Below are 54,631 nucleotides of genomic sequence, written 5' to 3' on the forward strand. Positions count from 1 at the left end.
ACAATTATTATTTTCTGCCTGTCCAACCAAATTTTTCCTTCCTGCATATTTGATGAAAGCTGTCAATCATTATGCTTGTACATGGATTAAACAGGTAGTTCATAACTATGTTTCTCTTACAGACACATGCAATGGATAAGTGATCTCCTCAGTTAGTTTGGTATATTAATTTACTTTTAATCATTTAGTAGACGCTTTTATCCAAAGCGACTTACAAATAAGAAAAAGTAACTAAAACTAAAATGTAACACTCTGTGAATACTCTATACACACACATTTAAGAAAATACAGAAATTAGATCAAATTGACAAATGCATACAACAACATTTCAATAGTAAACATATAAATGAAAAGAAAAATAAATAAATATTTTATTAAAATATATATATTAATTTGTTTTACTTTTAAGATGCAATGTTTTAATTTTTAGTTCTAATCATGAGCATATCTAGCATACCAACAGTCGTTTTAAACTAAATAAAGAAAATTACGCACTTTCACAAGTTCACAACACACACAGCAGAAAGACTTACTATGCAACTATAAACAGAGGGGCGGGGCTGAGTTGCAAATCCCGCCTTGTCCAACATGATTGGCTTATAACAGTGTTGCACGTAGCTATCGTCCAATCACACAACGTCTACAATGTACCGTCATGCCACGTATTAATGCCAGAGGCGGGGCTTCTTAAAACACGGGTTGGGGACCAAAACAGCCGTGTTGGAGCAGAGTAACGACGCTGTAGCGACTGCAATTTTATACAGACAGAAGGCAGGACTCTTCAAAAGAAGGTAAAACTACATTAATTCCTCTCCTACCCACTATATTTTCATATCGAACCTTAAATTAAGAGTCACGCTTGACCTGTTTTAGGCCCATTTGCTCTTACATCACCATCCACGTTCGTACCGTGCATGTTAATAACACTCTTTAAATGCATCGATCTAAATGAGTTCATATGAAGTCAAGTAAGTGTATTTTAATTTTGCATTGCTATACGATATCAATAGTGCGACCTATGAAGAACACGAGATCGTCGGCCGTACACTGTGTTCTCATATCAGCTGTTATCATTTGCATACGCATCAAACATTAAGCAGGTTGAAGGATACTTAAAATATATTGTCTAGCTGTTGATTAGGCCTACATAATGAGATACTAACATCATTTATATTTTTATAGACAGAATGACATTATAAAACAGCCTGCAGTTTCATACTGCAGCCATTTGGAAGATATTTGCTCAAGTTCACCACAGCATAAAGATCTAGATATGTATGATCTTGCACTGTAATGCACTAAATTTCACCCATGATTTCTTTCTGTGAAAGCAGGCCCAACCATGGGGAAGTCTCTGTTTTCTTTGCCAAAGCAAACAGAGGACCTGGAGAACCTGACTGAAAACACAGAGTCTCACACGGAGGACAATAAACATGATGTGTCACAGTTTCCATATGTTGAATTCACAGGCAGAGACAGCATCACCTGTCCTACTTGTCAAGGGACGGGAAGGATACCTAGAGGTGAGAACAGCTCCATCTATCCATTTACCCACCCATTCATTTATACCACTCAATCTAATATGAACATAGCTGCAAATAAATATTTAATATTAATATTTTTTTTTAACTTAGTGGCATAAATACGTTGTTTGAATAGATCATTATTTGGACTTGGAAAAGTTTAATTATGTCTGCTTTCTATCTTGGACTTTCTCACAGACCAAGAAAACCAGCTAGTTGCTTTGATACCTTACAGTGACCAGAGGCTGAAGCCAAGACGAACGTAAGTTCATTTCAATATCCGATTCACACCAGCATTGGATGTATACTATATATTTTATGACTGACTGTATATTCTTGCACTATTACAGGACATTGTACGTGTCTCTATCAGTTGTTCTGTGTCTGCTACTTTCTGGTTTGGCTGTGTTCTTCCTGTTCCCTCGGACTATTGACGTCTCTTATGTTGGGGTGAAGTCAGCCTTTGTCACATACAATCGAGACCAGCGGATAATATATATAAATATCACGGTAATATCTACAGCAAACCCTTTTAATTAGTATTTCAGACTTGTTAACTAATAATTACCTGTTTGATTTGTGATTCTATTCTTTGATCAGATGGGACTATTGGCAAAGTCAGGTTTTTTTGTTATTTTTGTTGCCATGTTTTTTTATTTAACTGTATTAAATGAGTATTTTTGACTTTCTCAGAATACCCTGAACATCACCAACAATAATTACTACCCAGTACGTGTGGCCAACATCACAGCGCAGGTGCAGTTCTACAAGACTGTGATTGGAAAGTCTATCGTCAGTAATGTCACCAGTATCACCCCTCTGGATATGCGTCAGGTACGTGTTAATTTATTCAAATAAATGTCATAATTAAGAATAATTTTATATTTATAAATATATAAATAAATCAAATAATATTTTATAATGATTTAGAAATAATTTTCCATATTATGTATAATTTTTTTTTTTTTAATATAATTTATACAGTAATTTATATACATGTTTTCAATTTAATATTTGGCGTTTATAGTTTTTATGTTTCATTATAAACCCAAAACAAATTTTGTGTATATTGTCTGCTCAATGTTAACTTTGTAGTAATTGTATAATTAATAATTGAATATTATTAAAACATTAAAAGTAATTTTTGCATTAAAAGTAATGTTTGCAAAAGTATGCTGCTCTAAAAACATAAAAATATATGGTAAAAGTGTATAATACAACTGTACTAATACATAAGCTGATTCATAATTTTAATAAAATTCCTTACTGTTTCAAGCCTAAATTTGTATTCATGGTGAATATGTATTCGGTTAAAGCCACACTTTCAGATAACAGAAATAAATAAGTGTTAATAAAGGCTGTATGATTTAGTCACATGACTTTGTAATCTGAGGTCTTCTCAGTATATGTAATTACTTAGATAACAATGTCAATGTTTTATTTTTAGGTTGATTTCACTGTTCCCACCATCATAGCAAACGAGATGAACTACATATTGTGAGTATTTGTCAGTTGGGCCTTACATTATAATAAAACCTTCATAAAGAGTTTATCTTACTGATAGTGTTTTCGAATGTGTGTGATGATTGCCTGGCTCTGTTTTTACAGTGACTACTGTACCATGCCATCAATTAAAGTGCATAACATTGTTGTCATGATGCAGTAAGTATTCTTTAATGGAAAATCTGACTCATTTTAAGAATCCTTGTTCAAAGAGTTTATGTAAATGTTTTTTTATTAAGAGAAATGTTACTGTATTGATTTTTTGTTATTGTATTGAGCGTTTTTCAGTTGAAAAGAATGGTAGATCTTTATTAGATAAAGTAATGATTAACCAAAATAGTATGTGACAAATTAATATCATATTTGATTGCTATTTTGTTCTCTTCTCTCCAGGATGACTGTAACTGTCATGTACTTTGGCCACGCTGAGCAGGTGTCTCTGGAGAAGTACCTGTACGTGGACTGCGGATCAAACACCACGTCTTCACACAGACACATGAGTGTGATACAGTGATGTGCCTCCGTATGAACCACAGTCCCTCACGTTCCCATGTGGTGAAACAAAAACCTGTTCTGAGTGTTACAAGATGAATAAGATGAAGTCTGTACTGAAGGGAAAACACCACAGGACTGATCAGCAAGTTTCAGCCAGAGCGCTGATGTCTTTCTACACCATTATCGATTCTTTAGCACAGCACTGAAGGTTTTGCTTGGATAGACAGAAGCACTTTAATATATTTTGGGAGAAGGGATGACAGCAGCTGAATATTTTACATAGAGCTGCAAACACTCAAACCACTTTGACCACTTTGCAATTTCCTTTAGATCATGCTCATTTTATTGGTATTTACTAATCAGGTACTCTTTAGTTGGTTTTTTTTTTTTGAGTATGGTGTTAACTTATATCAACATGCCAGCTTTCAGAAGTTCATGAGTTAATGGGAATATTGTAGTAATCCATATTTTGGATTTTTCAAACCTCTAATGGTGCGTTCACACCAGACGCGAATGAAGCAAAGAGTTTAAGACTGCAAAAAAAAATAATAATAATATATATATATATTCTAAACCAATTTTGAAAATAAAAATGAAGTGGGCCGTTCTGAGGCCAATACAAAGTTTAACATGAATCAGGTGTCATAATAAAATATATTAAAATAAATAAATTTACCTCAGCGGGAATACCATATTAATTAAGAAAAAAGGGAATGAAAAAGAAGGTTACTATTTTGCTTTATAAAAATGGACTTCCGTTAATTGTTCTTAAAGCATTTCTTCTCTTACATTTTAGTCAAATTCAACCATAATTTTTCTTCTTTTTGGTGTTGATCATTGATAACGTAGATGTTTCTCATTGACTTTAACCCTTTTGCTTGTCTTGTTTTGTTGGAATGGCACTTTTACACCAAAACCTTTTTAAATGGTGTTTTATTTCAATGTTATCTTAGGGAAATGAATTATCAATAAATTACATTTCTTCGATGAAATTTGTGTCCCTATATATTTTGTTCTCAAAACATTTTGTGGGCATTTTGGCACACTGCCAAGATCAACTTTCTATTAAAAATGATATTTTTTTTATTTCTATGATATTACAGTAGTGTTCATGTTATGGTGAGTTATATTAGTAAGGACTGAATAAATAAAAAGCAATGTCGGTTTAATATCTAATTACTTTATGGGTTTGCCTGAAATAGCACATTATTGTTCATCTTTTTATTAGTAATATAGTCAAGTCTCTTATGCTTTTAGTTAAACTAAAACAAAACCCATTAACAAACGTTAATTTTGTAGAGAAAAGTGTGGGTGCTGCAATAATCCACAAGATGGCACATTGTGGTACTTCAGTGAGGTAAAACACCATCGGGAGATTTGGGTTGAAATAATGTCTATAGGGTTAGTAATGTAAATTAAAATAAAAAAGCTTTTATTTCTGGAACCACTTAATTATGGTGGGTGATAAAAAAAGGGCTATTAAAAAAGACATTTAACTACTAATGTTGGGCAGCGCATCCCCCTATGGCGGACCACCGAAGTCTGAAGAAGTTATGGATCTTAGGTGGGTGAATATTGCATCTTTAAAGTTAAGCAGTTAAAAAGCTGAAATGTTAAGGCACAAATGGTACCTGTATGCGTTTGTGTTCTCAATGTGCTTTGTGTATGTGCAGTGTTTCCATTTTTTTCTGAAGGAAAAACGATTCTGCACATCTGTTGATGTCATTAAAGTTCCTACTCACTTCCTTTCATGTTCAGAACAGCAGCTCCTTCTGGTTCCACTTTAATGGCCCTCTGAAACAAAGAGCATGAGATGTTTTTACATGCCTCGATTTATCATGAATGAACCACCAGTTTCAGACAGAGAGTTACAATATGCCCTGTCCCTTACAGAACATTCTGTACTTTGACATTTATCATATGCTGGAGTCAGTCTTGCCAACAAAGCATTTAACAATGACGTCTAAAACCAATAAATAACCCAGGATCAAAAATGTACCAAAATTCAATTTCAGTTCACACATACGTGTAATCGAGAGGGAAATACGTTTGCTGTGGTCTGAAAACTTGTAGCTGAATTTTCATTGAGGAGGAGGGAAATTCTCAGGACATCTGCAGAATCCATTTCCTAGGATCAGCAAAGTGAATAAAATATATGAGAGGAGAATTATTTTAACATAGACAAACAAAACGCAGCTGGACTTCAAAAAATCTGCAGATAGTCACTAATTGCTATGCTATACAGCAATTTAATGTTCTATTTTCTTCTTTTAGCTGTTATTGCTCTATTTTCTACAGTTGCTCCAATATTTTGGAACATTTCATTGCTTATTTTATATAAACACTATTATTTTTTGAAAGAAAGTAGTTAATTTTATTCAACAAGGTTGCAATAAATTGATCAAAAGTGACAAATTACAAAAGATTCTGATTTCAAATAAATGCTGTTCTTTAGACCTATTTATCATGAAAAAAATATTAAATATATTAAATTTTAAAATGTATTAAAATAGAAACTGGTCATTTTAAATTGTAATAATATTTCACAATATTACTGCTTTTACTGTATGTTTGATCAAATAAATGCAGCCTTGCTAAGCATAAGAGACGTCTTTCAAAGACATTAAAAAATGACTAAACATTTGAATGGTAATTCAATATTTTAGATATAACTATTGATACGTGTCATGCTATAAAATTGTAATTTTATAATTAAATCAACCATATGTTTTGTGAATTATTTCTGTTGAAGAATATGATTACACCATCTTTCTTTGAAATAATGTAATTGGTGTCAGAATACCTTTTGGGACCACTTGTTGATGTGTTTCTGACGTTTCTCACAAAAGACAGCCATAAACCACAGACAACCACACACACTCGTCTAAACACACACTCTGAGCTTGTCTGTCTCTCAATCCTGTCTCACACATTCCTCAGTTAGTACTTTTCCAGCTGTGGCTCCCTGCAGTCCCGTGTCTGTCCAGTAGATGATTACAGTGCAGTATGCTGTCCAAACATACATTCACAAGCACTCTCAGTCCTTCTGGATCCTTGTAAGAGTGTGGATATGAAGATGGCAGTGCTTTGCTGTACGTCCATGCAGCTCTTTCTGGTGGCACTGGCTGCTCTGGCTGGGATCTGTCTGGGAGGGTCCGACGGACCCCGTGGAGTGGCTCTTCCTTTCGTCTTTGACCCCAAAGCGACATGTGACCCACCTTGCAAACATGCTGGGATTTGCATTCGAAACAACAGCTGCTTCTGCTCAAGAGGATATGAGGGAGAAACCTGCCAATATGGTGAGGTTTCAAGATCCTTGCTCTGCAATGGATTTGAGTGGAAAGTGTGTGTGTGTGTCAAATTTGTTTAATATATTGAATTGGCCAAAACTCACATGATTTGCACACTGATTTCAGCAAACTGTTATCCAAAGTGTAAAAACGGTGGAGAATGCCTTCGACCTGGAAAATGCAGATGCCCTTCAGGATTTGGAGGAAAATACTGTCACAAAGGTAACTGAGAATTAATTTCCCTTATATTTATAGAAACTGTTTGCAAGTTGAACTCTAAAAAAATGAATAAACAAGATCAAAAATAAGAGCAAAGTCATTCTTGAGTCTAGCAACACAGCTTTTAACTTCATGTGGATGTGCTGTTTGTATTTGTCAGTGGTTTGTGATGGTGGCTGTTGGAACGGTGGTGAGTGTATTGCTTTGAATGGAGAAGCAAAATGCATCTGTCCCTCCAGCTGGACTGGCTCCAGATGCCAAGACGGTATGTTGATCCCATATTGTGTTATTTACATTTCACAAATCTATCATATCAGCTGTTGCACTGAGACAGGGGAATAGGAACAATCTTCAAAAATGTCATCAGCCTCTCTTCACAATATGACACTTGAAGAATGTGATATCAATAAAATATTTTTATGATATATATCTTTAATAACTGCAACTAAAACATTGAAATTTTCATTAAAAAAAACAGAAGATATAATTATACTGTAAGAGAACTGTTGTGTGTGTGTCATGTGTTCCTGCCTCTTGTGCCCATATTTGGTTTGTTTCCTGTCCTTGTCTCATGTCATTAGTAGTTTATTCGAATCCAGCCGTGTCTGTTAATTTACCTGTGTATTTATAGTCCTGTCTGTGTTGTGCCATTTTGTCTGGTCTACTCGTTACTCCCCGGTGTTCCTGTCAGTGTCTGCCTTGTCTTGCCCTGCCTGATGTCTAGTAAATATGTTATTTGAGTTTACATCCTCGTATGCGTGTTCCTTGTTCCTCCCTGCTGTGTGCACCGTGACATATACATTGGTTCTGACATTACTGGTCTTTCAGTGTTTCTGTTAAATAGACTTAAGAACTCAAAAACTCCCTAATATAGTAAAATGTCAAATGTTTCTGCATTAACTTTAACATTTTTACATTTGTTGAACATTAGGCTACCTTTTTCCCTCATGTCTTGTCACTAGATTGCTTCTTTGACTCATGCATATTAAATCACATTATCTGCATTCGTTGAATTAAATCAAAACGCAGGCTGTGACACGTGAGCGAAAAACTAAAATTGCTAAAGAAAATAAATACCAAAAATAACAATAAATGAAAGCTCAATAGAAATATTAAATATAAAAATAAAAGCTAATTGAAAATATTAATAAATGTTATAAAAGTATATAAATACTAAAATTACACTGCAAATGGATATATTTGTAGCCTTGTGTAACCTAATGTAGTCAATACGATGCAGTGATATTAAAGAATATTTAAATGGCTTGTCTAAGCACTTTTTATATATACTTATAAACCCATATGAATGTGTTTTGCGGGTATTTTTCATACATATGTTAGTGTGGTATCTGGGTCAGATGTTGATCAGTTGTCTCTGTTTCCGTAGCGATCTGTCCCCAGGGATGCAGGAACGGGGGCAGCTGTGTGGCTCCTGGAATCTGCAGCTGTCCAGAGGGATGGATAGGTGGAGCCTGCCACACAGGTGCGTGACCACACAGATTAATGAACAAGACTGTTCAGATGGTCTAGAAGTACATTTTTGTTGTGCGGTTACTATTAATACTTTATTGAAATGGTACGTGTGTAGAGTTTACTCAAATTTCATCAATGTAATTAATGAAATTATATTATATGAAATTATCATATACCTCTCTCTCTGTCTGCAGCTGTGTGTAAAAAGCCGTGTCTGAATGGGGGGAAGTGTGTGTCTCCTAACACCTGTCGCTGTCGAGCTCCGTTCTCAGGCCCGCAGTGTGAAGAAAGGAAGAAGCTCTACTGATGTCAGAAAAGTCTGACCTCTGACCTCCACGGTCCCTTAAATTGGTGCTAAAGTTACATGATTGTTTGTTGAACCCAAACTGAAAATGTGAGTGTTATGTGTTTTCTACATTAACGTTGTACGTTTATGACAATTTGACTTTTGTATTATTAAACAGTGTGTTTAGGATAACTGTTGAATTTTCTTTAGCATACCGTACAAGTAAAAAGTAAAATTCTGTGTGTGTAAACTTGATTTTTAAAAAGCAGAAATGTGATTGTTACCCATTTTTGTTTTTGACCACTTCTTTTTTTATTGGGAAATGACACAAAGATCCATTTTTATGACTTCAAATGTACTGAATTTTTCATTTTATTTCTTCAAAAGCAATTTATAATATAACAGGAACATATTTTATTATTATTATTATAAAATGTGCACACTGTAGTACATCACACACACAAAAAAATGAATCAAATAAAAAAAAATGAAAATAATCATTGCCAGAGCTGTGTAAGAGATTTAGAGAAACACCCACATACACTCTTGAAATACTGTAGTAATCTAATAAAAGTCTGTTATTTTCTAATAGAAGTCCAATAAAAGTATCCTTCACTTTTAGGGCACTAATACTTACACACACACACACTCACTCACTCACTCACTCACACACACCATTCATTTTTTACAGGGTGATAGAGTTGTCTTCAAATTCAGATCTTCATCACCTAGTCTGTAAATACAAAGTTTACAATCACTTCATCTTCATGGCCATAAATGAAGTCGAAAATCTTTATACAAAGATAATTTTAAAGATGAAATGAATAATGTCAATGCTTTTGAGAAATGCTTACTTTAGTACCACAGGAAGGTCCAGTGTAACCTTGACGACAGTGGCAGAAATTTGGAAACACGCATCTCCCTCCATTGAGGCACGTTTGTTTACAGATTGCTGATAGGAAAATAAAATAAAATAAACATTAAAATTACATTTATATTTAAACTAATATTCTTCAATCCAAAGATCAAACTATACCTTAACAGTAAAAATCTGATCAATGTGACTTTAATACACTGACAAGATGTGAGAATTCATTAAGAGCATTTAGGATTGACCAGGACTTACGAGTTTGGCACTGCAGACCCTCCCATCCAGCTGGACAGTGACATGTGTTCGGACCCACACACTCTCCACCATTCTTACATTTCTGTAAACATGCCGCTAAATATACACACACAGAAAACACTACAGGTTATGCTGCAAAGACAGAGCTTTAGTAAACCATAAAATGTGTACCAACAGAAACTGGCACATATAGAACATATACTACAGTTTAAAGGTTTAGGGTCAACTTTTGAACAGTGGTAGTAGTAGATAAAAACATTAACATTATTTCAATATTACTATTTTTACTGTATTTTGGATCAAATAAATGCAGCCTTGGTGAGCATTAAAAGGCTTCTTTTAATTTTGCTCTTACGGATGTTGCAGATCTCTCCTCGCCACCCAGATGGACAGGAACAGGTGTTTGGACCGACACACTTTCCGTTGTTCATGCACATGGGGTCACACACACCTAAAAGCATTGCATAAACATGTCCAAACAGATTATCTGATAGAACGCATGCTGAAACAAATCACAGCAACAGAAAAGAAACAAATTTGATTCTTTAGAAAATGACTTCTGTGACAGTGACACTCACTTTTCTGGCATCTCTTCCCAGTGTATCCTTCAGGACAGGAGCACACGTTGTTTCTCATGCACTGGCCTCTGTTTTTACATGGTGGACTACACAGAGCTACAAAAAATGACACAAGTAAATAATAATCACATAATTAAGGCCATTCATTAAATGTACAGCCTTATTTACATGAAATAAAAATAGGTTGTACCTATCTGACACTGTGAACCATAGAAGCCACTAGGACAAGCACAGATGTTTGGTTTGACACAAGTCCCCCCGTTTAAGCACAAAGGCTTACAATCGGCTGAGAATGAAAACAACCAAAGAATTTATTATAATCATGTTTAGTAAAGGAATAGATTACACAAAAATGAAAATTCTGTCTTCAATTACTCACCCTTATGATGTTCCAAACCTGTATGACTTTCTTTCTTTGGTGGAACATATTGGAAGATATTTTGAAGAATGATGGTAACCATATAGTTTCAGTTCCCATTGACTTCCATTGCATTCTTTGTCCATACAATGGAAGTCAATAGAAACCGAAACTGTTTGGTTACCAACATTCTTTCAAATATTTTCCCTTATGTTACACTGAAGAAAGAAAGCCATACAGGTTTGGAACATCATAAGTGAGTAAATGAAGACAAATTTTCATTTTTTGTAGGCTATCACTTTAATAAACATGATTTAAAATGAAGAAAAGTTGAATTTTTCTTGAAGATATTTGTGATCAAATTTAAGAATGAAAAAGCGCACCTGAGTTACACGTTGGTCCATACCAGCCGGGCTTACACTTGCAGACATCAGGCGACACACACTCGCCGCCATTTTCACAATGTCTGTTACACACCACTGAGAAAACACAAAGGCAATGGCACACAATCATTATGAATGAAATTCTTTGTATTTAGAAATTTGGAAGTGTCTGCTCACTAGTTTCACATCTTGGTCCCACATAGCCGTAAGGGCAAGTGCAGTAATTTCTGGACAAACATCTGCCACCGTGTTGACAAGGCGGATCACAGCTGGCTGAGAGACAAGATGCGTAAATTCATATAATATCCTCTGAAACCCTCAAAACATGCATATTATGTAAAGCTGAAAATAGTTATGCAGAGAGAGTTTACCTTCCTCACAGGTGGGGCCGTTGTACCCTGCAGGACATTCACACACATTGGGCTTCACACACTTCCCTTTGTTCTTGCAGTCCGGTCGGCACACAGCTGATGGAAGAAGACATAACTGGTGTGACTTTGAAATGAGTCATAATAACAAATCATAATTAAAATGAGTAATCAAATCTTGAAATGTCTGCCAAGCTAAATGAACTGACCGATGTGGCAGTTGTATCCAGTGTAACCCTCTTTACAGGTACAAGTGTTGGGCTGTGAGCACTCCATATTCTGACCACAAGGGTAACGGCACAGGGCTACACACACACACAGGCAATGTTTAAATCAATTTTATAAATTCATTCTATTAATAATATTTTAAGGTTGAGTTAAAGTCAACAGAAAATATTTACAATATTTAGCAAAAATATGCATTTTGACATTACTTTCATGCAAAGTTATGAATATTTTCCTTATTATTCCAAAATTGTTAATAAAATAAAGCATTAAATACATTCAAAATATAAAAATATATTGTATGCATCATGGTAGGCTGGATTTAAAGTATTGAATTTAATTGTATTTATTTTTATTGCCTTTTTTTATTTATTACATTATTATTATTATTATTATTTTTTTATATGACCCAGACATTTTTTTTATATTTTCATGAGCATCAACTATAATAATGAACAATGTTTTTATGCATCATAAGACAGCTCACGTTTGCATGCAATTCCATTTCCTTTATAGCCGTGTGGGCAGTTTCCACAACTGAAGGAGCCAGAGGAAGTGTCTTCACAAGGTACTCCAGAGAAACACGGGGAGTCTGCACAGGTTCTGTTATCTTCAGCGTGTTCAGGGTTAAATTCTTCTTCATTCAGCTGCTCTCCACTTGAGCTTGCTTTTGCATTCGTGTTGATCTGGTCTAGGGTGTGTGTGGTGGTCTTTCTATCAATAGATGAGGTCCACTTGTTCCTAGGAGGAGATCTTTCAGCTCCAATAAGATGTTCAGCTGACTTCCTAGTGAATGAAGGTGTGACCAAAGAGGAAGTGACATCAGAGAGCTTGTCACCCTCCCTTAATGGTGTCTGCCCTGCAAGACACTAAGGGTTAGAGGGTCGAGCCTGAAGACTATGTATCCTGGTTTCTCTGTAAGAATGTTACTCATAATGATAACTTTCGTATAAAGAGAAGCAACTGACTGTTTGCGGTCCTTGACGAGCATGTTTGTCCATTGCCGCTGAGCCCAGGAGGACACGCACCACATATGTAACCAGCAGATGTGTATGTGCTCTCAAAGCACTGGACTCCAGGATAACATGGCCGACTGGCACATGGGCTGTGCCCTTCATATGGTAAAGTATATGTACGTATTTAAAATCATCACATACTAGCAAGTGAACAACTGACGCATTTTAGAGGTAAAAAAAATGTGTAATTTATTATTCCCACCTGGAAGACGCTTGGGTTTGAAGGAGCTGAGGTTAACTTCACTTTTTGAAGTTATTCCATGACTGTCTTCATCAATTGTAGCCGCTGTTTTTTCTATATATATATATATATAAAATAAATAATAAAAAGTCATATTAAGATGAAAAGTCATAACTATGAAGTAAAATGTCAATTTTTGCCAGTTATGACTGCATTTGTCATCATTTTGTCTTTTTGTGTCATAATTATGACATTTTGGTCAAAGCTGTTTTGTCATAATGAGCTAATTAACATAATTATTACTGTATTTGTCGTTTCAACTTAATATCATGAGTTTTATATCTATTTTGAATTTTTGTCATAACTTTGTCAACTTCAACTATTATATCAAAATTATGACTTTTTAACCTTATAATTTCTATTTGTCATAAACTTTACTTTTGACGTCTTTATTGTTTTAATGTCAATTTTGACTAGCTGTTTTACCTCATAATTGTGACTTTGTATAATTAATAATTCTGACTTTTTAGCTCATAATTATGACTTATAATCTCATAATTGCATATTTTTGTGTCATAATTATGGTTTACCAAAGCATGAATTTTTTTCTTATGAGGCAGAAATGGGCTTCCACAGTATCAATCCTTCTGAATATTACTAGACAGTCCCAAGATTACTCTACAAGTCAAAACATTATTTATTGTACATAATATTAAAGCAGGTGTAAATTACTAGTCTTAGGGCAATATAAAGTTATCATTACTTTCCAGCATTTACAAAATGGGGGTCACTTGAGAAAAACTCAAGAATAGATTCTATATATATATATATATATATATATATAGCACACCTGTACACATTTGTCTATTTATTTTGACAAATAAATGTAAAAAAACATTTATTTATGTTTATTTTTATTATATGTGTGTTATTGTTGTTGTCTCTGTGCACTGGAGCTTCTTCTGTCACCAAAACAAATTCCTTGTGTGTACGAATATACGCAGTAATAAAGCTCTTTCTGATTCTGGTTCCGAAAGGGTTAAAGTCAAATGAAGTGAAAACTGACATGCATGTTACTCTGCATGCTACTACAAAGAATGTTTTTGGAATATTGCCTCATAATGGAAAAATATTCTCTGCCTCTTAAGGAGCTTTTTCAATGGACTAAAAGTATAAGATATAAACGTACGGCTGCAGGTCGTCCCATCTCCAGTGAGGTGGTCAGGACAGGGTCCACATAAGAATGAGCCCATCGTGTTTCTGCAAGAAACACCTGGGTAACATGGAGCTGATAAGCATTCATCAATGTCCTCATCGCAGATTACGCCTGTAAAACACACCAGCAGTAGGCTCTCAGATGTGTACAAATAACAACTACACCGATATCATAATAGATCCACTTTTAAATGAGTAAATAGTTTTTACAATATTTTTTAGATGATCATATGGCTATAAGTGACCTGTGAAGCCCTCTGGACAGTGGCAGGTAAAGGAGTTCAGTCCATCCACACACATTCCAGAGAAGCACGGGTTTGACCTGCAGTCATCCACATCGACTTCACACCTGACCCCCCCCAGACCAGCAGGGCAAACACACAGGTATTCACCAGTCCCCGGGGGGAAGTTAATGTTGGTCACACAGGAAGCTCCATTCTCACAGTCACATGGGTGAACTGACACCTGGGAAACATAATATGAAACCATATACATACCGTACCAAATATACACATACTCTCAATTCAAAAGTTTGGAGTTGATACAATTTTTTTTAAATGTTTTTGAATTTTTTGAAAGTCTATACTCACAGAGGCTGTATTTATTTATTGCAGTTATGATTTAAAAACAAACAAACAGTACAAACAATAATATTATGAAATTATTATTACAATCGAAAATAACTTTTGTAATTTAAAAACAGTTGTGCTGCTTAATATTTTTGTGAAATATTAGAAAATAGAACACCATTTATTTGAAACAGAAAACTGCTGTGACATTAAAATGTCTTTACTGTCAATTTTGATCAATTTAATGCATCCTTGCTTAATAAAAAAAATGTAGATATATGCCAAGTGGCTTATATATGTACCTATTAAATATATAATTATTCCAATTATTTCATTTGGCACCCCCTTGTGGACAACAACGGAGACACAAAACTGTATTTCCAGCAATCTATAGTATTCAGAATGAACTTTAAGACTTCAGGTGCATATTTGTGTAGAAGCAACATCTTACCAGATGGCCTCTAGATCTCACCTTCACCGCTGCACGTGTCTCGGCATTACAGTCATCAGTTACAGCCAGTTCAAAGGTCACCGGTGAGGTGGACAGAGCTTTCCAGATGAGCAGGCCAGCTGGAGAGAGAACAACATCTCTGGGTCCTGACTTGAGTGTGAAGAGAACCGCAGAGCCCTCTGGATCAGTGGCTGAGAACTGATAGACGAAATCCTCTCCATAGAATGTCTTCAGACTGGACTGTTCAGTGTGAAACACAGGTGGCTCGTTTTCTACGATCGAACACAGAACATCAGAACATGGACTATGGCATGACTTTAACCATAGAACATCAGTCAGATTAATGTACACTGGAAAATACATGAACTATTTTTTCATAATTTATAGAAGAGTGAAAATAACATTAACCTATAAAATTGCTTGAACAGCTTAAAAAAAAATCAAACAGGACCAAATACTATGCAAGCACATGTCTTTATGGAAAAATATGACTTAACAAGACTCAACAACACTCTTAAAATTAAAGGTGCTTCAACGATGCCATAGAAGAAACTTTTTTGTGTAAATGGTTCCATAAAGATCCTTTAACATCTGAAGAACCTTTGTTTCGCAAAAGGTTCTTTGTGGCGAAAGAAGGTTCTTCAGATTATAAAAAGGTAAGAAAGAGATGGTTCTTTAAAGAACCTTTGACTGAATGGTTCTTTGTGGAACCAAAAATGGTTCTTTTATGGCATCGCAGTGAAGAACCTTTTAAGCACCTTTATTTTTAAGAGTGGAGGAAGGCTTTTCAATAGCAGAATATGTAAATTCTCCAGCTTTTGGAAAAACATACATAATTGCTCTAAAACTACAATGTAGCTTTATAGATTTTATGAACAGTGTTCAAAACATTAATTTGAAATGGGACTGAACATACTCTCAGCAATGGACCAGCTGTATGTGGAAAGATCCGGTCTGCATGTCAGACACGGGCTGCTCGGGCTGTGATCCCCCTCTCCATAACAAAGACCATCAATATTACATGTTCTGTTCTGAGGAGATATTTAGGGAAAACTATTAAACTTGAAAACTATGTGCAACAAATATCAATATCATTCGATTTTTTGTGGTTGCTTAAACCAACTGCATGCTCATCGCTAAATTTCTTCCTGGATTTAACCATAGCGTGTGAGAGAGCCCCAGGTTTAGAAAAGTGAACAACGCTAGCTTTGTTTGGCTGATCTTGACCTGAAATTATTTTGCTGTACATAATTACAAGGCTAAATGCTAAATTGTTTCCTGTATTTAAGAGACTGTGTGTACACATAAATGATGAACAGTGCATGTGAACACTTAAAAAATGTGCACTGAATTTGTCACCGTATCATTAAAATGTGAAGAAACACCATTTAACCAAATTACAAACAGATCATGGTGAAGACTTTTTTTTTTCCTATTGAGAAATGTAGTTTAATGGTAGCTACAGGAGAAACGCAGCAGATACAGTCTCTGTCAATGTCTTATCAACACACTGATCTTGTTCTGGACATCTAAATCTCTAATATGGACTTTATTAATGAGATATTTTTTAATTTTGTAGTGATTTGTGATTAATGGGACTGGGATCAGCTTTGTATCAAGAGTGCTGCATCCAAGACCAAAACAGAAGTGAATGAGAATGGATAGCACAGACCTTTAATGAGCAGATAACCGAGGTGCTGACCGTACAAATCTGGCATGTGCCATCAAAAAGAGTCAGTATCTTTGCATTGCTGAAGCTGTGTCCATCATTAGACACCTAGAAAATGAATTCACAGGTAATTTTCAACCTGTTTATAAGTTATACTGAATACATGTTAGTTTTACATAATAGTCTGGAGCTTAATTACTTTGATTTGCCAGCGTAAGACTGGTTGGTGAGCAGTGGTGGAGGATTGTGGGTCATCCACAGGGAGCTGGCAGTCTAATGAGGAAGAACTCTGGAAGGAGGCGGGCACCAATTGAGCATCATCCAAAGACCATTCACCTTCTACTATCTATGCAGACAGAACAATATATATTCAAGCTAAGAATATTTATATTTATGCCAAATTCGATGGTTGTGTGGTTTGTTACCTTTTCCTTCACAATTTCACACTTGAGCTTGTAGGACTTTTTAAAGCCTTGACCAAGAACCCTAACAGAGGAACAGACGCCATAATGGACATCACACAGTCCTCCATTCTCCAATTCTGTGATCTCTGGAGTCTCATCTGCATCAGGAAAACAGATTAACTGAAAAACAGGCTAAAAACGAATGAAATGCAGGTCAAAATAATCTGCATCAACTTCAATTTCCCCATACTCATATGCAAAATTAATTTGTAAAATCCAATTCAAGGCCATGCAGAATTAACAATTTTTATTATATTTATTTATTTCATTTTTGTTCTCCTCCAGATTAGTTTTACTTGTTAGATTGAGGAACTGATGCACAACATATCCATTAACTTTAAAAAAAATTTTTTTTAAAACTGCAACTTATTAAAAATAATTTTAAATAAAGGTGAAGTAAAATAAAACTTTAAAAAAAAAAATCAAATATCTAAACAAAGTTAGACATTCTGTCTTGGCAACCAATCAAAATAAAATAATTAAATTTGAAGTAATGAAGGTACTTAATCACTAAAGAATTACTAAAATTAAACATAAGTTAAAGCTAAATGGAACATAAAAAAAAATTAATAAACAAAATAATGAAAAAAAGACAAGCACATAAACTTACTAAAACTTAAAATAAAAAAGCCACCTCTCAATTAATATGAGCTCGTATGCAAGCTGCATGCATAATAATTATATAAGAAAAATGTTGTATAAATTACATTTATATGGAGTATAGCACGCCACAATTTCAATTATATCAACTACACATATACAGACAGACTCACCAGACACCTGGCTACAATCATAAGAGCCAAATCCAGGGAAGCATGAGCAGCCCCACTCTGTGCACTGACCATTCCCGCTACACAAGCTCGGGCACCTTAGGGAGGCCAGAATGTCCTGGTTTTCCCTCCTCCTGCCAACATCCTCTACCACCTTCCTCTCACACTCATTCTCCAGGAGGGGCACAGTGGCTCCTATCCAGGTCTGATCATCCTTCAGTTGTTGGTCTAATACACACATTTCCAATGCTTGCTCCAAAATCTCACCCAGGAGACGCCCACAAACCAACCCCACTGTGGAGTTCCTCAGGGTACCCTCGCAGAGCCGCCGAGCCACAGATTCTGTCAGGCCTGACTCAGTAGGCCAGGATGGTACCAGTGGTTCGGGTGAATTCGATGAAGAATGGTCCTCTGGGAAATTATACGTGGACTCCTCAAGGTCTGATTGTTTTGGAGAAGATCTGGCGCTTCGGCTTGGGACATGCCTCTGAGTTTGGAATCTCTGTTGGTTTATAACACGTCTTTGAGTCTGGGATCTTTGGGGGTTCATAACACGTCTCTGAATTTGGGATCTCTGACTGTTTGTTCTGCTTCTCTGTGCTGGACGGTGTTGCGTTGGTCTGCGGGGAGGGATGGATGTCTCCCTACGAAGTTGTGCAGACTTCATGTACTCAGCTGTTACGTCGAGTGTAGGGATGATGGAGGGAGATTGGACATGGGTAGAAGAAGAACACTTAGAGGAAACAGTGGACTGAGGCGATGCTTCGCTGGATGACTGGTGTTTCTCTTGACATTGGCAGTACTTAGGAAGACTGGAGTTGCTTTCATAGATGGGGATCTTGTCAAACAAGCTGTTACTGGGTGCCAACCTGGTGTTTAGGAAGCATAATAATCCATATTAAGGAGGGATGCACAATAAATCAACACCATTTTTTTATTTATCAATAGATACTGGATATACACTACTGGTAAAATGCATGGGGTCAGTCATATTTTCTAAAAGAAATCAATTCAGCAAGGATGCATCAAATTGATCAAATGTTAAAGTTAAGACATTCATAATGTTACAAAAGATGAAAGAAATTAATAAGAAATGTTTCTTGAGTACCAAATTAGCATATTAGAATGATTTCTAAAGGATCATGTGACAATAAAGCTGAATATGCAGCTTTGTCATCGTATGAATAAATTACATTTTAAAATATATCAAAATAGAAAACAGTTATCTTGAAAGTTAATAATATTTCATAATATTACAATTGTTACTGTATTTCTGATCAAATAAATGCAGCCTTGCTGAGCATAAAAGACTTAAAATAACTAAATAAATAAAAACTAACAATCTAATAGCACTGTTAAATACAAATATATTAATAATTATAATATTATGAGGGCTAAATTTACTTGCAGCTTTTAAAATTATTTTTATTTTTAAATTTATTAAAAAATATATTATACCAAATAATATAGACTTTTCGGCTTATCAGCTGTTTATTGGTTGTCTGCCAATTATCATTATCAACCATAATTTTGATATTGGTGCATCTCTACAAAGAATCTAAGGCAAACATCACTAAAACTATAACTCATACTTACAGTTATGAATTTAAACTAACCGCAAGCACTACGTATTAAATTATTGAACTAATTAAGCATTGCAAGTCTCACCTCCATGCGTTGATAAAAGAAGTGCTTTCCTCCACAGTCTGTCCTCCCTCTTTGTGGTAGTCATTCATTGGCTTTCCATCAAAAGTTCCACACAGGCCTTCAGTGTGGCCTTGATCAGAGCCCGGGGCCCTTACAGTCAGGCTCATTCCCCAGCCAGCCACATCCGCACGCACAATTGCCCCGGACAAGAAGGTAATCTGAACAAAAAAAAAAATGTTTACATTCAGACTTTACTAGATAATCACAAATGCATACTAATCTACACACAATATCACTCACAGTGACTTTGCGGCCTTGGTAGGACTCAGCGACATGGATTCCACTCTTTAGCAGGTCTCCGTTCTTCACAGAGAGGTGTGGCTTTGTCTCTCCTGCCAGTCCGTTACACATGTCATAAGCAACAACATAAACACCATCCCTGGCCGCAAAGCCACAAACACACGAGGTGGGATGGGCGGTCATGCCGGCACATTCCCACTGTCGAACATGCACCTCAAACGGCCGAGCAGTGCTCCTGTACAGCACAAAGGTGCCTATCTGGTAATTATCATACCTCCTATGAACAAACAAACAATATTATGTGATTCTCACTGCATTCTGAGTGTTCACTGGTAATTCCACAGCAAAACATGGGTTTATTATATAAATTTTTATTATTTGACTACATTTTGATTGTAGAGCTATTACCTGCCGTCAAATGTGATGATGTGGGGGTCCGTAAAAGTGTAACAATGAGCAGATGGAACGTCCTTTACTAGAATCTGAGAAGAAGAACAGAAGAACATCTTATATGTGTATGTGTGTGTATATATATATATATATATAGATATATACTCAGTATTAACAGTAGCTGTCTAGCTGATGTTCAGTATGCATACTACTGCTCTCCTTGATTAAAGCTCCAGGTGAAGGGTTGCCAGTTAACACAAAAAGAGCAAAACAGGCCCCTTAAAAACGCAGTATAATTATGCTGGGTGCACACTAAAAGATTTTTAAAATCTTATAAGATCTTCAAAATGTGAGAGACCACAAACATGAGGGAAAAAAATCCTAGATTTAACCATTTGCTACTTTAGTGTATGGTGTCCTCGGGGTTCCCCCCACACATCAGGTTCTGATCAGGCACCCCGATCGCGAATCGTAAATATTCAACATGTTGATTCGTGATCGGGGTGCCTCCGATGTTCTTCCGAGCAGATTCAGTCACTCTTAACACACCTCACACCACAGGAAAATCTGATAAGATAATCTTTAGAACCACCAGGATAATCAGGACATTACCTAGGATTGTCGGAAGGGGAGAAATCGGCCCAAAATCAGCCCGATTATCTTGTGGTGTGTACCCAGCATTAGCAGATACCAGGGAAAAAAATTAAACAATATAACTAGTATTAATAGCAGGCTATCTTAAAAAATTAAAAGGAAGTAAATGCAATGTATTATGAATATTTCAATATAAAATATTTAAATATTATAAACTTTTTGAAGTAAAACAATATCATGAGATTTAAAAAATAACTTAGAAACAGTTTAATTTCATCTACATGTTGCACTTAATGCAAATTTTTTTATACATAATGATATATTTTTTATTTTCTGCACGCACTTTCATTTTAGTTAAAGGTTTTACCATTTTTTGTCATTTTGTCATTTTGATTAGTTTTGTATTAATAGGTCTATCATTTAGTTTATTTGTTTTAGTTTAGATTAATATCTTGAAAATATTTTTAAATATATATTTTATTTTAGTTAACATTTATTGCAAGTAACAAAAATGCTTTTTTATGATTTTAGTTTTAGGTAACCATAATAACCCTGGCTTACAATACAGTATATTGGTAAAACCATATGCTTAACTATTGCATATATAATCTAAGTTGGCCCACCTGCACACTTTGAGGCGTGTAGCCGTTCCACAGGAAGTTGGTGCTGATTATGGGTTTGATGTGTATTTCTGTGCTTCTGTCTCCATCCTTCCATATATCAGTAACTGCACTGTAGTGCACAGATGCCCGACTGCAGACTCCATTATGACATGGGGTTTGAGACAACTCCACCTCACAGGAGGACAGGACTAAATCAACGCCCAGGTCCTTCTCATCTGCCATTGGAAACAAATCTGTAACATTTTAGTATGTAAAAGAGTATTTAATATTTGCAGATTTTCAAAGCACTGAGGGATATTTCTGTCACATATTTTAAAGAATTAACATTTAGAACAAAAATGTTTCATTATTTGAGTAAAAATGTGAATTTCCCAAAATTCCAAGATATGTTTTCTCATTATTGTATTAAAGCAAACAAAAACATTCTGAAATTGTTTTGAATTCAAATGAAAACATATTAAAAAGTATTAAAACAAATACTATTGTGAAAAAACACTGTAAATATTGCAATATTTGCACATACATTAATGAGGATAGGATTCTGATGATCTAAAAATAGAATTTATTTTCTTTATAATATTATTTTTGACACCACCTTGATTACTAGAGGTAAGATGCAATGGAAAAGTGCATCTCTGTGAGGAACATGGTAAAGGTATTGTGCTCTCCACTGTCAGTTCATACTCTCTCCCATCTTCTGAAATAGAGACAGCTTGTGGTTTCATCTGGAAAATATACATACAAATATGATAAGTCTAGTGGAAAACATATCTTTTATGCAACATATCCTCAAGAACTACATACTTGGATCCCTGTGTAAAACTCTTCACTCTCCACAGGAAGGCTTTGTATATCGGGAGACTCCAGAAAAAAACTAGTGCAACTGCAATGGATCTGAGACACAAAATACATAGGTCAAGGTTAATAAATATGATTTTGAAAAAATGTGAATGCTGAATATAAAGTGGGTACCCTGTCTCCCAGTCGCAGGTTAATTCCATCCAGCTCAATGAAAGCAAAGGTCTCTATTGTAGTGTCTTTCCTGAGCTCTTCTCTGGTCCCCTCAGGCGAGAGTCGCCACCATGTAACCACATATCCCAGAGAGCTGTTCCCACTACTGTCAGCAAACATACACTTCAGGAACACACTGCTGCCGGAGAGCTCAGCAACAATCAGAGGTACTGCAGAAGAAGGGGGCTGTAGTTCTGAGGAATAAATGACAAATATATTTAGAGAACATTAAAGCCATTCTGTGTGAAATAGAGGAGGATAACTGATTTTGGTTACATCTAAAGTTGCCTTGAGACATATCTGTAACTGTTAACTTCAGACTATGCTAACATTTACGAATCAAAAGAGTGAACCTGGAGCACATTAAAGCCATTTTGTGTGAAACAGAGGAGGGTATCAGATTTTGGAAATGTTTAATGGAGTCTTTTTGGATTTAGAGACTGCTGTATGTCTGTAGCTGTTCACATCAGACCAAAATGCTAAATGGCATTCTATCTGAAATAGAAAATGTTTGGTGCTGCTCCAGCTTTTAAATAATAAACGAGTGTCCCAAGACCTAGATTTCAGGCCAAACTCTTAATCATCAGTGAAGACCAGTTCCATTTTTATGAAGCCTGATGAAGGGGATACAGCTAAAGTAATTGTTTTGAAGGGTTCCACTAGATTAAAAAAAGTGGGTGAGAGAATTTACTGGGGTGCCTAAGATCAGGAGAAGGATCACTTGTGACACTCCAAGTGGAAACACAAACAACATCAAAAATACATTAACTAGATTCATTAGCAGGAGAAGACGGGGGCAGAAACATTCCATACGATTGCCAACTCTAAATTGTTTTGATGCATGTCTGAAAAGAGAACTCTAAACCTTTCAGATATGTCGGGTTCATTTTACTGCATTTCAAAATGCATAGATATGGCAACCACTGGAAAATCATTTGCTGAGTCATTCAACATTAATGTGTTAAATTAGTTTGTTTAGATTATATATTTTTGAAGATGCATATTGGTAGACAGGTCTGGACTGATTACCACCGCAAGTTCCATCACTATTCCTTTGTCTCCTGTCACAGCTGGTTTGACTGGAGTCGGACATCTCTGCGAATATAATAAAACTTCATGAAGTATCTTTCTGAACTCTCTGTTGCTTTTTAAACACTACCAAACTTTCAAAAATGCCTTTAGGCCTTTAGGATGCATGATACAGAACCAAGGATAATTATACTAATAAAGTGAATCTCACAATTTCAGACAATCTTTGAGGTTCATTGACTTGCCTTCAGCGCAATATCCCATGCATCCTTGCGTTGGTTGGAGTAAGTACACATAAAAGTCGCCGCAATTGCGGACGGTGACAGGCAGGCGAAAAAGACAGCAGTCTTTACTAGCGCTTCCGAGGAACTGCCAGGTAGCGCAGGCTGTCATCTGCTTCACCTCTAGAGGGCGAGGGAGAGTCTCTCCTTCGGCCAGAGAGAGCCACACTGGGGCTTGTGTTCCACAGTGATTCACCTGTACGGGTTACCGTCATATAGAAACATGGGTTATTACGTTGTAACATAAAGGAGACATTGTTCAGCAGGATGGACCAATTACGCAGATGCAATGTACTGTACCTCCACACATTTGGTGGGTATACGGGCCGGTTTATCAAAGATCTGGAACTGATACCATCCGGGAGAGAGTGAATGATCACAAACGAGCTCCTGCAGAGCAGATTGGAGCAGCTGCTGGGAGCTGAACCTGGTGCTTCGGTATGGGCTCTGAAGAACAGTATAACCCCCACGACTGCATTCAGGGATTTCCACTACAAAAATACACACAATCAAAAACACACTAAATAAAAAATGCCAATACCAGAGCACTCAGACAATAAAATGAATGAAAAAAATCTGATCTTCTTTAAAAACTTATTTAGACAACAACTCAAAAGTCTAGGGTTGTAAAATTAATTTTTTTTTAATGTTTTTGAAATCTCTTAGGCTCACCATTTATTTGATTAAAATACTGTAAATATTGGAAAATATTATGACAATTTAAAATAACTGCTTTTTATCTATTTTATAATGTAACAGCTTAATTGTTCTTGATCCTTCATAAATCATTCTAATTTGCGGATTTGGCGCTCAAGGAGCATGTCTTGATAATTCTTGATTTTTTTTTTTTTTTTTTAAATCTTACTTAATGGTAATCGAGGTAAAATAAGTTTTGCACACTTTTTGTCACAAAAAATTTATTATTTAGAAAATTTAAATTAAATGAATGTCATTAAATAAAAAAACAAACCCTACACTCCTTTCTCAGAACTAGTGTCAGTTTCAAAGCAAATGTCTCATGTCACTTGAAACACGAATGACAGAAACATCTCCTTAGCAGGAACCAATGAATTTGAGAGTAATTCAAGCTCTTAATGGACTCAGCCCAGTGATGGCTACCACTGCAGCCCAATAAGATACTTAGTTCATCACCAATCTCTTTTTGGCAATAGAAAGAGATTACACAAATGACAAGCCAGGCTCAGTGGCAAAGACAACATGCTGCTTCTACATCCAAGATGGATCTAGACTACACTGTGCTTGCTGAAAGAGCCAAGTTTTTTTTCTCTAGCTATATTTACTGTACGACTTGGATGCATTGTGCTACCAGTGCTATCAGTCTCTACATGAGGAGCCAAAAAGTCTCAGAACCCAATTATGAAGATATTGCTGTATCTGCCTAACCTAAAACTAAGCAGGAAACATCTGGTAAGATGCATCAGAGTGAATAAAATTGGGTAAACGCAGTCACTGAAAACAGTAAGCATTGCATGACATGGCACGTCACGTGGTGTCAACAAGGCGAGGAGGCGACCCGCTCCATGTAAAATAAAAAAAATATATATATTTTTTTTTAAATGTCTTAAGTCTTCATCTCATGTGAATGCACATAAATTTACTAATATTCCTCAAAAATTACCACTCATTTAAAACTTTTTAAATTAGCAAACAATACTGAGGGCACCTTTAAGTGTGATCATAAGGTAATTATTTATATGTATGATTTATTAATAATAAATATAATTTTCTAATTCGAATAAATTACTCTCATTGCTCTCAGAAATAAAGCAACCAAAACTGTTGCCCAAAAAACCATAGCTTAGTCAAGGTAGAATGTTTATCGATCGACTTACCTTTCTGACAACTGACGGCTTTGTTTAAAACAATAAATATAAAAGCGATGAAATACTCCACACTGATGTTTAGACGCATTTCCGTCTCTAAAGCTCGTTAGAAACCCTCTAAGAGCGTGTCCAAAGCAGTAACACAATCCAGATTAATATAATGAAAGCTGGTAAAAAGAATATTTGATACGTCTTCAGCGCTCTTTGAGGCGAACAGCGAGTGTTTCATGGGCTCCTGTCCAGACCACACACACCTCCTCCTGCTGGAGCATCTCGAGCTGACTGTCCCGTTCTGCAGTCTTCGCTTAATATTACACACATGCTCTACATATTTTAATAATTTTGGCACGAATAAATTTCTTTAACAAAAAAATAGTATAGCTACTAGTTTACAAGTAGGCAAGGCCTAATGAAGAGTAGGCTATGCTTGAGATTAAATGAGTGATATTTTTTATATTTATTTACCCTGCTGAATAAAACAATAGAACCCTGCCCAAAACACAATAGAAAATGTAATGGATTTGATGGTTATAATGGGAATTGTATTGGTTTTAATGGAAATTATAATGGTGTCTACTGGTATGTGATGGATTCTATTGGTGGGATGTTAAATCCTATTGGAAAAATGCCCAAAACACACTACAAAAAGGAATTTTGTCATGGTTTTACTGGAAAAAGCTAATGGTTTATAATGGTATTTTAATGGAAACCATTGAAATTTCTGTGATGGGTTTCTATTGTTTTTTTTTTTAGCAGGGTAAATAGGCTACGTATTTATTTTCAACCAAGCTTTACAATAGCCTACAATGAAAAACGTAAATTACAACATATGCAATTAGATGTAGAAAGACAAGGGAGGCAGGAGCATTTAAGGCCTATAAAAATGTCCAAAATTACATTTTCACCACAAAATCAATATACTAGAAAAGTTTAGATGTAGTGCAAATATCTGTGACTTTAGTTTTTCTCTTCTGTGTAGACCTACGTTTCATCTCTTACCAATATATGGTGTAATGACAAGAGAATATCCATCATGCACCTACAGTAGCCTATTAAATATAGTAAATTAATTGCAATCCTCAAAGTTTAAGTTCATGCAATACCTGCTGCTGTTAGTTGAACTATTATGGCAAGCTACCAAAATCCACAAGTTATGGCTCTGCTTATGTTGATCAACAGCTTTCTAATTAAACACTGACCTTACTGAGCATTAACAAGAATTATTCTTCACTGACTGTCCATTGCTGGGCTGCTTATATCAACATAACGATAATCAGCCAAAGTTCTTCTCTGAGAAAGTTAAACACAATCTGTTGTGTGATGCCTGCGAGACTTTGTGAAGGAATCGCATAACCAGAGGCCATCTGTTAAACTATTTTTTTCAAGGGCGTGCCACTCCTTCTCAAATAAGATGTGAATAACATTCACGGGATGGTGTTGACAGTCTGTATGAAATCATTAAATTCTTCCTCCAAACTGTATATTTTTACTGAATGATACTCATTAGGCAGAATGAAACCACAACATATTCCCAGTGTTTTTACTTTGATATGGATAAAAGGGGTTAATGCAGTAAAACAGCTGTGACACCTAATGAGAAAAGCAGATGGTAAACAGTCATCAGTGGCAAGACTTTTCCATGATCTAAAGGTGTGATTAGCAAACAATATAACACAAAGTCTAAATGCTGCAAATGTATAAAAAAGAACTAAAGTGTTGGAAACGGGAAAGGAAATGATTTAAAGGAATAGTTCACCCAAAAATGAGAATTTGTACTTACATGTTGTTTTAAAACCGTATGGAGTTATTTTCTTATTCTGGAATATAAAATTAACATTTTTGTTCCCATATAATGACAGTGATCATGCTCCAAAGGTAATACCGTAAATTTAAGTAAGTACATTTACAATGAAAGAAGATGGAAAGTCGAACAAAACAGCAATATCAGTAGGCTAATAGCTAACGTGGTCTTCTGAGGCTTTTTTAAAACAGTACATAAACCTCTGAGATTGCAGAGGTCTAAATAGTCCATCTAGTCACTTGAATTGATGATTTGTGCTTTTTTTTGTATATGACAGAACTAAGAAGAGTGTGAATTGTAAACTTTTACAAGGGTGCTCTTGCTCTTTAAGCTAAAATTGACTTTTCCATTGTTCAACATTTTCTTATTAGACCAATCAGCTGTTTATAAAGGATTGACCAACCTGACTGTCCTTCCAGCTGGACGTCTGACAATGTGCAATGGACAGTTTGTGTTGAGAGCTTTTGCTCTTTTAAAACATGACCCCATAAATCTCAGCTGTGACCTTTGACCTACCGGTTCCGCCACTTTCAGTCTTGAGTTTGGTTCTCTCGGCTCTTTTCTTCTGTTCTGGAACTGTCATGCAAAGTTTATAGAGTATGTAGTCGAAATCATAGTCAAGGTCAAGTCAATACCCTCCACTCTAATGGTACAGATTTGAAGGCTTTTTATTATTATAAGCGCTTAATCTTTTAGAAACCTTTTTCTGGTCTGTTAGTGAAATTTTATATGCTCGTAATGTATTCACAGTATGTTAGCTTTATCTGTTTTCTTCATCTATTCCCATCCCCAACCTCGATCTTAAGATGCAAAAATAAAAATGACAGCAAATTATTGCTTTCCAGTGACTGCTACATTTATTACAGAACATTATAGGCTACAAAAGTATGCTTTATCTCAATTAGTTATTGCTTTACCGTTGTATAAACTATGTGATACTAAGGTTTTGTAGATGCTTAAGAGGATTAGTTTTGATTACAAAACGGAAAATCGAGAGAGTTGCCGTGCAATGTGCAAACTATCCACCCTATCTGCACTAAATAGTATTGAAAATGACTAATATCACATAGAATTTAGGATGGATAGTATGCACATTGGGACGCAGGCTCGGTCTCTTTAAATGAGTTGTTTGCTGACCTCTGCTGGTTTTGATTTGAAAGCACAATTTGAACTTTTGCATCAACTTATAAAACACAAAAGCAACTTGCAAAATATTTAACATTTAAACAGGAGTAATTTCATTCAGAAAGCTAAAATGAGCATGAAAGAAACAAAATATGAATATATCCTATTTGTTGCATTTGCTAAAATCATTAGAAAGAATAAATAGCCTATAACCTGCCATTTGTCCCCCACACATTATGGTGAAGATTATTTGTAATTAAGTAATTTATAACTGAATATATGTCTGAAGATAGGTATTTCTTGATATAAAATGTTCCACAAAGTCTCATACTTAAACTAACTTTAATTCATAGTTTGATGGTTGCTAAGACGTCTCTTTGTTTCCTCAACAATGTCCCCACTGTGCTCTGTCCACAGGCAGTCTCTGAATGAGAACTTGAAACTCTTGCTGCCTGGCAACCTTGTTGTATCCATGCTCCATGCTGAGCTGTCTTCAATTTTTTTTTTTATCAAACACAGCAATTTGAACTCTTTACTGTCTACTTTGTCATCAGCCACTCTGAAAGGTAAGTGATTTTAAGTGATTTTAGGAATTGTTTCCTTTGAAATGTACTGTAAGGCTGATAGAAATAAGTCTTGCTCAATTTATTTATTCATTCACTCATTCATTCATTCTTGATGTTGTATTATGTCTTATTATTAAAATAATGGTATATAATTACATTTCTATCACCTAAATCTTGCGCCTTTTGCATATGCAATATGCATTTATATAGACTCTTCATTAAGATGAAATGGAATTTATGCTAATGAAAAGATTATCTAACAATTTTATACAACATATCACTGAAAAAAATGGTGTAATGACAATTTTCACTCAGAAATTGCTTTTAAATATCTCAAAGTACAAAGAATATGCAAGTAACACACTGAATTGAATGTGAAATAAATGTGAAGTGGACACAAATGAGATTGAAAGGCTATTTTCTTGCAAGTTGTACTCCAGTAATCTTTGTTTTATTTACAACTTGTTTATGGTTTGGTCTCAGATTATTGCTCTGAGCATAAAGATGTGGCTGATTCACAATGAATCTTCCTGAGCCTTTGGAAACACCCATGTCTGTTGACCTCAGAAGAAAGCTGCTCTTTTCTGTGAGTCAGAACTTGATCTCAAGCAGGAGTTGTGGACTCATCCCACCACACCCAGTAGTTCCAGTTGATCCATGGAACATAAAAGCCCCCGACTTCACCCCAAAACTGTACAGATCTTCAGGTTTGCCTCGGATCAAGAGCAAAAACATTCATCTGGTTAAATCAAACAATGGTGTGGAAGGAAAATCTTTTATTTTGGAAAAGATTAATGATGTTACTCCTGGACTTGAGCAAAAAGGATGTAAAGCACGACCATTTATCACATTCTACAAACCACCAGACGCACTAGAGTCAAAACTGCTGTTTGTGAGAGCAGGGATGTATCCAGTGGGGCTGTACAAAGATCCAAAACCTCATAACTTCAGACCTGTAAGACTCTACTAAGATTATGGCTCACTTTATCTGCATTGCACTACATCCACACTAGATGACAGTCTTTATAAGACATTTAAACACTCCTTATTCAATTGCAGTGTGCTGAGGGAATGCCGGAAATGGTGACTTTTTTAGAAAAGGATCCTGGCTGCTTGATCCTAAAGTCTCAGTGCCTAAAAGCAGGTAAATTTACTAGCATTAAGACATCATGTCTGAAAACAGAGAGAAATCAGAATGGTTTTTCAACATTGGTATAAATTGCGTTGCATGTGATTGCCCTTGTTTTCCCACTATAATCAATCTTGTTGTGTTTATCTAACAGTCATAAAATCCATTATATAGAGCAAAGGTCAGATACCTCATGGCTTTGAAATCACGCAGGAACCGTACATGTATTAGGCTACTGATAAAGCTTTGCATGTCTTCATAGTCAACGACAGCCATCCTGACCTGAACCCTTCTCGCAAAGACACAGTAAGCAAAATAGACACTTTCAAACCAGCAGAGCTTAAATGGGACCCAAGGCTCATACAACCAAAGATGCCATGGCCTCCAAAATCTGCGTCTTATACAGTGAGCACAAATGAACACTCATATTTATCTTCTACCCTTGAACAGACAGATTATTAATAATCTTGGAAACATTTTACTTCCTGTATTATAGAGACATCGCCGCAGAAGAGGAGTATATAGTGCCTTAATGGACCGAGTTGAAGAAAAGCTGACCAACTCTTGGAGGAAATGAATCTGTTTTAAGACAAAAGAAAGTATTTTTTGTTGTAGTGTGCAGATAAAGTTAGTTTAAACATCAATTTTCTGCTTTGTCTAATGAGTGCTGTTGTTTAATGGAAAACCCCACATTATTATAAACATCTTATTTTTTCTCCTTGTCTTCGTTTTCCTTTTTAGCTTTCTTTTTTTGATAGATAAATGTTACAAATAGAGAAAGAAGTTGTTGTTTTTTTGTATTACATACGCAAAATAAATGTTAGCACTGCATTAAAAGAAATACATAGCCTAGGCCTATTTATATACGCTACTTTTCAAACAAAATGTTTGAATAAGTAATTACATTAAAAAAAACATTTATAGAGAAAATTAAGCTAAATATAGGCAACGATTGCAGCAATTTTGTAGATTTCTTATTTTGTATCTCTTTGCATTCATTATGGGCGCGTGACCTCCGTTGACCAATCATTTTAAAGGTAAACAAATGAGCTGCGGCGTGCGTGCGCGTGCAGAGTAGACGCTCGAGTAGCACGCAGAGCACGCACAGCTTCAATGAATGAGTCTGGACGGTGAACTAACTGGGCGACTGTGGTAAGAGGTTAGTTTTAAACATTTGAACTAACAATAAGGAATATATGCTCCTCTTTATTTTTGGTAAAAACAAGTTTTGTCAGCGCGTCATGATTCATTCCTGTTGGCTCAAAGCGCGACTGCGGTTCATTCGCTTTAAACGTCCACAGGTTTTCTTTAGAGCTGCTGTCACATCGATTAAGTTGATATTTTAGTCATATGCGGATATAGTTACTGTTTAGGTTGGAGAAATAGGAGGTCTACGTGGACTTTGGGTTAATTCAGAAAAGTTTCGATTCGACAGGTGGACGGGAGTGACTTCTAGGGAAACTTTTATTGTTAAACCACCCTGTTTATCTGGTTTCTTGGAAATATTGCACCATAGAGATATGCGGTTTGTTCCTGACTCACATTCATATTAATATAGTTTTTATATTCTTTATGCGCACTTTCTAGAAATTTGTAGTTGGGGTGAATGCCATATTTCGTTTTGAGTCGTAATATAGTATAATATATTCTGAGACTTTGAGTTTTTCCTGTATTCTCCTAAATATATTGTAAATATATATATATATATATAAATAATGTTTATTAATTTTAATGTACACGTTTAGGCTTTTAACTTCCTTTCAGATAGAGTGGGACAAAATATAAAAAAGTAAAAAAAAATAATAATTTAAATATTACAAATGTCTTTATTTTGCAATCAAAAATGGTAAAAGTTGGAATTTGGTTACTACTGGAAAGCGATGTCATAAGAGCTTAAGGTGGTCAGGCTGGTTTTTGGAGCATTGTAGCTAAACTAGTGGTTTTCCAGCTCTAACCAGTTTGATCAAGATCTGTCTTGTTAGTCTCAGCCCCACCAGCTGGTAGTCCATTCTTTATCTAGTAGATCGATAAGTTGAACTTAAAAGGTTAGTTCACCCCAAAAATGAAAATTCTGTCATTAATTACTCACCCTCATGTCGTTCCAAACACATAAGACCTTTATTCATCTTCGGAACACAAATTAAGATATTTTTGATGAAATCGGAGAGCTATCTGACCCTCCATAGACAGCAATGCAACTGAAATGTTCCCAGGTCCAGAAACGTAGTAAATACATCGGTAAAACTGTCCATGTGACATCAGTAGCTTAACTTCAGTTTTTTAGCGACGCTACGAGAATACTTTTTTTTGTGCAAAGATAACATAATTTACTCAACCATTCTTCTCCCCCGAGTTACGTTTTCCGCCATTTTGGAGAGTACCCAAGAAGGGGAAGTGTGCGCATGAACGAAAGCGGCGTAATAAGCGTTGTTTACGCTTCGGAGAAAGCGTGCATATGCGTTGTGATGCTCTCTAAAATGGCAGAAGACGTAACTCGGGAGAGAAGAATGGTTGAGTAGATTGTTATTTTTGTTTTCTTTGCGCAAAAAAAAGTATTCTCGTAGCGGCACAAAACTGAAGTTGAGCTACTGATGTCACATGGACAGTTTTACCGATGTATTTACTACGTTTCTGGACCTGGGAACATTTCAGTTGCGTTGCTGTCTATGAAGGGTCAGATTTCATCAAAAATATCTTAATTTGTGTTCCGAAGATGAACGAAGGTCTTACGGGTTTGGAACGACATGAGGGTGAGTAATTAATGACAGAATTTTCATTTTGGGGTGAACTAACCCTTTAAAAGCTGTAACTATTGATGGTCTATGCCATTAGTATGATTAACAATCGTAATCTATCAGAGAGGTTTTTAAAAATAACACACTTTACTAGAAAGTATAAATTTTTTTTTTTGCATGTAAAATGGTAAGTTTTTAAAATGGACCCAAACAAATAATTAATTGTGATTTTGCAGCCATGCAAATTGTATTAGCTCTTTCAAAAGCCATTTAAAAACACCATATTTCTATGTGTGAACTTTTAGGCAAGCACTGGATGTGCATCTGGGGTTTCAGACCTATGGAACAGCATCCTAAACTCATATCGTTCTCATACTCGTGAGGGAAATGGGGAACGGAATATCAGACCAACCCAACTTTCTCTCCAGTCTCCCGTTCTGTAATTCTCTTCACATCACTATTCTGGGTCTGGACTTTGCAGGCAAAACGACGGTCCTGTACCGTCTGCAGTTCAATGAGTTTGTCAACACTGTCCCCACCAAAGGTTTCAATGCAGAGAAAGTCAAAGTAGCTGTTGGGGACTCACAAACAGTGACGTTTCACTTTTGGGACGTTGGTGGACAGGAGAAACTGCGCCCTCTTTGGAAGTCCTTCACACGTGGCACTGATGGCATCATGTTTGTTGTGGACTCTCTGGACACGGAGAGAATGGAAGAGGCGAAGACTGAGCTTTACAAAATCGCCCGCTCCTCTGAAAATCAAGGAGTGCCTGTGTTGATTATTGCTAACAAGCAGGACTTGAGACAGGCTTTGTCACTGCCACAGATAGAGACCATGCTGGCACTCAATGAACTGGGACCCTCTACACCGTGGCACCTGCAGCCCACTTGCGCTATCATTGGTGATGGTCTCAAAGAGGGACTTGAAAGACTTCATGACATGATCCTAAAACGAAGAAAGATGCTCAAACAGCAAAAAAAGAAAAGATAGTAAATGTATTATATAAAAGGAGGAAAAAAAGGACAATGCAAGCTGATAGTTGCAAATTTTAATTTTTATGTGCCCAGAGTTGGTTAGAACCAACAAGCACTTTAGTTGTTTACTTTCTCATTGTTTACTTCTCTGGTTGTTTACTATCTGTCATAGACTTAGAAATATATCATCTTAATATAAAGATTTTTTATCACACTGATAGGTGATTCTTTTTGGAGGTTTTATTTAGATTGTTTATTTGCAATAAAATGGTTTGTTTATTCTAAATTGTCACATCATGTAATACAGTACTTTAACACATACGTCTGCCAAATATTATGTCATTTTATGGCCAGGTATCATGTTAAAGAAATAGTTTACCCAACAATTAAATGTGAATGAAAACCTATTTACATTATTTTATGTTCATGTTGTTCCCTGAATAATGACTTGAATTTCATTCTTTTTTACACAAAGCTATTGTATATAGGGACGCACGATATTAGTATCATATCAGTTATCAGTCAAGATTTTTTAACTTGTATTGGATATTTAATTGCGCATGCTCTTTAGTTTTACATTTAGATTATAATTGCAGTCATTTAATGCTCACTTCAAGTTCAGTTTTAAAAACACAAATGTAATAACAGTTAAATGTAATGGGAATATCCATTTTTCATGCTGTACATTTATAATGTTGTGATGCCTACATTGATTTTAGTTTTTGTTGACAATTTTAATATAGATTTAACTGTTACAGTAATTATTATTATTGCCATATTAGTATGGTGGAGAATTTCAGTATTGGTGCATTCCTAATTACAAGCCATTAGAAAACATAATGTACAGCACAAGTTATATGGATTGCTGTTATGCTACTTTTATGGTGCTTTGTGTCACTTTTGGAGGTTTAATGATTCATACCCAGTTCATTTTTCACACATTCATGTTTCACAGAAAGAAGTAGGCTAACTCATACATGTTGGTGAGGAATATATTGATTTTTTTTTTAATTTTTGGGTGAACTGTTCCTTTAACACATCCCTTTAAAAACAGTACTTGGAGCCTTGTACCACCACATTTTTCTTTGGTTCAGTAATACTTAGAGAATAAAAAAGCAAATGCCTCTGTATCGTACATTACAAGACTTGAGGCCCCACTGTCTGTTGTTATCAGATTAGAAATGACCCTTCACCTATGATGTATCCACCTTTGCAGGCATCAGAAACACTGAAAGAGCTCAACTGGAAGGGATTTGTAGGATTTATCTGCTGTGTATCACATGGTCCTCTAAATTCCAGTCCTGCCTCGTAAATCCAGAGCGACTGGGACTCTTACCTCCCTCTTCCATTGATGTCAGTAATGCTGAGCTGGGATGATGACAGACTGGAAAAAATCTGCAGTGCAGTTTCCCACACTTTCGCTAGACTGATACTGAACCACATGTCAGTATCACACCTGCAGGATTTGGAAACCTGTTGGTTCCCCTGTAAAGTGGCCCTAAAAACACTTCTGTACACTTCAATAACACTTAAAGGGTTAGTTCACTCAAAAATGAAAATTCTGTCATTTAATTACTCACCCTCATGTCACAGCAGTGGTTCAACCGTAATTTTACAAAGCTACAAGAATACTTTTTGTGTGCAAAGAAAACGTAAACAAAGCTGATTACGTAGATTACATTCTGGGATACTCTCCAAAAGAAGAATCGTTGAATAAATTGTTTTCTTTGCTCACAAAAAGTGTTCTCGTAGCTTCGTAAAATTACGGTTGAACCACTGATTTGACATGGACTATTTTACCTGGGAACATTGCAGTTGCATTGCAGTCTACGGAGGGTCAGAGAGCTCTCCGATTTTATCAGAAATATTTGTGTTCCGAAGATGAACAAAGGTCTTACGGGTTTGGAACGACATGTGGGGCTTTTGGCCACATTCTTGGCTGGTCAGACTGGGAGAAAACCAGCCTGATCAGAATTGCGAGTCTAATCTTGCAATTCTGCATTTATATGTTGCAATTTTGAGTTTGTCTTGTAATTCTAAATCTATAAGATTATACGGAACTATTCTGAATTTTTTTCTCAGAATGTCAAGGAAAGCATCAGAATTGTGAGATGAAAAATGTAAAACTATGAGAGAAGTTATAATTACCTTTATTTATTTTTATCCCATGGCAGAAACAAGCTTCCATACTAGGTCTATAGTGCAGATTTATGTTAAATCTATTTTTCTGCAACCTTTTGTTTAGAGAGAAAAAGGAGTAGATTATGTGAATGCCCTTTTTTCTTTTCTCTGAACCACTGCTTGTAAACAGAAAGAGGGAGTCTTTTTTGTTTTGATGCATGGCAGTTTTCTAGAAATTCACAATGCTTTTTGTTGCTTTTAACGGGTTGAAATCAGTTTTAGACATTGTTTCAAGGAAAACTATGAGCTTGTTGTGTTCAGTTTATCTCAGAAACCCTGCAGTGCAGTCTATGAGATTGTGTGGGAATAGAGAGGTGTAGCGACCTGGCTCTCCATGAAGGCTCCCCTCACTCCCCCCCGTCTGTATCTGATGACAGTGTGTTGGCAGACTGCTTTCGTTCAGCTCTGCTCTCATCTCATTCCAGCATGAGGGATGAGGTCGGGGTAGATGGGGGTCTAGCTGTTTTTCCTCTGTCCTTTTGTATGAAAAATAATTTCTCAGTGGGTTCAAACGGGTGCTGCACTCTTATTAGATCTCGTCAAGTGTTCATTCTGACAAGCATTATTAGATTAGGAGATTTTATGGGCTAAATAAGTAATGTTTTGGTCTTTTAGAACCAAGTAAACTTTGTGTTCTGTAACCACAGAACTCTGGTTTGTATCAGTGTGCTGCCACAGATAATGTGATCACTGCAAAGATCTTAAGCGTGTTTAGCGTGGTAAATACTGATTGCGTATAATCCCTATGGCTTTAGTTGTCATAAGGACTGTATTCATCTTGATGCTTGTTGGTCCAGCCATGTCTGATCCAGCCTCAGCGATAAATTACTGCATTGAGAAACTAGCTGGTGCTTGTCTCAAAGAATCATTGGTGACTAAGTTCCCACGGTCAAGGAAAAGTTTTTTAAATTGTGATTTCCGGTCCTCTGAAAGTCATGAACATTATCCATTAGAAGAAAAAAAAATCTTGTGAATTTTAATGTGAGAATACACATTTTTTCCCCTCAAGCGATATATATTAATGCTTGAAAATAATTATTTGGCTAGAAACTACAAAATTTGGGGTCAGTAAGATTCTTTTGTTTTTGAAAGCTTATGCTAAACCTGGCTGCATGTATTAGATATAAACATGGGACAGCAAAGTATTATTACAATTTAAAATGACTGATTACTGTTTTAATATATATTTAATGTATATTTAAAAATGCAATTTATTCCTGTGATGGCAAAGCTGATTTTTATTGTCACATGATCCTTCAGAAATCATCCTAATATGCTGATTTGCTGAAACATTTCTAGTTATAATCAATGTTGTAAACAGTTGTGTGGCTTTTTTTTTTTTGATGAATAGAAAGTTTAAAAGAACAGCATTTATTTGAAATTCATGTTATGATTCATCATGAAGACAGCCTTAGATGGCACCTTACATGGCAACAAAAATAAATAGCTACTTTAAAAAAACATATCCTACCGACCCCAAGTATTGCTTATACAGTATTCATGAATAAATGCTGCAATGAAGAGCAAGGTTTTCAGTAAATAACTAATCATATGGCTTAAGAAGACAATTTATAGCACACAGTTTTATTTTTATTAATTTGTTTTTGTGTGTGTGTGTGAGCTTGACAGCGTCAGTCTCTTTTCATATCATAAACATTTACAACATGAAATATCCATACTCTTAAATGTCTCACTCAGCAAGTGTAGTGTTTCCAGTGTTTCCATATTTGAAGTTAAGGAAGTTTTTCTTTGCAATAGTTGTTTAGTGTACACCTCTGCTGCATATGTCTTTGTTTCTAGATAATAATAGATTCTTGACTGTGAGTTACTTACTCTGTCATGCCACATAATTGCTGAGAAGCATTTAAATGATGAATTAAAGTTGTATGAGGAAAGTATTTGTGCGCATTAAGGAAAGAATAGCTGAGCAAACAGAGCCTCCTGTGAGTAAAAGAACAACTCGGTCTAGTCAGACTAGTTTTATTCTTTAGAGGAATGTGCTTTTTGTGGCGTGTATTCCCCCCTCTTTTTCCTCCTCGCTGTTTATGTAGAATGTTTGCTAAAATTTGTTTAGCTGATAAGTGACAGTCTCTAAAAATAAAGTATATTTATGGACCTTTAGTTCAAAAGAAGTCAAAAGTTCAGTTAAAAAAAATAAGCATGTTATCAAAGGAATGGCATGGGAACCTAGCCTTACTTCCACAATGTGGCAATGTTTTTAAAGTACAGAAGAACTCATAAACTGATCATTTTCTTCTGTTGGTTAATAAGACTGCTCAGTAGACAGGTCTCGACAAATCTCAGCAATACCAAGTAATTTACAATATATTGCAATAGAAATTTACCTAAGAATGAGTCAGCATGCAAGCAGAAACATGTTGACACCTACACAATCAGCTTTTAATACAACAAAATTATTTCACGCAGCATAGTGCCAAAATAGTCCACAGGTATGTGTATCAAAGGGTTCTGGATGCCTGTACAATCTCTTCATCTGAGATAATTTTCAAGGGAATGTCATGATGTGATCCCACCCCATGTTTACCAGTCTGTCCAATCACAAACTACAAATTACAAATTAGTTATTTATTAGTTTCTATATGTATGTGTATGCATACATACATACGGTGCCCTCCATAAGTATTGGAACAGTAAAGACAAAATTGCTCTGTTGGCTGTGGAGTCAAGACATTTGCAAATATGATTAAAAGATGAATATGAGACACAACTACAGAGTGTCACATTTTATTATTAGCCGTTTCAACACATATATGTTTTACCAAATAAAAAGAACAGCACTTTTAGAGTTCATCTCACTCATTGATGTGAGCATAAGTATTGGGACAGTTGAACATAAGGCAGAAATAAAAGATTAAAAGCTATTATTTAGTTGCAGATCCCTTGCGCACAATCACAGCAGTGAGTCTGTGACCGATAGACATCACCAGACTCTTGGTCTGATCCTTTGAAATACTTTTCCCAGACTTTAATGCAGCCAATTCCTATTGTTGCTTGTTTTGGGGAGTTTCTGCCTTTACTCTCCTCTTCAGCTGGTCAAATTCATGTTCAATCAGATTTAAATCTGGAGATTGATTTGGGCAATCTAAGACTTTCCATTTCTTTGCCCTTATAAATTCCTTGACTGAACTGGCAGGGTGTTTTGGGTCATTGTCCTGATGCAATATGAAGCACTTCCCAATGAATCTGGTGGCATTTTCTTGAATATTGGTAGAAAAGATGGTTTTGTACCCTTCCAAATTCATTCTGCTACTGTCATCATACATTAAGTCATCAGTAAAGTTGAGAGAGCCTGTTCCAGAGACCGCCATTAGAGCAAACTCTAATCTTGCCTTTCTATTTTTGGTGCTGGTCAGAGGTTTGCATCTTGCTGTGTAGCATCTGTAATTCTGTGCCAAAGTCTCCTGAGGACAGTAGATTGTCAGAGCATCACCCCAGCTTTCTGGAAGCTGTTGGTGATTTTACAGACACGTCTTTTAGGATTCATTTTCACAGCTTTTGATTTGTCTGTCATCAACTACTGTTGTTTTCTCAGCCGATCAGGTAGTTGTTGGTTGCTGGTGTCGCTGGTGTTTTCCAAACTCTTGATTTCTCCATGCCCTGTGTTTTTGCTAGAGCTCTAATTGACTTCCTCTTTTCTTTTAGCATCAAAATTGCTTACTTTTCTCTCAAAGTCAGCGCCCTCATCTTCATCCTGATTTGTGTGTCATCATCATCGAATGCAAGATTCAGAATACAGAAGTAATGGATATAACTGATACAACACATTCTCTGCTTTTAATATCTGAAGAATTAATGCAACAGGACACAGCTGATCACTTAGAAAGACCTGTGAGGCAACTGTTCCAGTACTTCTGCTCACATCAGATAGAGAGATGAAACTCTAAAAGTGCTGAACTTCTTAGCTGGTAAAACATCTGTGTGTTGAATCACCCAATACTATTCCATCTTTACTGTTATATATACTGTGTGTGTATATATATATATATATATATATATATATATATATATATATATATATATATATATATATATATATATATATATCTCTACCTACCTCTTCGGATGGTCTGATAAAAAGACTGTTCTCTTGTCACTTTAACAGACTGATAAGCTCTTCTTGCACACACACACAGTATACACAGAACATATACATACATACATACATACATACATGGATGTATGTATATATGCTGTGTTTACTGCGTATACTGTGTGTGTATATGTATGTGTGTATATAAATATATATGTATATACAGTCAGGTCCATAAATATTGGGACATCGACACAATTCTAACATTTTTGGCTCTATACACCACCACAATGTATTTCAAATTAAACTAACAAGATGTGCTTTAACTACAGACTGTCAGCTTTAATTTGAGGGTATTTACATCCAAATCAGGTGAACGGTGTAGGAATTACAACAGTTTGCATATGTGCCACCCACTTGTTAAGGGACCAAAAGTAATGGGACAATTGGCTTCTCAGCTGTTCCATGGCCAGGTGTGTGTTACTCTCTCATTATCCCAATTACAATGAGCAGATAAAAGGTCCAGAGTTCATTTCAAGTGTGCTATTTGCATTTGGAATCTGTTGCTGTCAACTGTCAAGATGAGATCCAAAGAGCTGTCACTATCAGTGAAGCAAGCCATCATTAGGCTGAAAAAACAAAACAAACCCATCAGAGAGATAGCAAAAACATTAGGCGTGGCCAAAACAACTGTTTGGAACGTTCTTAAAAAGAAGGAACGCACCGGTGAGCTCAGCAACACCAAAAGACCCGGAAGACCACGGAAAACAACTGTGGTGGATGACCGAAGAATTCTTTCCCTGGTGAAGAAAACAATCATGATTAATCGCACATTTAAAATACTAGGATTTACCTGTAAATGTGTTGAAATAAAGGAATGCATTACCAACTAGTTTAAGGAAACAGAACCTTTCACACCTATATTCATATCTTTCACACCCAGGTATGAGACATAATCCTTATTATTCTTTTGTTTTAATTCAGCCATTGTCAGCCTTTATACTGACAATAAAACGTTTATCAAGCCACATCGCTTCAGTCCCAGTACACATTTACCCAACTATTATCAAAAGTATTTCTAAATAAATGCAACAAAACATTTTCTTGCGACCTTACATGAAGTATTATGATAAAAATGCATTATGAAGAAGAATTGGACCTGTTCTGCAGGTGCATTAGAGCTAACATTAGCATCATGCTACATAAGACAATTTATGAGATTAATAGTACACTTTTACTCAGAACTCACTTTAAACCACCATTGAGTGTCTGTAATAACTTCCTTTTGCGATCACGTGTATACTTTGGGCGGCAGCGGTACATTATAAAAGTAGCCCAAAAAAACGCTAACCATGGCTCTGTCATTCTTCCCGCCAATGTATTTTCAAAACAGCCCAATTGTGCAGGAAAACCGAGACCCTCAACACATTCATGGTAATTACTTTTGCTGGGGCTTTGCAGCAAGGTTCAGCCTATTGCGTGCATTTGAAGGCAGAACTCTTCATCTACGCTGCTGCGGGACTCTAAACATCGAGTCGCTCTTCACAGTCGCGGCACGGTCTCGTGTTGCTTCCACCAGCGCGGCAATTTTTTCATCACTATTTGATGGATGTCTAAAATATAAAAATAAGGGAAAGCCTAAAACAGGCCCGAGGCCCGGCCCGCGTCTGAACCATGACATGAAAATTGGCCCGAAGCCCGGCCCTAGAGGTGTAAAAAAGTCGGGGCCGGGACCGAAATGCAGGGCTCTAGCGTTCCCCTCGGTAGAAATCACGTTTCCCGTTCGGGCCCCCACCAACAGGCCCTTAGAATCGTCCTACACCCCCCCCCCCCTTATGGCACCCCTGTATGTATGTATGTATGTATGTATATGTGTGTGTATATACATAAATATACGTGTATATATTTACATACACACTCAGTAGTTTGGGGTCAATAAGATTTTAATGTTTTAGAAGTAAGTCTTTTTTCAGGGTTGCATTTATTCGATTAAAATACAGTAAAAACCGTAATACTATGAAATATTATTACAATTTAAAATATTGTTTTATATGTTTTCTATTTTCATATATTTTAAAATGTAATTTATTCCTGCTATGGCAAAGCTGAATTTTCAGCCTTCAGTGTCACATTCTAATATGCTGATTTGAAAAAAAAAAAAGATTATCAACCTTGAAAACAGTTGTGCTGCTAAATATTTTTGTAGAAACCGTCACATTTTTTTCAGTATTTTTTAATTAATAAAAAATTTAGAAACAAAAACCTTTTGTAACAAATGTCTTCACTGTTTTAATAAGTTTGTGCATTAATTTATTTTTTTAAAATTAATCTTATGGATGGAAAACTTTTGAATGGTATTGTCTCTATTTAAATCACTGTGATTTTTTTTTCCCCAGAAATTTTCTGAAGTAGCTTAAGAAGACTTAGAGAAATACAGAGTCATATGTCTAAAGTCCTTTTCTGAATTTTTTGTTGTTGTTGTTGTTGTTGTTGTTGTTATGTTGGAGTTTCACAGCCCCAGTCCCCGTTCACTTTCATTACATTGGCAAAACATTAGATATTCTCCAGAAATCATGGCATGAATGACATGAGAGTGAATAACTGACAGAATTTTATTTTTGCATGAATAATTTAGCTTTATCATAAAATCTTAAATGGAGATATCTGTATAAAATCACAAACACGTTGTCTACCTTATGTAGAGTGTGTATAAAGATGTCTTCATTAGCAACAGGAAAGGCAGGAACTCAGTCATCCAAGCCAAAAGTGCAGCGTATCTTTGTTCTGCATACTATTCTCAAAGGGTATATCATGTTTACCTTCTAACTAGACCACTCAGTTGAAGAACACCAATGTTTTCTCTCTCACTTTCTAAAGCGCAGCTGTTTGCAGGTCTTTTCCAGCCCTGAGGAACAGACTGCTGTTCTCACCTCTGGAGCTGTGAGCTACTTGAGCTCGCTTGCCTGTGCAAACAAAATCCAAGAGTCCTTTGGGGGACTCGGTGACGAGGGCACTGTTGTGATTTTCTGTGTGCTGTTGCAAAACCTTTTTTCCACAGGGTGCAGGTGCTTCCTTCTGAGGAAATCAGAGGTGTCCTGAACAACACTGTTATCAGCAACTCTTTCAGTGAAGAATAAACAGCGATCACATGGATAACAGGAATCTTGCTCTGTCGGATACACGCTTGCCCTAAATGCTGATCTAAGGTCAGTGCAACCTACATGGATTCATATCAGAATGTTAAATTGCATCAGCACTTTAGGTCAAGTTATCTAAAATTGCCTTGCTACAGGGAGAAAATCCTGTCCATTGCTATTTGGTCACATGGCCTGTGTAAATAAAGACTCTATTTGTAAATGATCTGCCATGTAAATAATCTTCACGACTGCATGACTTCCAGTTTGCATTCTCATCTCGTCTCTCATCTGATAACACTAAAGGAAGTAGACTTTTTTGGCTTCACTGCATCTCACGAGAATTAGTTTATCAAGGGCCTATATGTGACTAAGAAAAGATTGAATTAGTTAGGCAGTAATTCTCTTCTGTTAATACAGAAATGTGACACTACAGATATTAGAAAATTATGTTTTTAGACTTAATGAAACTTGTTAACATTTTACTTGATACAACATCTAAATCAGTTTATTTTTGTCCAATACCAATTGATCTAATGTGTTTTATTTATTTATTGTTTGTTGTATTATATTAATTCTAGTAATTAAATAAGTGGCATATCGTTATGATATTAATAATAAAATGTATTAATTTGAGTAATTAAAGAAATTATTTATTGCTTAGATTATTTACAGTAACTATATCAATAAATATGAATTAACAATGAAAAATACTTCTTTTTTTAATGACTATAAAAATCAAAAGTTGTGGTTTTTAATGTTATATAACTGACCTGAGCTAACATTAAAAAAACATTGAACAGTTGTATTACTGACTAACAAAGATTAATAAATATAGTAGCAAATGTTTTGCTCAATGTTAGTTAATGTTTACTAACATTGATAATTAATGCATTAACTAATAGACCTTGTCAAATTTTTACCCATTTTTCTTTTTATAATATTACAATTGTCATGTCCTGCATGTTTTTACGTTGCTTCAAATAAAATAATTTACTAAATTAATCATTGAATGATTGCAAAAATTAGATTGTGCATCTTTGTTCAAAGTACGCTGAAAAAAAAATTGGTGCAGGATTTTAAAAAAAAAACAGAAACTGCAAGTAACGTTGAACTAAACATGAAATTTTAATACAGAAAGACTGAAATAGTATTATTTGTAAAAGATATACCGATAAGAGTTTTATTGGCAAAAACCATTTTTGCTCTATTTATAAACACTCATTTACAAACACTCATCCTGCCATGTTAACGGGTCTTCATTACCAGCCACTCATTTCCTTTGAGGATGTTACACGTGGTGAACATGACTTGATTAGCGCCACACACATGCACACACTCACACACTCAGATACAATTAAGGGAAAGAGACTTCTGACATGATGTTCTGTCAGACGTCCCACAGTGCCTGCAGTATACTTTCCCCTTACTGGAGAGGATGCAGCTGCTAAACTCGAAAACAAAAAAGTACCTTCACAAGGGACACAGTTCATTCCAGTAAGCTGTAACCTCAACACAATCAAAAAGAATGTCAATTTAGCATTATTTAAAAAATGTAGCTTGATATGTAATACCATATATGCTATATTCAACTATTTTGAGAATCCTGACAAAATCCAAGTCAGGATTTGTTTCTTCGTAAGGCCATAAGGTATCATGTTGGACGCAGCTGCCCTCAGACCCAGCAGTCTCTGAAGCTGCTTGACAGTGAGTGACTGGCCTTCTTTCACTCTCTTGACTGTGAGGATCGACTCGTTACGAGCAGGGGACAGATGTGCCTGCATCGTGGTCGAATCCCACACCACGCCCAGATAAGTGGTCCTCTGTAATGGAGAAAGCACACTTTTATCTTGAACTTCGGTCTGACTGAGCGGTTCAACTGATGCAGATCTAAAATGGGACGCAATCCTCCATCCTTCTTGGGAACTATGAGGTACCGGCTGTAGAACCCGGACTCTCTTTCGTGAGGAGGGACCACCTCGATGGCCTCCTTCCTCAAGAGAGTACTCTACTTCTCGTTCCATTACCAGAGCCTGCTCAGGGCCTACCTGAGTGGGATTCACCCCGTTGAATTGAGGCGGAGGAGAACCAAACTGGATTCTGTAGCCTCTCTCTACAGTATGCAGCACCCATGGAGACACATTTGGGAGTAGCCAAATAGTCTACTAAGGGAACCAGTCTCTCGAGACTGGCTTCTGGTGTACCCAGAGCGGCTAGCTCGGTGTCCTGGAACGGCACACCGGCAGGAGACCCCCGAAGGGGTGGCGAGCTTCTCAGTTCCGCTACGTTTCCGGGCGGAAGTAACTGAGAGAAGCGCTCGCTGGAGACCGCTGCGCCCTGGAACACTGGCAAGGTTGGCAGACCGATCTCCCAGGGGCACTGAGGAGAGACGGGCACCGTGTAATGTGATGTACGCCCCTCAGAAGTCCTGGGTCATAGGCAGCAGGACGTTTTAGCCAAAGACTATCCAGCGAGAATGACGATCCGCAGATCCGCCTTCTGCTAGAAGCCTTTGGCCCAGGAGCGCGACTCTGACTCCAATATTATCGGGAGTACGAGAGGTGATGCTCCCTAAATGAGGAGGAGCTGGACCACGGTTGGGGCTGCTCTGCCCAGCAGCCCCTGCTGATCACCTCAACCTCCTCAGAGGAAGAAAGGTAAAGCATCGTGCTCTCACTCAGAAAAGTCCTAAGAGGCTCATATGTATGTATATACATACACATCTAACTTCTCCTAGTTAGATGAAATACAGCATTTAATTCCTCAAAAATTAAATGCAGGAAAACAACCAGACGAGTGAACACGGTCTGATATGAAAAGGATTCATAATAAGAATGACGTAATGCACGCGGTCGCCTCGGTAACGCGCTTCTGCAACAGCGAGCTCTCACTAAAAGGGGGAAGAACCGCACCGCGAGAGTGCTAGATCTGGGGTGGAGATAGGGCGAACCCGTCTCCAACCCATCCGCCAGATCCATGTTGCAATCCCCGCGATCTCACTCGCCGCCATGCCTCAGCAGTGGCGGACCGGGACCGCGAGATCTTACGGCGGGGAAAAGCACAATCAGCACAATCTTTATCTTAGAGCTGACAGCGCGAATATAATGATGTCGTCATTCATAATATGCTTGTGCAAACACTGCAGCTTTACAAAGCTCATCGACGTCTTTCACGTCCACCTCCTCGGAGGAAGACAAGCGGAGCGTCGAGCGAGCCCTCTCTCTGGGGGAAGAAACCGCGGAGCGGGCTTCCGAACTCAGAGAGCGGGCGCTGGATCTGATGATCCATGTGCGAGCCGCACGAGTGCAGCCGCCGCTCTGCCTCGGCAGCCGCGGGGCCAGCACCGTGAGGAACACTCGCAAAGGCTCCCTTCTCGAAGAGAGCCCTCCGGGAGCGAAGCGTGCATAGCGGAAGCCGCTCACAGTGCCAGCATTCGGCTCCCTCGAGAGCCGGCTTCGCACCCAGGCAGATCACGCACAAACCGTGTGTATCCCCGCTCGTGATTGTAGCGAGAGCAGGGAGGAACACACAGCTTGAAGCGTGATCCGAGATCGCCCTTATGCTTTGATTTTACTTGTGGCCTTGGACATAGTGCTTTATTTTGACAAACAACACCAAATAAGACTCACAAAACAAATATCGGACTGACAGACACACACAGAGCGCTTGCTGAATGACAGAAAGCTGAAGCCGGCTCCACCTCACGTGCTTTTAAAGCTTCCTGGTCGTGACATCACCCGCCCGTGACGCCTCGCCCTTCCATTGGACTGATTGTACAGATAATTCAGAGCACGGTCACGCTGAAGGCGTTCCCAAAGCGTATCTGACGCAGCTCGAGTTCCTGAAGGGGAACTGCATGTTAAGAAACAAATTCATCATTAAGAACATTTAACTGTCACTTATGGACAAAATATGAGCCCATAGTCCATAATAACACTTCCTCCAGTGAAAAAGTCCCTGTTGTCCTCTCACAACAAATCCACCAACATATTTGTTTAGAACTGTTTGGACTCTTTTTGCTTGTAAATTGGTGCTTAATCTGTGCATATTTTTCTCCTCATTCAGATGAGATGATTTTTTCTCTGGAGAAATCAATATTATGTATTCAGGACTCATATTTTAGCTGGACCTAATAGCCAGAAGTTAAAAATCTCTTAATGATGGATTTGTATCTTATAAATACGCAGCTTGTGGATTGTTGTTGATGTTTTTATCATCTCTATGGACTGCTCTGACGGCACCCATACACTGCAGAGGATCTACTGGTGAACAAGTGATTTAATAAGGCTATACATTTCTCCAAATCTGTTCTGATTAACAAACAAACTCATTTATATCTTAAATGACCTGAGGGTGAATGCATTTTCAGCAAATGTGCATTTTTGGGTGAACTAGTCCTTTAATACAGTAGAAAACATGAACCAACAATTTTAGTAGTATTAGATAATGTTTTTTTTTTTTGGTGTATTTATAAATGAACATAACCAAAGCTATAAAATGTGTTTGTTGTAGTTCAGAGTGCTTAATGCATTAACAAATTTGAATATACAAAGCAAAGTGAAATCATATTGAAAATTTCAATGTTTTTGTACAGGAAAAATCATGTGACAATGATTAGGTTGGTTTCACTCAGTAAAAACCCCTAAGCAGTTTATGTATCATATGGCATAACTATGTGGCACTAAGAATTCCATATATTTTCTGAAGTGGGATTTCTTCTGCTTAAACTATCCCACAGAAAGCAGTGGAATGTTGAATGTATATCTATGCAATTTGTAGCTTGCTTTTTTTTTTTTTTGTAATGCAACATCAACATGTTTTAAAGCAATGTAAAAGATTTGCTTAACAATCAAATATGACTTATCTTTGCAGAATTATAGGTTACACAGTGTAGGCCTGATCGCCGAGCACCGTGCCAGGATCCAGACATAACTATATTTCCTCAGCTCTGATAAAGACCCCCCGGAGACCCGAGTCTCCTGTTTACAGTGAGCAGTTTTGGTGTTATAAATGTTGATTTTGTACATAATTAGTGCTGTGCGCTTTGAAGCCATGAGCGTGGGCAAACATGTTCACCAGTCTCAATAGTGCGCTGAGACATCCTCTAGGGATTAAAGTTACTGCAGAGTCCCTACAGCACAGCAATTATGCTATATGCTAATAATGATTACATCTCTCTGCTTCTTTTGCCTCTTAATTTGGCTGATTAGACTGTCAACGTCACTGCTGCAGTACAGCTAAACCCGCATTTACAGCCTCCTCACACAGCTAGACTTATAACTTTTGTCTTTCAAAAGACCGTTTTTAGGCGATAAAACATATGTGTTTTTGACTGCCATTAGTCTTGCTTTCATGAGACTATTCTTGATTACACATGCAATTGTTATTCTCTTGTATTATTCACCTTTTTATATAATTTTGTTTTATTGAATAAAGTGCCTTTTAAGAATATGGTGTATATGTTGCTGTAGAAAGCTGCATTGCCCTCCTACTGGTGATAAGTTGTCATTACTTTTTTCTAATTGCAGCAGGTGGGAAGGAAACATGTATTCATATTTCTTTTTAATTAGTAGGCTTTAATTGTTCGTTGTCAATGATTATTGTCAGGTTACACAGCAAGAAATGCACAAACTGTTTCAAACAGATGTTTGTTTGTTTTTTAATAGAAAATAGTGTGTTTGAATCATTGCTCAGGAATAAAAACAGTTTAAAAAGTAAACAAAAACTCTGCCATCTGCTTCTACTCTACTCAATGTGCTTTTAACTTATTTACACCAAAAAATTTGTGGTAATATAATTTTCACTCATTGCTAGTAAATTTCACAAATAATTACAACGAAATGGCAAGCAACAAATATTGAAGTAGAAAGAGTAGTATTTTTGACAAGGAAACATTTCAAATTTTCATTTTAGTTTAAGTTTACATTTTTTTCATGTAATGTTTATTTTATTATATATACACTCACTGGCCACTTTATTAGGTGGAGCTGTTTAATTGCTTGGTAACACAAATTGCTAATCAGCCAATCACATGGTAGCAACTCAATGCATTTAAGCATCTAGATGTGGTGAAGACGACTTGCTGAAGTTCAAACCGAGCATCAGAATGGGGAAGAAAGGGGATTTAAGTGACTTTGAACGTGGAATGGTTGTTGGTGCCAGACAGGCTGGTCTGAGTATTTCAAAAACTGCTGATCTATTGGGATTTTCACGCACAACCATCTCTAGGGTTTACAGGGAATGGTCCGAAAAAGAGAATATATCCAGTGAGTGGCAGTTGTGTGGACAAAAATGCCTTGTTGATGTCAGAGGTCAGAGGAGAATGGGCAGACTGGTTAGAGATGATAGAAAGGCAACAATAACTCAAATAACCACTCGTTACAACCAAGGTATGCAGAATACCATCTCGGAACGCACAACACGTCGAACCCTGAAGCAGATGGGCTACAGCAGCAGAAGACCACACCGGGTGCCGCTCCTGTCAGCTAAGAACAGGAAACGGAGGCTACAATTCACACAGGCTCACCAAAACTGGACAATAGAAGATTGGAAAAACGTTGCCTGGTCTGATGAGTCTCGATTTCTGCTGCAACATTCAGATGGTAGGGTCAGAATTTGGCGTAAAGAACATGAAAGCATGGATCCATCCTGCCTTGTCTCAGCGGCTCAGGCTGGTGGTGGTGGTTTAATGGTGTGGAGGATATTTTCTTGGGACACTTTGGGCCCCTTAGTACCAATTGAGCATTGTTTAAACACCACAGCCTACCTGAGTATTGTTGCTGACCATGTCCATCCCTTTATGACTACAGTGCGCCCATCTTCTGATGGCTACTTCCAGCAGGAATATGCACCGTGTCACAAAGCTCAAATCATCTCAGACTGGTTTCTTGAACATGACAATGAGTTCACTTTACTCAAATGGCCACCACAGTCACCAGATCTCAATCCAATAGAGCACCTTTGGGATGTGGTGGAACGGGAGATTCGCATTATGGATGTGCAGCCCACAAATCTGCAGCAACTGCGTGATGCTATCATGTCAATATGGACCAAAATCTCTGAGGAATGTTTCCAACACCTTGTTGAATCTATGCCATGAAGAATTAAGGCAGTTCTGAAGGCAAAAGGGGGTCCAACCCGGTACTAGCAAGGTGTACCTAATAAAGTGGCCAGTGAGTGTGTGTGTGTGTGTGTGTGTGTATATATGTATATATATATATATATATATATATATATATATATATATATATATATATATCTCAAAAGGAGAACCTGGAAAAGCTTGCTGCCATCAAGGTGTATACAGTATATATACCTTGATGGCAGCAAGCTTTTCCAGGTTCTCCTCCTGAAAATCAGCATGTGCACCACAATGGTTAACAGTAGGGGTGGTGCTACTTTGTTGTGCTATAATTAGTTTGTGCCAAATACAATTGCTTTCAAGCCAGTGAGTTCAGCTTTAATCTCATGAAAGTCTCAGTTTTCTTCCAAATTGCTTTAGTGGCTTTCTGTAGCTTTCCAAAGAAGATGAATCTGTGAAGCTCTGAAGTGTCCAGATGTAATTTTCTCCCATTACAATTGATGTGGCGTGATTTTTGTACAATCTGTATTTTCCCCCAAACCTTTCCAACATTCTCTTTCTAACAACCACTGTTTTATGAGAGAGAGATATTTACTGTACTCATGAATTGAGCATAGGTTGATCTTGAAATGAACACCAGGTGTACATTGTTAACATCTTTAGTGTGACTTCCCATGATAATTGATTTTTTCACCCAATTTAGGTTGATAAAACACAGCGGGATGAATACTTTTCAATTAAGCCACTTTTGTTTTTCATATAGTTAATTCTTAAGACCATTACCTTTTTTTCCCTTTTAAAAGTTGAACAGCGGTGGAAAATCTAATTTAAATACGCTTTAATTTGTTTATGTGAGAGAACAATGACGTGCTTGCATTGACAAAATAAACTGTGACTAGCTCTTAAATTATCACATTATTTTTCTTGGAACCCGGGATGTGTATATTCCTCATCCTTTCTGATGTAAATTAATTCATTATTTTATTTAATTTGTATTATTTTATAATTAATTAATTTTTCCCTTGCAGATGGACACAAAAAGCAGAAATATATTCCTTAAGTCAGATGATCAGGTAAGCAATATATTTGCCATTACTGAGACTAAATCAGTGTTTTCTTTTCTCTTATTTTTAAACGCTGAGCAGGTTGCCGATCATAAAAAACTACTTGTTAAGTCACTTCCTAACTGTCTTGGATTTACAGCTTTTGTGTGGCTATTACTTAGTTATAATACCCTTACAAATATCAATAATAAGAACTTCTATTTGTTTTTTTTTTCAATATCAAACAGAGAAATACTGACATACATATCATAGGACTCCATGGTGCGCCTGCGCACTTCCATGCTCTAGATGGCGCCGTTGCGCCTCGAAGGAAAGCATCACGCCAACTCTGACAAAAAATTATATTGTCAAAAGTGTAGTAGTCTATTGTAATTCAGTTTGAAAAAAAGTGGTATTTATATATAGCTAAAACATTATATATGACTGCTTGATTTTATGCTGATTACTGAAAATATACTGCGTTTTGATATAATTTGTGGATGGATTATATCTGAATAGTGGCCAAAAATATTAAAATAACTACAAGGCCACATGTCATTAGATAACTTTGCAAATAATCTCAGCCTGAAATGAGTTTTCCTCTCTCTCTGTCTGGCTCTACACAAATAACACTTCGCAGCTTGCAGCGCGTGCGCTCTCTCTCTCTCTCGCGCTCAGCGCAAACAACAACACTTGGGCGTGCGCTCGGCAGCCTGCTTGATATGCACGCTCACAGCCGCACGCTAGGCCATCGCTTTCTGCCAGCCTTGTGATTAATTAACATCCAGTTCGTAACCCCCCAAATTAGCGCCGGAGCACACGGGCTAATGAGCTCACTGTGATCCTGTAGGTTACAATAACTCCATCAGAGACTGCGCATCGGACTACAGTTGCACGCAAAAGTTGTAACAATGGTAGACTGACTGGTAATTAAATAGGTACTCTTCACACTTTTGCTCTGGTTTATTTTTGAAAGTCAGTTACTGTATAGGGTCAAAAAAAAAATGGACTGTAGAATTTTATGCAATTGTATTTTCTATAAATATTTTCAGAATCAAAGAAAGACAAATATTGTCCATTAACCACAGTTTGCCGCTATATACTGCAATAGGCCTATCTATATATATTTATTGTCAAGCGTTACCATATATAGCCTCTATACACACACACACACACACACTGTTTTGAAGGACATAATGCATAAAAAAAGTAAAGTATTATTTTTTTAATTAAAATTCTAATTTAAGAGGTTTTTGAACTAGAACCAATACAAAACTACTGCTGGAGAAAGCCTGCATTTGTATAACTGGACTTTTGAGTCAAAACCGTATAGTTATATATTTATTTCCCTGTGACAACTAGCCCCAGTTTTTGTACTGTAGGTCTGAATAGCAGACATAACTAAATAAGTCATTGTGTCAGCATTCCTTAACGCTGTAGCCTTTTTTTTTCTGCTTAATCATATTGCAATTAGTGCTTTTTTGTGTCACAGCTTGATATCATCAGAATTTAGGCCTCAAAAGTCATTTTGAATCTTCGAATTATGCTGAGTCTTTCAAAATTGCTAGGCTGTAGTTCTAAATGCACAAGCACTTGTTTCAATCTCTTAAGAGTTTCTGTAGAGAACTGGATGAATTCCCATATTACATGTGTTTGCAGGAGGGTTTTGACAAAGACATTGGCACCCAGACGGAGCCTCAGGTGCTGTTACTGCTGCATCTCAGACAGTCTGATCACCTCTGCGCCAGCCAACTGCACAGCGAGAGTAAAAAAATAGTATAATTTCAGAAAATATTTTGTTTGGTATTAATAAAACTATAAGAATAGATAATATTTGCAATTACCTTTAAGTAAAATCTGTGCAGTTAAAAACAAAATTAAGATAATTTACTAAAGTCAAATATGATTTTAATAGAATAATTATTTAACTTTATATAGAATTATATCATGCTACGTTACACAGAAATATAAAGACTTTAAATCCATAAAGTGCTGTGAAACTATTAGCACATGTAAAATAAAAGTTAAGTGGCATATAATGGTTGTAGAGAAATGTTTTTTTTTTTTTTTTACTTTAAACAGGTGAACTATTTGACCCCATTAACCACTCTGTTTAAACGAATGCACCGACAACACACATGTTTCTGCGCTCACGTGTTCGCATGTGCACCAGTCCATACCCGTCCCACGGGACGCCATTAATCCGTCCCACATCCGTCGGCCATTTTCATTGGGTGAGGGAGGGGGGTATCTAAGTTTTTACTTTGCTCTTTAAAACGTGAAATGCCATATTTATAAGCCCGTATTTATAAACACATTTGCATAGATCAAGATGAAAAAGTTGTTTGAATTGGGGGGCCATTTGCATTTGGCGAAACATATGGCAGAGCTGCGGAAGCCACGGGCCATGCCTTCATTAAGCCAGCTCCATTTCATCAGAGCGGAGCGCTCCCCACCACGCTCCCCTGCCGAGGTGCCTTCTGTCCCCGAAGGTTCCACTGACAGGAGACAATATGTCCCCAAGGTGAAACGCACCCCGGTCCCAATGATTATTTAATCTGACTCACGCACTGCTCCTTAAGGGGAAGGGACAGAGAGGGACAAAGTGGTGTTTTCTTTTTTTTTTGCTTGTCATATGGAAGCGCTGATCTACAGGTGAGGCGGCTGACACGTGTTGACTGAGGATAACATGGTGTTTAGTTTGGCTACGAGTGCATGCCGAAGGAGATGTTGGAGTTGGATAGCGCACGTTTATGGCATGCGGCCTCCTTTGCTTTTTCTCGGTCCTAGCAATGTGCAGAAGTGCATGTACACAGTCATATTGTACACAGGCATGGCACACTGGATTACAAACAAGTCCACTGAACTCTGTCCTTTACATATGTAATATTAGGCATACAGAACCAGGAAGGTGTATACTTCGTACCTGG

The 54,631-nt window shown here is 36.7% G+C and overlaps 5 protein-coding genes across 7 annotated transcripts; 4 read left to right on the forward strand and 1 right to left on the reverse strand.

Moving 5' to 3' along the window:
* The first annotated feature begins 667 nt into the window (after nucleotides 1-667).
* Nucleotides 668-4,510, forward strand: LOC306851687 (transmembrane protein 106B-like). 2 transcript variants are annotated; one of them, XM_079388121.1, is made up of 8 exons: nucleotides 668-791; nucleotides 1,332-1,523; nucleotides 1,722-1,785; nucleotides 1,874-2,033; nucleotides 2,217-2,357; nucleotides 2,971-3,020; nucleotides 3,132-3,185; nucleotides 3,420-4,058. In XM_079388121.1, exons 2-8 carry the CDS (start codon nucleotides 1,343-1,345, stop codon nucleotides 3,538-3,540), a joined length of 771 nt encoding a protein of 256 aa, XP_079244247.1. In that variant the 5' UTR covers nucleotides 668-791; nucleotides 1,332-1,342; the 3' UTR covers nucleotides 3,541-4,058. The 2 variants fall into 2 exon arrangements, with proteins under 2 accessions (XP_079244247.1, XP_079244246.1); XM_079388120.1 differs by having other exon boundaries at nucleotides 674-791; nucleotides 1,335-1,523; nucleotides 3,420-4,510.
* A 2,036-nt stretch (nucleotides 4,511-6,546) lies between these two features.
* seraf (Schwann cell-specific EGF-like repeat autocrine factor) lies at nucleotides 6,547-9,251 on the forward strand. The gene is made up of 5 exons (XM_079388115.1): nucleotides 6,547-6,820; nucleotides 6,938-7,033; nucleotides 7,191-7,295; nucleotides 8,418-8,513; nucleotides 8,698-9,251. The coding sequence occupies exons 1-5, from the start codon at nucleotides 6,592-6,594 to the stop codon at nucleotides 8,808-8,810; spliced, it is 639 nt and encodes a 212-aa protein (XP_079244241.1). The 5' UTR covers nucleotides 6,547-6,591; the 3' UTR covers nucleotides 8,811-9,251.
* Nucleotides 9,088-26,168, reverse strand: LOC306851682 (von Willebrand factor D and EGF domain-containing protein-like). The gene is made up of 32 exons (XM_079388114.1): nucleotides 25,891-26,168; nucleotides 24,338-24,528; nucleotides 24,002-24,233; nucleotides 23,757-23,822; nucleotides 22,689-22,921; nucleotides 22,521-22,610; nucleotides 22,312-22,441; nucleotides 21,717-21,931; nucleotides 20,518-20,591; nucleotides 20,110-20,386; nucleotides 19,831-20,027; nucleotides 18,166-19,031; nucleotides 17,354-17,490; nucleotides 17,128-17,274; nucleotides 16,932-17,036; nucleotides 16,176-16,290; nucleotides 15,281-15,531; nucleotides 14,485-14,704; nucleotides 14,214-14,351; nucleotides 13,046-13,138; nucleotides 12,796-12,939; nucleotides 12,315-12,686; nucleotides 11,812-11,907; nucleotides 11,606-11,701; nucleotides 11,412-11,507; nucleotides 11,235-11,330; nucleotides 10,684-10,779; nucleotides 10,494-10,589; nucleotides 10,271-10,366; nucleotides 9,916-10,011; nucleotides 9,644-9,741; nucleotides 9,088-9,522 (listed from the first exon to the last, which is right to left on the reverse strand). Exons 1-32 carry the CDS (start codon nucleotides 25,967-25,969, stop codon nucleotides 9,514-9,516), a joined length of 5,247 nt encoding a protein of 1,748 aa, XP_079244240.1. The 5' UTR covers nucleotides 25,970-26,168; the 3' UTR covers nucleotides 9,088-9,513.
* Nucleotides 26,169-29,893: 3,725 nt separating this feature from the next.
* Nucleotides 29,894-31,079, forward strand: cUnh7orf78 (chromosome Un C7orf78 homolog; the record flags this gene model as incomplete). The annotated part of the gene is made up of 4 exons (XM_079388371.1): nucleotides 29,894-30,328; nucleotides 30,433-30,517; nucleotides 30,765-30,907; nucleotides 30,999-31,079. 4 exons carry the CDS (start codon nucleotides 29,894-29,896, stop codon nucleotides 31,077-31,079), a joined length of 744 nt encoding a protein of 247 aa, XP_079244497.1.
* Nucleotides 31,080-31,563: 484 nt separating this feature from the next.
* LOC306851481 (ADP-ribosylation factor-like protein 4A) lies at nucleotides 31,564-35,350 on the forward strand. Of its 2 annotated transcripts, none has more exons than XM_079387754.1 (2): nucleotides 31,564-31,661; nucleotides 33,543-35,350. In XM_079387754.1, exon 2 carries the CDS (start codon nucleotides 33,625-33,627, stop codon nucleotides 34,225-34,227), a length of 603 nt encoding a protein of 200 aa, XP_079243880.1. In that variant the 5' UTR covers nucleotides 31,564-31,661; nucleotides 33,543-33,624; the 3' UTR covers nucleotides 34,228-35,350. The 2 variants fall into 2 exon arrangements, with proteins under 2 accessions (XP_079243880.1, XP_079243881.1); XM_079387755.1 differs by having other exon boundaries at nucleotides 31,564-31,654; nucleotides 33,543-35,347.
* Nucleotides 35,351-54,631: the final 19,281 nt, after the last annotated feature.

This window comes from Barbus barbus, assembly GCF_936440315.1.
Source record: "Barbus barbus genome assembly, chromosome: 31".
Classification (NCBI taxonomy): domain Eukaryota; kingdom Metazoa; phylum Chordata; class Actinopteri; order Cypriniformes; family Cyprinidae; genus Barbus; species Barbus barbus.

Excerpts from the sequence above, each read along its gene's own strand:
- LOC306851687 (XM_079388121.1), top strand. The coding sequence starts at position 1,343 with ATGGGGAAGTCTCTGTTTTCTTTGCCAAAGCAAACAGAGGACCTGGAG. Across the intron at positions 2,034-2,216 it reads TAATATATATAAATATCACG|AATACCCTGAACATCACCAA; the intron begins GTAATATCTACA and ends TGACTTTCTCAG. Across the intron at positions 3,186-3,419 it reads AACATTGTTGTCATGATGCA|GATGACTGTAACTGTCATGT; the intron begins GTAAGTATTCTT and ends TCTTCTCTCCAG.
- seraf (XM_079388115.1), top strand. The coding sequence starts at position 6,592 with ATGAAGATGGCAGTGCTTTGCTGTACGTCCATGCAGCTCTTTCTGGTG. Across the intron at positions 6,821-6,937 it reads GGGAGAAACCTGCCAATATG|CAAACTGTTATCCAAAGTGT; the intron begins GTGAGGTTTCAA and ends CACTGATTTCAG. Across the intron at positions 8,514-8,697 it reads AGGTGGAGCCTGCCACACAG|CTGTGTGTAAAAAGCCGTGT; the intron begins GTGCGTGACCAC and ends CTCTGTCTGCAG.
- LOC306851481 (XM_079387754.1), top strand. The coding sequence starts at position 33,625 with ATGGGGAACGGAATATCAGACCAACCCAACTTTCTCTCCAGTCTCCCG.
- LOC306851682 (XM_079388114.1), bottom strand. The coding sequence starts at position 25,969 with ATGCGTCTAAACATCAGTGTGGAGTATTTCATCGCTTTTATATTTATT. Across the intron at positions 20,028-20,109 it reads ACCAAGGCCGCAAAGTCACT|ATTACCTTCTTGTCCGGGGC; the intron begins GTGAGTGATATT and ends TTTTTTGTTCAG. Across the intron at positions 10,012-10,270 it reads AGGAGAGATCTGCAACATCC|CGGCATGTTTACAGAAATGT; the intron begins GTAAGAGCAAAA and ends GTGTATATTTAG.